Genomic DNA, 71,752 nt, shown 5'->3' with positions numbered 1-71,752 from the left:
GCACACCATAGTATAGAACAAACTAAGAAACCAAAAATTCAATAAAGATTGATCGCTACAAAGCACCACACACCAGTCATTACCTAATCAAAGTGCAAATAAGACATATGACTATATGAGCATAATAAACATGATAAATTTGTAACTGAAAAATAAGAAAAGAAACCTTTAAAAGCCAAATCATCAATACCAAAGTTTTTTTATTTATTTGAACCAATAAAAATAGCTGAAGTCAACCTTTACTTACTCAAAAAGAGGTTCAACCTCAATACTTAGAGTAAGGTGCAACAAATGCTCAGATTAACCAAAACTAACACCAACATCTCTGGCATAAATGGCCTTCAAATGCAACTGCAAAAAATACACAAACTCTTAGCACTTTAATGGTGGTACACATAAAGCCGGTCAACTAAAATCAACAAAAATTTATAAAAGAGTTCTTCATTTTTGGATTTTTTTTAGACTCTACTCAAATTCTTCTAAACTATTTGTCTTTTATTTTCAAGGACAAATAGTCAACAGAAACTTTAGAACTACTGTAATGGATCGATCACCCTGATGCATCATGCACCTTAGGACAATTGCCTATCTCACGGGAGCCGAATGTAGATCACTAAGGGTAATGCAGCTTGTCAGGAGCACAACACATTATTACCAAGGAACTTCAAAAGATAGTGCTGAATACCCTCTCTCTTTATTTGTCATAGTCAAGGATTTTCTGGGAATGGCTGATCAAGCCTGGATAGAGATTGCTCGTAACATGCAGAAGAGGAAGGAACCCAAGGCAAATTCAGGGTAAAAATCAACAGAGGCACCAGCACAATGGATTATGAGGTTTCAAACATTCAAACCTTCTAGAACATAGCAGATCAAGGAAGTCAAGGATTGGCCTAACTCATTCAAATTTTTTTCAATTGGACAATTTACACAAGGGAACTGAAGTTCTAAAGCCATGGCTCAAGTGTGTTTGGATCTCACAATGGATAGGAGAAAACCTAGTTCTGCTAACCATTTGAGGTTCTAGAAGAGAGTTGAGAGTGGTCTGGACACAACCTAGTTCTGCTAACCATTTGAGATTCTGATTTTGTGAAAGCAGACTATGCTTTTGCAGTGATAAGAACAGTTTGTATGAAGTGATAACAAAAATCCAAAATATAACATTTTATATCTATCCCTTACTCTTATTATTGAAAAGAAAATTCCAAAACAGTCTCATCCAACCCTGTTTGATTTCTATCTTCTTTCCTCAGTTGATAACTCCACATAGTTAGAGTAATCATTAAAATACCAGCCCTTGAGAAATAAAGATAATAATGAGGAAGGGTTAGGGTTACCAATGATGGTGATGGTGATGGTTATGCTCATGGATGCGATGAAGTCAGATTTACAAATTCATGAGGTTGTCCTTCCATTGAATGCTTGATTGAATTATCACCACATTAGTTGAGAAACAAACCTACGATGATGAAGGAAAAGAAGGAATAAAGGAAACTAAACTGCAAAAAAAAAAGTGAAGGAGAAAATGGAAGACAAAAAGAAAACACAAGAAACAATGAGTAAGAACGCGCTTCAATGGTAGTAGCATTCAATGTCATGATCAAAGACTACAGACTAATTGGTTTGAGTTCTATTCCATGTTGTACCTTCAGCCAAGCCACTCTCCTTTGAAACTGGAATTTCAAAATCAGATCCAGACTTCAAATCATCAAAGACTACAGCAACATGGAATAGAACTCAAGTCAGAGTAATATAAATAATAGTTTGAAGAAAACTAAGGAAATGACTTAAAAAATAGTGAGCTATCAAAAACTGTTTTCACATCAGTAGCTGCATCCAAACCATCATACAAATGTTTCTTACTGGATTTAGTCTACCATGTATAAAATTTGAACTGCATCTAGAAACATGTCATTAAATAATATGATTCTTTTTCTGGTTCCACCACCTCTTTTCAATTCAGCATATTTGACATTTTTTCTAGTTCCACTCACCTTGTTCTCTTGTGGATTGTTGGAAGAAATACTTTTGCTGGATGAAAAAGAACTTGATCACCCTACAAAAGCCACACATTGTGAGATTTAGCAAATTCACCAGGGAATGGAGCCAGCCAGATAATGTTCCTCAAGTTCTTTGAATCATCATATGTCACAGACTCACAATTGCCCCTGAAAGAAAAGTGGCAGATTAAAAAACAAAACAAAAAGATGCTTCTTTAAAAGTTGAGTATCAAATAATTACATAATATAATATACAAAATTCCAAACATAAGATAAGACTTACAAAAAATTGGAAGATTCAATTTTTTTGTTTATTAACACAAGACCTACCAAAAATAAAATTGGAAGATCAAACGCCAATCGTATGAAGGAAGTATAATGGACCAACAACATGAGGTAAATGAATTGAGAAACCTAAAACTATGTAGAATACACACATATTCGTTGAGCAGAAGTAAAAAATAGCCAATTTCCAGATTGTTATGTGTCTGCAACTTCTTCTTCGCTTCCCTGAAATACATAGAAGCAAACAGTAGCATACTCATCACGCTTTATGTCAAAACAAAGCAGCAGAATTAGGGGTAACTGGAAATTGGGGGAACTGGATGAAAAACAACAGATGAACATACTCACATCAAAGGGTTCAATTTATAAGCAAAAACTTGGGCGTGCATCAAATCAGCCAAGCTGTAAAGAAGGTTGAGGCTGGAGGTAGGGTGTAGGCACACAACCCGTAAAGCAAAATTACAATATGGTTTTGAGAGCTTGTAGGTACCTAAGAAGCAATTGTAGAGGGATTGAGCATAGTCGCATAGATACACAAAGCTGTAAAATCAGAAGGGATTGCGATAGAGTATAGATACACAACCTGTAAAGGAGGCCAGCCAGCTGGATTTGGTAGCTTGGAGGTACCTCTGGATTGTTCCGTACGCAGCTCTCAGTAAAATGCAGAGAAAACTATAGCGTGTCAGGTGAAGAAGGTTTTGGAGCACGGCTAAGCTTGGTTTGTAGGAACAGATGTAGCTATTACGGGGAGAAGGTTCTAGAAGAGAGGTAGGCAGATGATGATGAAGAAGGTGACAGGCAACCCTAGATGCTATCCCAGGAATTAGGCACCAACCTGTAAAGCATCTTTGACAGCAGTTCATGGGAGGGGAAGCTGACGATTGATGGCGTGGGCACTACACTCTCCGGCGAAAATTCGTTCCTGCGCTTGGGGGAAGCTGACGATGGCCTACGAAGAAGAGGAAAAACAGAGCGTCTGAATAGCAGAGAAAACGGGCCACCACATCTTTCCATAGGCCAAGCCCAACACTCTCTCGTCCCAAAAAAAAAAAGTTGGAGCAATAAACAGTAAATTCAATCCTTCATTTGTAAGGTAGTAGATGTGTAAGGGTTCGTTTGGTGGTCAGGATTGGATAAGATATGACAGGATAGTAATCATATCCTGTTATTATCTGTTGTTTGTTGCGCTAGCAGGATATGATAACACTATCCTGTCTCATATCCTATCTTGTCCATCATGTGTAAAAGTTATACTGAGGGGGAGGGGGGTTAGGATAGAACTTAGGGCTGAGCAAGGGTCGGGTTCGGGCGGGCTCGAGCCCGAACCCTGGTTTCAGGCGGGTGGAAAACACTAAGAGAGCAGACCCATTCCCTACCGAACACAACCATCGGTTAATTCGGGTCCGGGTGAAACGGTTTAACGAGTGGATTGGGTGGGTTGGGGCGGGTCGCCACCACCACACAAAAAATAAGATAACCCAGAAAAGAAGATCGAAAGATTTTGAAGAAGAACAATACATATGATTATATGAATATCAACCAAAATAATACGTAGAAAAAATACAATCTTCAGCATTTTCTTGGTTCCCATCATGTTTCTTCAGATGTATAACTTCGATTTAAACTTCAAATCAACCACTCAACTTTTGGTGGATGGATTGACCAACAAACAGGGACGACGACACATTATTCAGCGAACTCGGAAGCCACAAAATCTGAAGAGTGAGGGATGCAGAGGACGAGGCCATGAGACGAAGGAACAATGAGGGTGAGAGGAGAGGGAGGTGGTTGTGGGTGCATGTTGCAGCGGCGCAGGAAGCACAAATCTAGGGTTTTGGTGTTGTGAAGCATGACGGCTGTGAAAAAAGAAAGTGAGAGAAGCTAACGTTGAGTTTTGATTTTATTTTTAGGTCTGAATGGTTGAGTATGAATAATGGGTTAGAGTTTTTTCTATTCACTTGGACTAGACAGGGTTGGGCTGGGCTCAATTTTTTTTTTTTATATATATGTTAAACGGTCGTGTTCGGTCTTCATTGGGTTTTATTTCCCTGGACCGAACTCGACCGCCAAAAACCGCCTGGGTCCGTTTTTTTCTCACCCGCGAACCCGTGGAGCACTGCAACCCGATCCGCATGACTCGATTTGGGCTGGGCTAGTCGGTTCCGGACCGGGCCGGTTTTTTTGCCCAGCCCTAATAGAACTTATCCTAACAGGATATGATATCAGTTATATATTTTCTTTCAGTATCCTAACTCCAACGCAATTTATTTTAGTATTATATAATTTATAATTTATAATAATATTAATTAATAAATATAAAAATATTAATTTAACTAAAATAAAAAATAAAAAATTATTACTCATTAATAGTAAAATAGACTTATTTAATATTTTCATCTCTTATTATTTAAAAATTATTTATCTACTTATATAATAATTTAAATATAAAATGCTTTTGAAATAATAATATTTTTAATTTAGTTAATTTTTATTGTTTATCACGTGTCAAAACTAAATGAAAATCAATTGGTTACAAATATTAATTTTTTAATAAGTAATAGACTAATTTTCTATTTTCATCTCCTATTATTTAAAATTATTTATCTACTTATATAATAATTTATAATTTAAATATAAATTACTTTTCAAATAATAATATTCTTAATTTAGTTAACTTTTATTGTTAGTTATCACGTGTCACAACTAAGTGAAAATCAATTGGTTAACTGCATACTTGTTTTAAAATATAGGTTATCTTCAAAACAATAAAATAGACTAATTAATAAAATTTAAATTAGTTTTATTTATTTTAAAATATATACTCATTCATGAAAATGTAAAATAAGATTAAATTTTATAGAATGATCAACTTTTAAATGTATTTTTTATTCAAATATAAATTTGATACATTTTTCCTTATAATATCTTGTCCTTATCATGTGCACCCCAAACATAGGATATGATAAGAGTCTATCATACTCTTATCATATCATGTTGCTATCGTGTTCACATATCATATCTTGTCCAGACCACCAAACGGGCCCTGAAAGTTTTCATGAGGGGGGAGTTAGGATAGAAATTATCCTGACAAGATATGATATCAACTTATAAATATTATGAATTTTTTATTTCAAAGGAAAATTGGGTACATTTTTCATGGTTTCTATCATATCCTATCAATATATTGTCCACCACAAACAGAGAATAAGATAAGAGTCTATCTTGCTCTTATCATATCCTGTCCTTATCCAATCATTTATCATATCTTGCACTTATCCTATCCTCACCACCAAACGAGCCTAAAGCATAATTGTTTTTTTTCATCATGTAAATTTCAGAGAAAATGCAATTTAAAGAAATGAGATAGAATAATTGTTTATTCACAATTCAAATTCAGCCCCACTTTAATGATATATGACGGGGGAGAGAAAGATATGTGATTAATAGAAAATGTAGGGAGATATGGAGAAAAATAGTGTAAAAAAGACGTAAGAGAAAGAAATTGTGAATAAAACATTATTGAATAAGATAAACAAGATATGGTGTGGAAGACAAAGACTTCCAAGTCTACGCGGGTGGCTTGGTCACCGCAGAAGACACGTTCATCGAAATTTATCTACTCATTCCAATCGCATTATTGCTACATCTCTGGCCACATGATTTGATAGGGCCGGCTCAAAGAAAGACTTTGACTTAGACAAAAACAATACTCCCTCCGTTCCTATATATAAGTCACAAATAACTAATTCTCTTAGATTAAGAAAAGTAGTTATTAGTAATAAATTTGTAAAAAAAATGATTTACTTTCCTAGATTACCCTTATTTACTTTCCTATGATTTTCTCTCTCCAAGTTAATACTTCTAAAGTTTATCATCTCTTTCATATTAAATATGAGGGTGAACTTGGAAAAAATTATTTAATGCTTCCTAGATATTAGAAAGTGACTTATATTTTGTAACAAAAAATTTTCAAAAAATGTGACTTATAATAGGGAACGGAGGGAGTATAATGGTATTATTGCTACATCTCTGGCCACATGATTTCGTCCTTAGAAACAGACTATATGAAATTATGAATGAAACATGTTGGTTGGTTGTTTCGTTCCCCGGCCTATAGGCTATAGCTATTAGCAATAAATCATGAAATTGAAATCCTTCTTCTCCTCCCCCTGGTTTCTCCAAATTATACTGCTACTTCTGCAAACTAGTTTTGCAACAAGTAAAAGGACAAAATGTCTCCCTTCTCATTGCGGCAATATCACTAACATATTGTATCCATTTCGGCTGAAGGATGACCCTGCAACTTGTGGGCATCGGGAGTATGAATTAACTTGCCAAAACAACCAGACATTATTGCTACCTTTGTTTCCAGGCCAAAACTACCATGTGAAGGCAATCAACTACAACAATTTCACAGTCCGGCTCGTTGATCCCGCCATTCATGAGACTGATTGCTCCTCCATTCCTCGCTATTTCCTATCCGCCGCCAATTTCTCTGGTTCCTACGATGATAGATTCACCACTTATGACGGACCTGGCTATGGCAACTACGACGATGCAGAGTCTTATGAAGTCATTCAAAATCAATTATATAATAGAACCGATGATGCCTTTCACATCCTACGAATGCTGCAGCACGTGATTTACATGAACTGTAGCAATCCAGTTAGGGATGATCCAGTGTATGTGGATACAGCAGCTCCCTGCAGCAGCAGCAACGTTGTTGTTAATTCGCATGATGATTCAAAAGGCCATGTTTATGCCATCGCTGGAGACTTGACGGCTGGGAGTTCAAAACCTTACTGCCATGTCAAGGTTGTTACTCCTGTATCCATTTTTGCTGACAATTCTTGTCCAACGCAGGTAGTGAAACCCAACCAAACATCTTCCTATGGTGAAATTCATAGGATGTTAGTCACTGGATTTGAGGTTTCATGGATGACTCGAATTTGTCAAGATCGTTGTGATAAGCCTGGTTGTTTTTTCAATTGCACCTCCCAGAAGCTCCAATGCAACAATTATCATGACTGTACAAGTCCACTGGGATATCCAATCACTTGTGGTACTGGTAAGTAAGAAGCACTTGATCTTTTATTTCTGGAAAATATTATGTTCAAATATTAAGCACACCTTGACCTAGATGAAATATAAACAAGAAATGCAGAAAGAAATAAGAAGAAAAATGAGTGAAAGTAAGATACAAAAGAAATGAAGAATGAGAATATATAAAAGAGTTTAATTGAGTATGCGCGGCGGGTGTAAATATGTTTTACACTCATATTCAATTATTTTATGCAATATTGGATAAATTGTTACATTTCTCTTTTATTTAAATTAAACTAAAATTTTATTTTGTTAATGTGGCGGAATATATTTGGTGTCCGTGTGAAAAAAGTTATTGAATCTACTGTTTGCTCTATAAAAAAAACTCTTTATTTCTATATAAATAAAATGTTACTGTTGGTATATTATTTTTACCTTTTTTTCTTCAAGTTTTTTTAAATTTAGAAATTCAAAATTATTTACTTTTATTTGATAATTGTTTTAGAACTACTATCTCACATACTATTTTCACATATCACTAATGACTCGGCCAATTATTATCTTTTCTCTCTCTAACATACATAACCCACTTTGCTTTTAAAAAAAAACCACTTTTCAAATAAGGGATATGCTGATTTCAAAAAAAAAAAAAGGGATATGCTTAAACTCCAATGAGTTGGTCTAGTTTTGATGATAAGGTATGATAAATTATAGGTTTGAACCAGACTAGTTTTCTTGGAGTGAGGTAATTGTAAATTTTTTCTAAGTGCTTTTTGAGACATGCAACTTTTCCTTAAGAGGCACAATTCTCTGACCATAAATATTTCTTTGCTCCAAAAATAAGGATATGCATGCATCATTCAACTTTAAACCATTATTTATTTTAGAAATATTGTAAGTGAATCAACAACTTTGGATAACCTAATTTCAAAAGAAAAAAACAACTTTGCATAACCTACAAATAGTATGAAATGATCTTTATTATTGCCTTGCTCCATAAAATTTGTTGTTTAAAATTATGAAAAAACAAATTAATTATATTAAATATATTTTTAATATTGTATTTTTTCTTTTTTAGACGGTTAATTAGGAATCGAGATAATACTATTTATCTAAAAATGTGTAAATGAAACCCATGTAATAAAACTCACTGGGACAGAATGGATTACTTTTTTTTTTCTAAGCAGACTGGATAAATTGAATGCATGATAATGTATTGAATATTGATAATAATGTTTCTTTCACACCTCTCCTTGATGTGGAGAGAGGTGAATTAAGGAGAGAGATAGGAAGAAAAGAAAAAGTAAGAGAGAGAAAGTTTGAGATATGATAGATGATAAGATGAGAGAGATAGAAATAAAAAAGAGGTGGAAATTGAGTGTTTAAAAGATGAGGTGTGTATATATCATTATTAAATATTGATTCGACAAATTTCTGAAGGAATTAAATTGTGACATTTACACAGGGGGGCATAAATTAGGAATTCGGACAAAGGGGCGCTTATTTCTCGAAGGTAAGGAAGACTTTGGCGTTTTTTTTATTCTGCTACAAATATTGGAAGACTCTGCCCCTTATCGTTTTGAATTAAAAAGATGTGGTAGCTAGTTAGTGGAAATGAAAATATATTATATAGGATGGCGGCCTATTATGTCCTTTTTTCATATATTTCAATATATGATGATAGATTTTGAATTAATAAAGTAAAATATATAAAAATTAAATTCACATTTAAAAACATCATTTATTTTTAATGAATAACTTGTGCAAATCACGGGTACACAGTATGAATCTTGAATGTGCAAAGACCATCTAGATAGGAATATAACACACAAAGGATATGCCCCAAAAATCACATTTGAAAAAAGAAGTATATCAGTTCTTTAAGGTGGCCACTAGGGTGGACCATTAATACGTGAACCATTGATAAGAATATTCTATAAATCAATGGTTAGGATTAAAAGAACAATAAGAGGGTATATACGTAATTGGCCTTCTTCCAAGACTCAACCTCTCCATCAGTATCATGATTCTGGGAAAGAGGCAGGCTTTCTCACCAGATCTATCACTGAGCATTTTTGCTTGCTTTCTTCTTGACCAACCTCCATTGATGAGACTTGAGTTGAATTGAAAAGATAACAGAAGAAAAATCCACATCACATGGAAGATATAGCTAAATACTCGCTGCTCAAGTGACAGTTGCCAACTGCGACCACGCCGCGCTCCGCCGCCTCGTCTCCACCATCCACGGGTCACCGTAGCTCAAGTCGGCGGTCTTAGGACGCACACCAACGCTCCTCCTCAGTTTCTCCTTCGCTTCTCTCTCTGTTTCAACCTCGCCACGCCGCGCATCCACTCCTCACCACCGTGCTCAGGGTCGCACCACGATCTTCAGCCAAGGCCACCGCGCCGCGCGCCGGAACCACTGTTGATCTGTTTCTGCCGTTCTCTCTCTCTTCCCCTGTTTCTTCTTCATGAGAACCTGTTTGGCCAGCATAGGATCCGTTTCTTTTTTTTTTCCTCTTCCCCAGCACTGTGTTTGTTTCTTTTTCTGAAAAAAAGGTTCAGATTTCTTTAATTGAGAAAAAAGTTTCGATTATTCTTGTTCTCCCCTTTACAGATCTAGGAACCCAGAGCTTTGACAGAGGGTCTATTGTTACCTTTTGCTGCGTTTTTGGTGGAAATAAAACCTAAGGTGGGATTTTGTGGCTGTCACTGTTTTTGCTGCAACATTTCTAGTTCGATCAAGAAAAATGGAGGTAGCTGATTTTGGGGCTGTCACGGTGAGAGGGGGGAAGGGTGGAAAGGAAATAAGGGTGAGGGTGAGGGTGGGGGATAAGGGGTCGTGGCGGTAGTCAGCGGCGGCGACGAGGAGGTCGGTGGTGGGTGAGAGAACCATTGTTGCAGAAGATAGAACATCAAATGGTGATTTTGGAGCAGGTATGGAGGGGACAGGGGAAGGGAGAAGAGAAAGAGGGAAAAGTCAAAAATACCCTCTGGTGCACCGGTGGACCAAAATAATAATAGTCCACCCTAGTGGGCACCGTTCTTTAAATGAAGCACCAAAATAGATGTAACACATGCCCTAACACACATCTTCTGCTTATTGGATTGAAGTCTATATTAACTTTATCAACTGATACAAATCAACTATTTTGTTTTGAACTCATCTGAAAAATATCACTATATAGAAAAGTGAGCTTTGAACTTTGAAGTTTTTTTTTATAAGCCAAATGAAATATATTGAAGTGAAGTTGTTTACAGTGATATTTAGTAAACAAACATTCTCCAAGTTCAATTGGAAAAAGTTTTAGAATTTTGCGAATTAAGGGCTCTTTTGGGAAAACGTCTTGCCAAAGTGTTGTGCGCGAGATAAGGTTTCTCGACAACCGTGTGCCAAGGATTAAAAGGTTGATTCAGTGATTCGAAATGTGCAAGAAAACAATTAAAGATGCGTAAAAGTAAACTTCATTAAGTAAGAAAACAAAGTACATGATTCGAAAAGTTGCAATTACATTAAACAAACAAAGAAAATCGACAGGAAAACGAAAGAGAATAACAACAAGTTCGAAAGCATTTAAGTGCAGGAAACTTAAATGGCTGGTTCTGCAACATACTCCTCGATGATCACGTTAGGCTCGTTGAGTCTCTGTGATGCGGACATATGAGCTTTGTAGTGAGTTGTAGAGTTGAGTTGGGAACCCTTTCTTCTGAATCATCTTATAGCACTCCAATCTCGCATGTCCTTGGCGGTTTTTTCCTTTGTTGGGTGAGTTAGTGGGCTTGGCTCCTCCACGATCTCCTTCTTGCACCGGTAACTTCATGCGTAGTGGGGGAGAGTGGTGCCTCCTAACCGTTTGCTTGCCACATGGACAACCATCGTGGGCAGGAGCGAGGGCTTCCTTAACTGATTCTGTTATGGCACACAATACACGTGCCAAATTTGCCCACTTTAATAGAAACTACCTCCAACGTTGCATTCGTCGAAATCTGCTATCCATTTAACTTAGCATTTTCCTGATTTTCTTAACTCATTCTACAACAAGTTCATTCGTTTTGGGCCAAATATTTTGGGCCAACAGAAGTACAAAGGGTACTTCAACCCAATACAAGTATGAAAAGAAGAGAAATGAAAACTAAAAGTAGTAACTTTTACAAGATAGCATCAAAGACCCTCCAACTAGTAGAAAGCCCACCACCCACCACCTCCAAGGAGATAGATTAAAAAAATCATGCCTCATTAAAACTTTACCAGGATTTGAACTTTGAAGTATTACCAAGCGAATGATAACCGTACCCTCGATCATCTATTTTCACCAAACTAGCGACCACAATGAAATGCAGTAGTCCACAACATTAGTCTGCTGGCTGGTTGAATTTGAGGATGCTTGTGTTGCTTTGTTTTCACCCCCTCTGTTGCCATGAGGTTGTTGGTAGAACCAGAACTTTTGTAGTTTTTTTCCTGTTTCCCCTTGTTCTATTCTGTTTCTCTCTGTTTTATGACTTTTATCCTCTATGTACCTCGATTGAAGCACTCCTAGTGCTTTTATTAATTCAATTTGCTTATTAAAAAAAGGATTAGTGGAAATATAAACCAATTGACATCACACATATTCTAAAATATAGGAATTATGTTTGGGGAAGTATTTTATCTTTAGAACTATAAAGGAGTCATGACTTCAATCTATTTTTCCTTCCGTAGTCTATCTTCCCCTCTGTACTTCACTACAACTTATAAGTACTTAAATATATAAATTTAGAAAGAGGCATCAATTTATTTTCATGTGATCACCATAAGTAATGATTACAACTTATTCTGAGTTATTCTTCCATAGTTCCATATTATTTTACTCACACTTCTTATGGTGGTGGAAAGAAGTGGAGGAATTAGAGAAATATGAAGAAAATAGAGAAAATAAAGATGTGATAGCTGATTTAATTGAAAAAGAAAAAGAAAAAATAAAAAATAAAGGTGAAAAAGAAGTGAAAATGTGAATGAATCATAACTTCTAATTCTTTCCAGTTAAATATTTTACTCTTGTGTACTATCCCTTCCATTGGTTAAATATGTAAATTGTTCTTATTTGCAGAATTTTTACTCGGGATTGGCAAAGGTAATATTTTACTTCATCTACACATTCCATTTTTCAAAAATATCACTTGGACACTAGCTAATTATATCTTTTTAATTTATCTTGTTTACTATCACATATGTCTCCGAGGGTTAGCTCAAGTGATAAGAGTTAGAGGAGATAAGGGTTGGGAAGGGGAAGGTCCAGTGTTCGAATCCTGAAAAAGAAATTTGAAGGGACTTTCTAACTTACTAACAACTAACCACTAACATTTGCCTATAAGAAAAGAACATATGTCAAAAATAGGTCAAAAGTGTAAAAGGTAAAATGAGAGAATGACATTGTTATTGAATTGACGAGTTAATTGTTATAATTAGCAGTATTTATTGTAGTGTTCAAATCTAACTGTGTAACCAATCTAGAAAGCTTAACTAATTTGCTAATAATAGAAAGCTAATAAGACATCTACTTCAAAGCAACAATGAAACTAGCTGATGCAATTGCATTGGTATAGTTGTAACTCCTTCCACCTAAGTTGGAATGTGTATGTCCAACATTCCAAGCATGGATAAATTTGGTTTGAAGGTCCAAAATCCATGGGTTTTTTCAAGATATCTACCACTTGAGAACAAGATCGAATTGGAAGTGAAGAGTGCCTTTTTGAACATTCTTACGAACCAAGTGGCAGTCCATTTCAATGTGTTTCATTCTTTCATGAGAAACAGGGTTGGAAACAAGATGTTCACAGGTGTGGAATCAATGATGTCAAATCTTTTAGCATATAGATAAGTCAATGTGTGTGCTAAAGCTCGGTATTTGACTTTTGATCATATCAGGACCTAGATACAATTGACTACTTCTTGCTTTTCTATGAGATTAATGAAGAGCACAAATCCAGTAACTCATCTCCTTAAGTCAGGACATGCTTCTCGATCAGAGTCTGTGAAACCTATGAGTTTGAGCAAAGATGCAGCAAAAAAGAACAACCCATTGCTAGGACTCTCGTTTACATACATGAGTATTTTCAATGATGTTTGACAATGAGTTGTAGTCTAGCAGAAGCTCAGTGATGACTTAGGAAACTTGCATATGAGATATCAGGCCTCAAGTTTGCGAGGTAAATTAATATGCCCAAGAGAGTCCTATAAGCATGGGATCAGGAAGTGCTTCTCCTGAATTCTTATGCTGTTTTTCTATTGGATCCATAGGCGTTGAACATGGTTTCGCAGCCAAGATACCAAAATCTTGTAGCATATCAGAGGTATATTTTCTCAGATGAAGATAAATTCCTTGTTTAGATCTATTGATCTGAAATCCAAGGAAGTACTTAAGTTGGCCTAGGATCTTTGATTGTGAAAGTTTGATCTTACAACTCTTTCATATGTTGAATTTCCTGAAGAGTATTTCCTGTTAATACCAAATCATCAACATAGATTAGAATGGCAGTAATGGAATCTGAATTGACTTTGACAAAGAGTGAGTAATCAGATTTGAACTGCTTATATCCTGAAACTAGTAGAATTGTATTGAGTTTTGTTGGGAATTTAAGTTTGAGTAAGAAGTCTCACATTGGATGATTAGGAGAGTGATGAACACTTTATAAGTGAGAGATCCTATACAACTAGTGTCTTAAGGATTTTGGTGAAAGATGTGGTGTCCAATCCACATGTGGTTTGCTCTTGTTAGCCCAATGTGATAATCCCTAGAGTTTTATGCATCTCGTGACCCAAGCTTAATAATGATTTTCCAACTTACAAATAAGAGAAGGAACTTTAGTTTGAAAGCCGGGAGGCAATTCCATATATACTTCTTCATGAATATCTCCATGGAGAAAAACATTATTAGTATCCAATTGGTATAGGGAAAAATGTTTATGAGATCGATTGTACGACGCAATACACCATAAGGGTGGAAAATATGTCCGGCTGGAGAAAGACAATCAAAAGAGTGTCGTGGAGGCTTTAAAGCAAATCAAGTTCCACTCTAATTTTCATAATGGTGCCTTGGGCCCTAAGGAAGTGGCGAAGTGCAACTATACCACTTACTTTTGGAAGAGAGCTCAACTCATATCTTACTAGGTTATCTTACCCTCATGTCTTCTTGTATATTAAAAGCTCTATTTAGGTCTCTTCATCCATCTTCACTTCTTTCTTTCCATTTATCCATTTGAATTTTGTTTTAATTGAGCTCCACACACTTATATCTCATTTGATGGTGGAAATATTATGGGATTAAAATTCCTTTAGGCCATAAAGACAATTATGGTCATTGCATAATAACTTTTTTTGCTTTAAATCCTCCACGACACTCTTCCAATGCTTATTCAGGTCATCTTAGTCATTTCTTGCTTCTAGCTACCTTTGGGAGAAAACTCAACTCATATCTTACTAGGTTATCTTCTCCACGTGGCTTCTTGTCATTCAAATGCTTCATTATTATCTTAACCCTCTCTTTCATCATCTTAGTCATTCAAATGCTTCATTGTCTTTCTTTCCATTTCTATATTTGTAGTAAGTTTTAATTGAGCTCCACACACTTATATCTCATTCAATTGTGGAATACTATGATTTTAAAATTCATTTGGGCCATAGAGACAATTATGATCACTGTGGAGGAACTTCTCTTGCTCCGAATCCTCCAAGACACACTTTCAATGCTTATTTAGGTCATCTTAATCATTCCTTGCTTCTAGTTACTTTTGGGAGAAACCTCAACTCATATCTTACTAGGTTATTCTCCCCATGTCGTCTTGTCCTTCAAATACTCCATTTAGGTCTGTTCATCCTTTCGTCCACCTCTACTTCTATATTTCTATTTCTCCATTTGTAGTAAGTTTGAATTGAGCTCGACACACTTGTATCTCATCTAATGAATGAATATTATAAATTTAAACTTGCTTGGGCCCAAGAGACAATTATGACCATTAGAGTGGAACTTCTCTTTAAAACCTGCACGACACACTTTCAATGCTTATTTAGGTCACCTTAACCAAGAGCTTAAAAGAATGCTAGAGAAAATTGAAGAAATAAAAGGGAATTTGAACAGTTGTGGAAATAAAACGAAAAAGGGTTGGTGACAAAAGTTGTTGCATGGGAAAAAATGATTTTATTACACACAATAATTTGAAAAAGTATCTTTCACTCATTGCAATACTTGGGTAGTAAAATACACAGAGTGGACTTGGAGTTCTGAAAAAAATTAGCGAATAGGAGCAACACCACAAGATGTTCTTCGATAAAATGATATTTTCTTTTATTTACAAAGCTTGACATAGCACGTTAAGATGATAATCTTGTTCCGACCGGCTCAAAATCCCAGTAGCATCTCACCCGACCCAAGGAACTTGCGACAAAGGAAATCATATAAGGTTAGATTGAATGACTTAGCAAAGAAACGCCTCATCCTAGCTCATGGTCGAGCGGTTGAACGACGACCTCAAGTAAGACAAAAAAGCAAGGTGCCTAGGGCCAACCATGCGCTCGAAATGTTCTAGATAAATGCTTCCTATGAACCTATAGAGGTATTGACGACGGATCCTGAGCATATAAATACAAGTGTGGTCATTTATTTACTTAACAAACTATTCATTCTAAAAAATCTATGAGTTCTTCTAAGACTCTAAAATTCTCTCTAGCTCTCTTACTGACTTGACCCCCCACGCAGGGTGTTCATAATCGTCCAATCCAAACAAAACCGCAAAACTGATCAAAATAAACCGAAACCGAACAAATCGGAAAAACCCAAATTTTTTCATTGATCGGATTTTGGATTTCATTTCCAAAACCGAACAAATCCAATCCAAACTAAACATTTGCAAGTATATAAAATTTTATTTGTACTTATATCATCCATACATAGATATTTACATCCTTATATGTTTATATATTTATGGCTTAAATATGTTTTTGGTCCCTCTAAAATTCAGGTCTTTTAGTTTAGGCCCCTCTAAATATTTTCTTTTGGTATATACCCTTATTTTGAAAATAATATGGTGGGTTAAGCCCCTACCGTTACCTTTACCTAACGGATCAGATGCTGACGTGACATATTTTAGAGGGACCTAAACTAAAGAACCATGATTTTAGAGGGATGTAAACCAAAGAACCATAAATTTAGAGGGACCTAAAAATAAATTTTTATCATGTCTTAGGTCCCTCTAAAATTAAGGTTCTTTGGTTTAGGTTCCACTACCGTAAGGTGACAATAGGCGCTGAAACCTTAGTATTATTTTGCATTTAGGGGTGTATACCAAGAAAAACATTAGAGGGGCCTAAACAAAAAGACCCTACTTTTAGAGGGACCAAAAACACATTTAAGCCTATATTTATTTCATGACACGTGCATATTTATAAAATTATATTTGTATTAGTAGAGTTTCAAGTAATTATTTAAAATATATGCATCAAAGTGAACAAATATAATTATATTTTTTTAAAAATATTGATTATATGATAATTTATGTTGAATTGATGCTATAAATTATACATTATTGTATTTATTATTTATTATACATTCTTCATATTTATACACTATAATATCAACGGGAAAAAATTAAATAAACTGAAAATCCAATCTAATTCAAACCGTTATAGATTGGATCAAATTGGTTCGAATTTGAATTATTATACATATCCATTGGATGATAAAATAAAATAAAAAACCGATGAGATTAGATCATATGATTTTTTCCTTCTAAACCAAACCAATCCAATATGCGGACACCCCTGGCCCCATGTTTGAGAACGATGAGAACTTTCAAGTTTTACTCTAGGAGGAAAAAACTCTCTCTAAACTCACTTTGCGAACCATGAGAATGCAAAATGTGAGTATCAATTTCTTCATCTTCTTCTCAAGTGGAAGAAAAATAATTGTTCAAAACACCTTATTTGTTGAAGTTAGGTGGGTAACCATGTTTCTTGTAGCAGGCATCAACATACGACCAGTTATATTATCGGTAAGAACACACTTTTAGAGATCCTCCTTGTCCTCTGTCTGACTTGTAAGGAGTTTAATAATTTATGCCTCCAACATTGTAGTATTGGCCTCTACTTATGCCTCTTCCTATGCCTCGATTATCGCTCACGTTAGAAAGAACTCTAGGTTCTTCGTTTCCTCCATGTTATCCTTCTTGTTGAACCAATAAAGAGAAATATATATTAATACTATGGAATGGTTCCATTAACATGAATTTAAGAGCTGAGTATTAGTCATTCAAACCATTCAAGGAACGAATCACACAATATCGCTCCCTATAAGTTTTCATTGTGGGAACTAGATCTCAATTACATTGTATGTCACATTTTCATTCGAATAAGGAAACAATTATCAAATACTTTCCAAAATGATTTTGGATGGGTGAAATATGTAGTCATTAAGTAATCACCTTGTTTAAGCATGTACAACTCTTCTTAAATTTCTGGAGATTTCAAACACATCACCTAAATAGTATCTATCCTTGAGATCATTCCACACCTTATGTTTTTCTTCCTTCCACAAAAGGTATTGTGTGATGGAAGGATCAAGAGACCGGTGAATCCATGAAAAATCATGGAATTGCATCTATTCCAAGCGCCAAACATTGGATTAGCTTGACCAAGTTTCTGAAGGGAACCATCAACAAACTGTAACTTATTGTTTTATCGCAGAAATATTCTCATCATGGCTCTACACCATGAATGGTATTTGTTTCTAGTAAAGAGATAATTACCAATACTGGTCCAAGATCATCATTTGGATGCAAGAAGAATGAATTCAAAGTATCCATGATAACATTGGCCATTGAAAAATTAAAAAACATATTGAATGTTAAAAGTTAAGGCTGCAAGTAGAGGGGAACCGAGAGGACCTTCGAAGTAGAAAACACAATCTTGATAAGTTTGGAGAAATCACCAGAGGTGGAGATAAAAAAACTTGATTAATTTAAGGATAAATGGGGATGACTCTTGAATTAGCTAAGCAATGAATCTGAATTAGAATTTGCAATGAAAATCAATGTATCGAGCGATGATTAGATCAATATGATTCCATGAACATGATCATGGTGGCAGCAATGAAGGAGCCCAGATACCACGCAAATGAGAGAATAAAATTATTATTAAATTGATGAGTTGATTGTTACAATTAGTAGGATTTAAGTTACTTCTCAAATCTAACTGTGTAACTAATCAACAAAGTTTAACTAATTTGATAGTAATAGAAACTTGTTGATAACAAAAGCTGAAGAGATAACTAACTAACTATTTCAAAAAAATAATGAAAGAAACTTGTTGATAATAGAAGCTGAAGGGATTGCTAACTAACGAACTAATTATTTAAAAAAAAAAAACAATGAAAGAAACTTGTTGATATATAACAGAAGCTGAAGGGATACCTAACTGACTAAATATTTCGAAAATACCATGAAACTAATATGAAGCTAGAGCAAGGCTAGTTGATGCAATTTCATTGCTATATATAGTTGTAACAAAAGGTGTTTACATTTAATATTTATTTTTTTGTTCTCCTAATTTTGAATCATATGCAACAATATTATATGTTAACTATCTTGGTTTGATATATTCTACACAGGACTAACAATGGGAAGGATACTTGATGAATCTTTTGGCTTTTGGGAATCTCAATCCATTAATATAATTGGAAGAGCTGCGGGGTTTGTTTTGGCAACATTTATTGAAATAAGACTTATATTTGGTCTCATAATCCTCTTTGGAAAACTGATACATATATATTGGACAAGACATGCATCAGTTTATGAAAATATTGAGGATTTTCTTCAAGGGAACTCCCTCATGCCAATAAGGTACTCATACAAAGATATAAAGAAGATGACTAAAGGTTTTAAAGACAAGTTGGGTGAAGGAGGCTATGGTTCTGTTTATAAAGGAAAATTGCGTAGTGGAATTTTTGTAGGCGTAAAGATGTTGGGCAAACCTAAGGCTAATGGGCAAGAGTTCATTAGTGAAGTTGCAACCATAGGAAGGATACATCATGGCAATGTGGTTCAACTTATTGGATTTTGTGTTGAGGCATCTAAACGTGCTCTTGTTTATGAATTCATGCCTAAAGGATCTCTTGATAAGTATATTTCCTCCAAAGAAGATGACATCTCTCTAACTTATAATCAAATGTACAGAATATCTCTTGGGGTTGCTCGAGGTATTTCATATTTGCATGAAGGTTGTGACATGCAGATTCTACATTTTGATATCAAGCCTCACAACATCCTTCTTGATGAGAACTTTAACCTTAAGGTATCAGACTTCGGTCTGGCAAAACTTTACCCAATTAACAATAGCATTGTCAATTTGACTGCAGCGAGAGGAACAATTGGTTATATGGCTCCAGAATTGTTTTATCAAAATGTTGGAGGAGTGTCCTATAAGGCTGATGTATATAGCTTTGGAATGCTTTTGATGGAAATGGCAAATAGGAGAAGAAATTTGAATCCATATGCAGATAATTCAAGTGAAATTTTCCTCCCTTTTTGGATTTACGACCAATTGAAGGAAGAAAGGGAGATAGAAATTGGAGAAGTTACCCAGGAGGAAAAGAATAATGTCAAAAAGATGTTCATAGTTGCTTTATGGTGTATACAGTTGAGACCCAATGACCGTCCTTCAATGAACAAAGTAATAGAAATGCTTGAAGGAGATGTTGAAAGCATTATAATGCCTCCAAAGCCTTCTCTATACCCAACTGAAACTATTCAAGATCTTGAAAATAGTCCTGATAGTGATGCTTTTAGTTCAATGTAATTTGTTCAGAAAACTTTATAATATATCCTTTAATAAAGCCCTCTGCTTCATATTTTCTAGTTGTTTGCTTTTCAATTAGATTTTGTAATTACTTATTAAAAGTTTTATTACATGTTGTTAAATTATAGTGAAGTTCAGTTTTTAATTAATTGAGAATTTAAATTTCATGTTAATAACCAAAATATTTTAATCTTTTACATTTTCTTGAAATCTGTTTAATATTTGTTCAAGTGAAATTAAGCATAAAGCTAGTGATGGAAAATATTTTTGAATAACTTTTATTGTGAATCAATCATAAAAATCGAAGAAGGAAGTGAAAATATTTGCATCTTGATCTATTTAGTTAGTCATAAAAGGGAGGGTTAGGATAAAATTCAATTAAAATAATGCTTATGATCAATAAAGAGCATGGCTATGTTGCATGAGCTTTTGAGGCACGATAAATGCACCTCCTTTTTATATACTTTGTTTCTTTCGTAAAAGAAAAAATTATGCATTTAATAAAAAACCTTTTGTTAGATGAACTTATTGTCAGTTTGCATCAAAAGTGTGGTATCACATACAATTGTTCGATTGATAAATTTTCAATTACCTAACTTGTTAAAGTTACAAAACTGAGATATAAAACTAAGTTCTTTGCATTACATCCTAAATAGATCATCGTAATGACATTTCCAATTTCATCTATTTTTCGTTATTATTGTATATGGACTAATATGTCAAATATCATATTTAAGAAAAAAAATATTTCTATCATCAAACATCATGATTATACTTATTACCCTTATTAATGATGAGACGCTTGGCAAATTTACGTTAATATGCCACTTCTTTTTCTACTACAATTGAATATTATTATCTCTAATAGTTTATTAACGTGAAAATACACATGTTCAATTTTTTCATTTATTTGAAGAAATCCTACTGTCGCACAATATAAATCTCAAACCTCCATGTATAATCGCAAGAATCATAGTTCTGAAGGTTGATTTGCAAAAGCGTACGATAATGTTGATTGGACTTTTCTATTAGACACTTTGGCGGACTTGGGGTTTGGCTCTAGGTGGATTACTTGGATACATAGTCGTATCTCAACAGCAACGTTGGTGGTTTTGGTTAATGGATCACAGACAGATTTCTTTCAGATTGAAAAGGGATTACGCCAAGGAGATCCCTTATCGCCTTTGCTTTTCAACATATGTGCCTCTTCTTTATCATCTTTGTTGAATCAATTGCTGATGGGAGCTGAACCGTGTGGGGTGAAGATTGGAGAGGAATGCTTTTTGAATTATCTACCGTTCGCAGATGATATGCTTATTGTTTGTGATAACAATGTTAACCAGCTACGTAGGATTATTGCAGTTTTTGAACAATTTCTACTGATTTCGGGACTCAAGATCAACTTTTCGAAATCTTTGCTATTTGGATGCAATGTACCCTAAGAGGAGTTAGCTCGATTGGCGGATTGCATTGATTTCAGGGTTGGCTCTTTTCCAACGATGTACTGATGACCCGATGTTTATTCTATCTTTGTCGAGTCCTTCTTGTTTCTTTCTTTTATTTTTTTTTAGTCCTTTATTGAGTTATTAGTCAAGTTAAGTCCCTTTTTAGTTCATAAATGCATTTGCATTAGTTTAGTTTTTTTTAATCTATTTACTTAGTCTTTTTATTAGTTTCTATTAGTTTTAGTTTGGGGTTAATTCTTTTGGTCAGACTTAAACTGAAACTTTGTGAGATTATGAGTGTTGATGAGCTTTTGGGGGTTTTTGTTTGCTGGATTGAATGTGGGATTGAGGAAATATCCATTAATGAGAAGTTTTCAGGAGTTACATGGTTGTTATCATAGAGTTTTTGAGATGCTTTTCAGGTTTGATAGACTCTTGATGGCTAATGATGATGGTTGAAGGCAAAATAATGAGCAATGATGATTGTTGAAAAGGAGGTTACAAAGCTGCTGAAAAACTGCTGAAGACCACGCATGTGCGCCCCTCAGGCCACGCACATGCGTGGTGGTTCTGTATGAGGAAGGAGCTGGAACGTGAAGACCACGCATGTGCGCCGTTATGACCCCGCACATGCGTGGTAAACAAACTTAAAAGCTGAAAATTGACAGATTGGCCACGCATGTGCGTGGTGGAGACCCCGCACATGCGTGGTGGCAAAATCTGATGCTGCGAATTGTGCGATTTTGAGCGTTTTGCCCACGCATGTGCGTGGAGGAGGCCACGCACATGCGTGGATTACCGCTGGAAACTCTATAAATAGGGATTTTGTTATTTCTTTTAGGTATCTTGTAACTTTCTGAACAAAACTTAGAGTTTTAGTTCCTTGGAGCTTGTGGGAGGCTTCTTGGCCCTCTTCTTTCAGGTTTTTGTTCATTTAGTTTGCATTATGAATTCCCTAGCCATGCTTAGCTAGTTTCTCTTTGTACTTTGGGTGAAGTGAACCTTAGTTCTGATTATGGTTTAAACTTCTTATTTTCTTACATGAATAATGTTTCTTTTCCATGTATCTTTTCTCTGAATCAATATTCTCTTGAGTGCACACAAGTGTTTTGCTTTCTTCTTGCACAACGGAAGTTGGTGAGGATTAAGGGACTTGGGATTAGATTGATTTGTTTGCTATCACTTAGGAATAAGGGTAGAAACTTATTGTGTTGGCCTGAACTTATAAACTTCATTCTTCAATTGAATTGACTAGGCACTAAGGAATTAGGTTTGGCAAATGAAATTGAATGATTTACTTGATTAAGGAATTAACAAGTAGAGGTAGAGGCTACATCACCATGGATAAGGATTCTAAACTTCATACAAGAACTTGATTTGAGAACCATAATTGGACTAAGTGGAGCTTTGCCCAGGGTACTTCTTCTCTGAATTATAATTCTAGCTTTTTCTCACAAGTGTTATTCACACAACCAAACTTCAAACATATTTTGCTTTTTCCTTTTACAATTCTGAACACTAAAAGTCCTTGAACAATTTGATAAACAACTATCTCTGTGGTTCGATATCTTTTGTATTACTTCGATCAATCCGTACACTTGCGGAATTGCTATCATGTACCTCGGGGCACCCCTAGGTGACAACCCTAGAAGAAAGAGATTTTGGCAATCAGTGATTGATAAGGTTAGAAAAAAGCTGAATATGTGGAACTCCAAATTCCTGTCCTTTAGTGGGAGATTAATCCTACTGAAATATGTCCTAAGTGTCATTCTCATCTTCTACATGTCAATATTCAGAGTACCCGTGGGCGTTGTGGGAGACATTGAAAAAATAATGAGATCATTCATTTGGGGTAAGACTGAGGGTGGAAGGGGGATTCCTTGGATTGCATGGGAACAGATCTGTAAAAGTTAGCTGCTTGGGGGCTTGGGACTTGGTTTTTTGGGATGGAGAAATAAGGCTCTCCTCTTACAATGGTGTTGGAGATTCGGTTTTGAAAATAGTGGATTGTGGAAGAATGTGTTATGTGCTAGATATGGATTCCAGGAAGGTCTAATGTTGTGGCACTTGTTGCTGGATAGTTTAACGGGTTTCTATGTGTATGTTCAGGATATTCTGAAATTCCTCCTTGCAGACAATGTCATGTCCAAGGCGTTTCGTGACCATTGTTTCTGCAAACTTGGACATGGAATCAGCATTCGATTCTGGACAGATCCATGGGTGGAGTTAGGGCCCTTATATCTGAGATTTCCAAGAACGTTTGCTCTAGCAAGTGACAAGACGATCAAAATTCAGGAGGTAGGTTCCTTTGAGGCAGGAAGGTGGGTGTGGAATATTCCATTCCGAAGAAGATGTTTTTATTGGGAATCTGCCATTGAACGAGAATTTATGAGTTGATCAATAGTGTTATTCCAAGTATTGAGGAAGTTGGAAACATGACAACAACAAATATATGCATAGTAAAGGGGATCTTGAGATGGTTTGAGCTTATTTCGAGACTGAAGGTGAATTTTTACAAAAGCAAGTTGGCAGCAATTGCAACTTGTGAGGCGGAGCTGAGAAGGTATACTGGTATGCTAAACTGTAGAACCATGAACATCCCCTTTGTATACTTAGGAATTCAGGTGGGGTAAATCCAAGGAAGGCGGCAACATGGGAGTGGTCGCATTCGCTTGATTAATTCGGTATTAACTACTTTTCCTCTCTTCTGTCTCTACTTAAAATCCATGTCTCTATGGCTAACAAACTAAAAAAGTTGCAGTGAAATTTTATGTAGGGAGGGTGTGAGGATGAGAGAAAATTTTCTTCAGTAAAATGGGATATAGTGTGTATATCAAAAGAAAGGGGGTTGGGTGTAAAGGATATTCTAAGTTTCAATGTCGCATTATTAGGAAAATAGAGATGGAGGTTATTAAACAAGAGACGAAGTTTATGGGTAAGGGTGCTGACTTTATTTGGGAAGTAAGTGAACTGGAAAATAAGGAGTGTTTCTTAAAGGGATCTACTTGGTGGAGAGATATATGTAAAATTTACTCTAAAAGGGTGTATGGGAATTGGTTTGGGAGAAATGTGAGGAAAAACGTTAGGGAAGCGAATGATACAAAGTTTTGGTCTGATATATGGGTGGGGAATGAGAGGTTAGAGTCAAAATACATCAGGTTGTTTCAAGTATATGAATAGATAAGTAAATGCATAGGGAAAATGAGGTGTTGGGGGAGTAGAGGGTGAGAATGGAGATTGGTGTGGAGAAAGCCATTTTTTAAATGGGAAATGAAATCTTCCCATGATCTCATGCAAGAAATTGAAGGCACTCAGTTGATAAGAGGATGCAATGATAGATGGTGTTGGGGCCAAGAATCCTGAGGAGCATTCACAGTCAAATTCGCATATCAAGTGATCCAAGCAGCAAGCGAGGTAGCAGATGATAGTGATGCCAACAGGTCTGACATCATGTTCTTCAAGGAGATATGGCGCAACCTTATTCCATCTAAGGTCACGACGCTGGCTTGGAGAATTGGACTACAAAGGATGTCAACTTTGGACAATTTACTAAAGAGAAGGGTGATCATTCAGAATAATAATGGAGGTATATGTGGACTGTGTAAAGAACAAGTGGAATCCACAAACCACTTGTGCTTTTCCTATTCAATATGGGTTGAGTGTTATAAATATATGGGTATCTCTAGCACTAAGCTTCCGCATGATGGGAAAAGCCACTTTCTTCAACATGGTTAGCTAGGTAAGGGCAAAAAGCTGGATATGATGTGGATGGTTACATGGTTTGCAGCAGTATGGAGTATATGACTTCTAAAAAATTCAGTTTTCTTTAGTGGTGGGGATTCTAGCGTGATATATGTCATTGATATAATCTAATGTAACATAATTTCCCAAAAACTAAAAAATAATTAAAAATAAATGTTTGACCCGCAGGCTAGCCCATTTGACTCGCGAGCAAGATGAGTCAGGGCAATCTGATAAATAATCCGTTCGAGTTGGATTTTGACCAACCTAAACATTGGGGAGTCGGGTTAGCTCGCAGGTTGGAATTCAAATTGAGGGCTCTAAATTAAAAGTTTAAACTAAAGAGAATACTTTCTTTGTTCCTTAATATAAGAACCAAGCAATTACTTCACATCCCTTGAAAAATCTAGTTAATTTATTTAGTTGCATTGAAGTTGTTCTCAATTTATACTCCCTTTGTTTTTTTTCTTTTGAAAATTAAAGGATTTATATTATCCACAGAAGACAATGAGGATAAAACCACCAAAGAATGAGAGAAAGCGAAGATTACACCAAGACAACGAGGCTAATAAACGATACGATCAAAGGAAAACCCCAAAGAGAAGAAGGAAAAACCCCGCAACAAGGTTCATAAGAAATGACCAACACATGTCCTTCCAAAGGAGCTAAGCAAAACCAAGAAACAAAGAACTATGCCAAAAGCTAAAAAAGACTAGTAGAGCTAATAGGGAATTGTTGGTCGCCTCAACTTGAACCCTAGAGACAAGCACCTAGAAACTCTAGAGACAAGCACCCAGAAACTCTAGAGACAAGAACTCAAATAAGAGCTTACAAAGCTGCACAATTAAAATAAGGTCCCGCTGAAAAACCCTAGAGACAAGCACCCATAAACTCCACAAAGACGCCAAAGAAGGAAGAACACACTTACCTTTTGCTCCAACCCAAGGATAGCTTCTAAGTCGCTGATGGGATGAACGAGACCCAAAAATCTTCCAAGGAGCCACACCTTTTTCACTATAGTGAAATACCTTCCAGAAGAACCCACCCATGAGTGAGGAGAGACTCATGTAGTGATAACACTGCGTGGTTCCAAAAACTCCACTAGTAAGATCATCAGTTGGTTTCCTTCAATTGCTTCCACTGTACCTGTGTCCTCCGCTAATAGGGAATTGTTGGCCGCCTTAACTTGAACCTACATATATATCATTATTTGGATCAATTTTTTGTTTCTATTTATCTGTCAGTTTTAAAATTTTACGAGAGCATAGGAAAATTGAAGAGTCAAAATTAAGAAGAGAGATAAATAATATATTATAAAGTTAAGTACTCCCTCTATTCCATAATGATAGTTGTTTCAGGTTGTGGCACAAATAGTAATATGACAATTATTGATAGTACAATTTTACTAAAATACCTTATTTAGTTTTACTAGTACCATGTGCAACTATTAAATTCTACCGTGGATAGAGAAGAATGCAATTGATAGAGAAAATTTGTGGCTGGTTATGATGATCCAAGATATGCACACGAAGAGGGGGGGGGTTTGAATCGTTTTCTTCAAAAAATTTAAGATCCAAATGATAGTTGATGATAGACGATGAAATAAATCGTTTGGCATATCAAATAAGCAAGAGTAAATGAAAGAGACAAACACACAAGATTTTATACTGGTTCAACCCCAGAACGATATGGTTACATCCAGTCCTCGGCGTTAACCGTGATTTCACTAAGGGTGAGTTCCAAGGACTCCTCCTTACGGGTATTCTTCAGTTTGCCTCCTCAGACAAGAGTATTCTTTAGCAACTACCTCTCTAGGTATTAAGTATTATAGCCTCTCCAGGCAAGTCTTATTTCAGAACTGCCTCTCCAGGCATTGAGTACTCTTAAAGCCTCTCCCAGCTAAGTATTGTTTCAAAACTGCCTCGACAAGCATTGAGTATTTTTTGTCCCTGCCTCTCCAAGTAGAACATGTATTCTTTGTCCCTACCTCTCCAGGCAGTTGAGTATTCTTTGGTCACTACCTCTCTAGGCATTGAGTATTCTTAATGCCTCTTCAAGGCCAAGTATTCTAAGGACTTCTCCTCAACAAGTAGTAGACGGGACTTCTCCCTACAAGTATATAGGACTTCTCCTTAATGATCTTTTTCAAGACCATTTCTACTACTTTACAATCTCTTATGAATAAGAGGGATAGTAGTGAAATGAAGCACTAATAACTATAAAGTATTATAGGATTACTTTATGTTCTTTTACAACAATTAAATGAAAAAATAAATCTCCTAAGCGCGATTCTCCTTGTTGCTGAGGATGATGATGATGTCTTCTTCTGTGCTCAAGCCTCTAGAATTTTCTTCATACGATAAGAATATGTTCTTGATAGCACGTTTGGAAACGCTGAACTGGGTTAAGATATTTTGATTGAATCCCAATTCAGATTTCTAAAAGTCTGGTGTTTGTACTTGCAAAAGTCAACTTGTGAAGTCTTTAGTCTTCATATTTATAGCTCCTGATCTTCTGTGAGTAGAAATTTAGCCGTTGGATGCTCATCACAGAAATTATAACTGTTGCATCTAACTATGCTGAAGTCAGTCAACGTGTTGAGTTGGTACAGTTTGATGCATACCTATTGCTTTGGAAGTAGCAATTTGTTTAGCATAGGTCGAAGCTACTATCCCTTGAGATGACCAAAGGCTCTTTGATAGATGGTGCGTTGTGCCTTCAGCCTTGGTTACTGCGCTGTGTCCGATCACGTGTTGCTGCAGATGTCGAGACTTCTTTAACCAGCTTTCTTGTGGATTTCCTTCAATTAGATGATGATGCATATTCCACTGATGAAGCAGCTTGAGTTCAGTGAGTAACGACGTCTCTTCACCTTTCAACGGATGTTTTCCTTTCTATGTGGAAAATGGTTGTAGGCATACTTGAAGCTTCTTCCTTAGGAGATGGATGATCTGATGATGTCTGGCTGAGGAACAGTCAACATAGACGATGGACTTCATCCCATTCCCAGAGAGAGATAATGGAAAACTTTAGGTCTGAAGATTATGATAGTTTCCCTTGGTCATTATGGATAATTGATGGTTGCTTGAAGCTTTGCACTTTCACCTATCTCTTCTGTGTTGTCAGAGATCTTTTCCATATTGACATGATGTTTGCTTTCTCTGAACACAGTTTCTTCTGGTAGGCCAGCTCGAGTTGGACAAATGATTCTTTGTAGCAACTTGCAAGTTGTCATTTCTTTCTTCTGCAGACGATTGTTCTTTCTCCTTGAGACGATCTTCTGTAAGATTAAGTTTTGATCATGTAGTACAACTCTATGTTTTGATGATTACATGTTAACTATTATGTATGAACAATTATGGTACTCTAACGTTTTTTCTGAGTGTTTTAATGACAGGCTCTAACTCTGGTCTAATTACACATAAATCAGAAGCAATATGCTCAAAGAGTAACCTACGCAACGCTTTCGCACTCACTATGTTCAATATGAACAGTAGAATAAGCTTCAGAAGATCTGAAGATAGTTAAGCTCTGATATGGATTCAGATCACTTGAAGTTCTGAAGACCAGAAGCTCTGAAGGTCTAGAAGCTCTGAAGACCAGAAGCTCTGAAGGTCCATGAGCTCTAAAGGTCCAGAGGCTCTGAAGGTCTAGAAGTTCTGAAGGTCCAGAAGCTGAGAAGTGAAGACTCTGAAGTCCAAGAGTAAGCTGGCTCTAAAGACCAAGTACTTCTCCTCTGAGTCCAGAAGCAGAAGTTACAAAGGTCAGAGGATCCAAGCTTCCCTCTGACTCTGATCACCAAGCTTCACAAGTTCCAACATGAAGCGTCGCTCTGATCAGAAGTCATCTAGGTTAAAGGTCAAGTCGCTATCCAAGTACAAAAACAATTGTACTATTCATGACGACCTTACCTAACGTATTCAGCCACAGAAGAACTTGGAAATCCCAGATCTGCCCTCCAACGGTAGCATTCCCTACAACGTCTAAACCCTAATCCTTGGAGTATATAAAGAGGTTGAAGATGAAAGATGCCGCGAGAGAAAAAAGAAAGAAACTTCGTTTAAGCTCAAGCTATATTCAAATATTCTCTTAGCAATCTTTCTTCAAACTGTTCTTATTGTGATTACTTTAGCTTTCTGAGAAGCAATTCTTTGTAAACCCAAACTCTCAAACAATTGTTTATTTTTCCTTAGGGAGACCAAGGTTGGTTATATCCTTGAGAAGACTAAGAGAGTGAATCTTAGTGATAGCTAAGTCATTGTATTGTTAGTCACTTTGCAGATTGCAAGTGCAGTTGTAACAAACTCTGATTAGTGGATTGCCTTCATTCTAAGAAGGAAGAAATCACCTTAAATCACCTTAACGGGTGGACTGGATTAGCTTGAGAGATTTATCAAGTGAACCAGGATAAAATCATTGTGTGCTTTCCTCAACTCTTATCTTAGCACTTTTATCTTCTGTGTTCGAAGAGATTCGTTAAAATCTCAAGTGGGAAAAGTTTTAGTTTGAAAACGCTATTCAAATCCCCCCTTTCTATCGTTTTTCATACCTTCAATTGGTATCAGAGCGCAAGTTCTAATTACCACACCTAACAGTGTTCAGTGATCCGGGCCGGTGTGAAAAACCGAGATGGCTACCACCATTGAAGCGCAAAAAGATGTTTACAGTGCAAAGCCTCCTATGTTTGATGGTCAAAGGTTTGAGTACTGGAAAGACATAATCGAAAGCTTTTTTCTGGGCTTTGATGCAGATCTCTGGGATATCATAGTGGATGGCTACGAGCGTCCAGTTGATAATGATGGCAAGAAGATCTCCAGAATAGAGATGACTGCTGAGCAGAAGAAGCTTTACTCGCTGCATCACAAAGCTAGAACTATTCTTCTCAGTGTTATTTCCTATGAAGAATACCAAAAGATAACAAATCGTGAGTATGCTAAGGGTATCTTTGACTCCTTGATGATGACCCATGAAGGAAACAAGAAGGTAAAATAATCAAAGGCATTGTCTTTGATCAGAAAGTATGAATCTTTTCAAATGGAACCCAGTGAGTCCATTGAGGATATGTTTTTCAGATTTCAGTTGCTCATTGCTGGAATAAGACCCCTCATCAAAAGCTACACCACTGCTGATCATGTCATGAGGATCCTTAGAGGTCTTCCTGAAAGATGGATGCCTTTGATAACTTCCTTGGAGCTCACAAGAGATGTTGAGCAGATGAGTTTGGAAGAACTCATAAGCATACTGAAGTGTCATGAACTAAAGCGTGTTGAACATCAGGATCAGAAGAAGAAGTCTATAGCCTTGAAATCCAAATCTGAAAAGGCTAAAGTTCTCCAAGCTGAAGCAGAAGAATATGAAGAAACCTCTAAAGATTCTGATGAAAATGAGCTAACCTTGATCTCCAGAAAGCTCAACCGCATCTGGAAGCACAGGCAGAGCAAGTACAGAGGCTCTGGAAAGGCTAAAGGAAAGCATGAATCCTCATCTAGTCAGAAGAAGTCTTCATCAAAGGAAGTCACATGTTTTGAATGCAAAGAACCAGGGCATTTCAAGAGTGATTGTCCAAAGCTGAAAAAGGACAAGAAGCCAAAGAAGCATTTCAAAGCTAAGAAAGGTTTCATGGTAACTTTTGATGAATCAGAGTCAGAGGATGTTGACTCTGATGGAGAAGTTGTTGAAGGACTCATGGCTATTGTCAAGAAAAAGGAAGCAGAGTCAAACGAAGCAATTAACTCTGAATCTGCATCAGAGGGAGATCCAAACTCTGACGATGAAAATGAAGTATTCGCTTCTTTCTCAACCTCTGAACTTAAATGTGCTTTGTCTGAAATCATGGATAAATATAACTCTCTCCTGACTAAGCATAAAAAGTTGAAAAAGGAGCTCTCTGCTGTTTCTAAGACTTCTACTGAACATGAGAAAATTATTTCTGAGTTAAAAGAGAATAATCATGCTTTAGTAAACTCTAACTCTGTGCTCAAAAACCAGATTGTTAAGTTAGAAGAAGTTGTTGCTTGTGATGCCTCTGATCTTAAGAATGAATCTAAATATGAAAAATCTTTTCAAAGATTCCTAGCTAAAAGCGTAGACAGAAGCTTGATGGCTTCAATGATCTACAGCGTAAGCAGAAATGAAATGTATGGCATTGGCTATTCTAGACTCAGTAGAAATGAGCCTCCAATGCCTAAGGCTAAACCTCTGTATGAACATTTTGTACCCTCTGATACTATATTGCCTGAACCATTGCCTGTTAAAGTTGCTGACCCCCCTCTCAAAAAGGGAACTTTCTCTATGCCTAAATATCATGTTCAAATTCCTTTACATTATCATGTTAAGAAACCCAAGGTTGTCAGAACCTCTGAGGTAACTAACAAGAAAGGACCCAGAAAATGGGTACCTAAGGATAAGATTATCTATGTTGCAGATATCCTTGATCGCTCCACTGAAACACCAATCATGGTATCTGGACAGTGGATGCTCGCGTCACATGACGGGAGAAAGGCGTATGTTCCAAGAGCTAAAACTTAAGCCTGGAGGCGAAGTTGGCTTTGGTGGCAACGAGAAGGGTAAAATTGTTAGTTCTGGTACTATTGGTGTTGATAATAGTCCATGCATTGATAATGTTCTGTTGGTAGATGGTTTAACTCACAACTTATTGTCAATTAGTCAATTAGCTGACAAGGGTTATGATGTTATTTTCAATCAAAAGTCTTGCAGGGCTGTAAGTCAGATCGATGGCTCTGTTCTGTTTAACAGCAAGAGGAGGAACAACACATATAAGATCAGATTATCTGAGTTGGAAACTCAGAATGTAAAGTGCCTTCTTTCTGTTAATGAGGAGCAATGGGTATGACATAGACGGTTAGGGCATGCCAGTATGAGAAAGATTTCTCAGCTGAGTAAGCTTGACCTTGTCAGGGGCTTACCCACTCTGAAGTTCTCTTCAGACGCTCTTTGTGAAGCATGTCAGAAAGAAAAATTTTCAAAAGTCTCTTTCAAGGCAAAGAATGTTGTTTCCACCTCAAGGCCGTTGGAACTTTTGCATATCAACCTTTTTGGACCAGTGAAAACTGAGTCTATAGGTGGCAAGAGATATGGGATGGTCATTGTTGACGACTTTAGTCGCTGGACATGGGTAAAATTTCTATCCCGCAAGGATGAGTCTCATTCTGTGTTCTCTACCTTTATTGCCCAAGTGCAAAACGAGAAGGCTTGCAAGATTGTGCGTGTTAGAAGTGATCATGGTGGAGAGTTTGAGAAAGACAAGTTTGACAGTCTGTTTGATTCCTATGGAATTGCACATGATTTCTCTTGTCCTAGAACTCCTCAACAGAATGGTGTTGTTGAGAGAAAAAATAGAACTCTTCAAGAGATGCTAGAACCATGCTTCAAGAAGCTGACATGGCAAAGCACTTCTGGGCTGAGGCAGTAAACACAACATGTTACATTCAGAACAGGATATCTATCAGATCAATTCTGAATAAGACTCCTGATGAATTGTGGAAGAATATAAAGCCCAACATTTCTTACTTTCATCTTTTTGGTTGTGTTTGCTATGTTCTGAATACTAAGGATAGATTGCATAAGTTTGATTCTAAATCTTCTAAATGTCTATTACTTGGTTACTCTTATCGTTTTAAAGGCTTTAGAATTTATGATACTGATGCTAAAACTATTGAGGAATCTATTCATGTTAGATTTGATGATAAGCTTGACTCTGATCAGTCAAAGCTAGTTGAAAAGTTTGCAGATATGAGTATAAATGTTTCTGATAAAGGCAAAGCTCCAGAGGAAGCTGAGCCAGAGGCAGACTCTCCAGAGGAAGTTGGTCCCTCTGATTCACAGCTTCAGAAGAAGAGCAGAATTATTGCCTCTCACCCTAAGGATTTGATTATGGGAAACAAAGATGAACCAGTCAGAACCAGATCAGCATTCAGACCCTCTGAAGAGACTCTGCTTAGTCTGAAAGGATTGGTATCCTTAATTGAACCAAAGTCAATTGATGAAGCTCTTCAAGACAAAGAATGGATTCTGGCGATGGAAGAAGAACTGAATCAATTCTCCAAGAATGATGTTTGGAACCTTGTCAAGAAGCTCAAGGTGCTCACATCATTGGAACCAAATGGGTCTTCAGAAACAAGCTGAATGAAAAAAGAGATGTAGTCAGAAACAAAGCAAGGCTAGTTTCTCAAGGCTACAGTCAGCAAGAAGGAATAGATTATATTGAAACATTTGCTCCAGTAGCAGGATTGGAAGCTATCAGACTGCTGATCTCATTCTCAGTGAATCACAACATAATTCTTCATCAGATGGATGTTAAAAGTGTCTTCATAAATGGATACATCTCAGAGGAAGTGTATGTGCACCAACCTCCTGGTTTTGAAGATGAGAAGAACCCTGACCACGTTTTCAAATTGAAGAAATCTCTATATGGTCTGAAGCAAGCTCCTAGAGCATGGTATGAGAGACTAAGCTCATTCCTTCTGGAAAATGAGTTTGTAAGGGGTAAAGTAGATACAACTCTCTTTTGCAAAACTTACAAAGATGATATCTTAATTGTGCAAATTTATGTTGATGATATTATATTTGGATCTGCTAATCCATCTCTTTGCAAGGAATTTTCTGAGATGATGCAGGCTGAATTTGAAATGAGTATGATGGGAGAACTTAAGCACTTTCTGGGAATACAAGTTGATCAAAAACCAGAAGCAACTTACATCTATCAGAGCAGATACACAAAGGAACTTCTAAAGAAGTTCAATATGACAGAATCAACGATTGCTAAGACTCATATGCATCCTACATGCATTCTGGAGAAAGAAGATGTCAGTGGAAAAGTATGTCAGAAGCTCTATCGTGGTATGGTAGGTTCACTTCTATACTTAACTGCATCTAGGCCAGATATTCTGTTTAGTGTACATTTATGTGCTCGATTCCAATCAGATCCAAGAGAAACTCACTTAACGTTGTTAAGAAAATTCTTAGATATCTGAAAGGTACCACTAACCTTGGCTTGATGTATAAGAAAACATCAGAGTAAAAGGTTTTAGGTTACTGTGATGCTGATTATGCTGGAGATAGAACTGAAAGGAAGAGTACTTATGGAAATTATCAATTTCTGGGAAGTAATTTAGTCTCATGGGCAAGCAAGAGGCAGTCTACTATTGCACTATCCACTGTAAAGGCAGAATATATCTCAGCAGCTATTTGCAGTACTCAGATGCTCAGGATGAAACATCAACTAGAAGATTATCAAATCCTTGAGAGCAACATCCCAATCTACTGTGACAATACTGCTACAATCTTACTCAGTAAGAATCCAATCTTACATTCAAGGGCAAAACACATTGAGGTAAAGTATCACTTTATTAGAGATTATGTTCAGAAGGGCGTTCTTCTTCTGAAGTTTGTTGATACTGACCATCAATGGGCAGATATCTTTACAAAGCCCTTAGCAGAGGATAGATTTAATTTTATATTGAAAAATCTGAATATGGACTTTTGTCCAGTATGAAGATGGATCAGAACGTCTGACTATGATGCTTCTTTATCAGAAGATGTCTAGTTCAGAAGGTAACTTTGTCAGATGCTGAGTACCCATTGGTGCTTACTATGAGACAAGACAGCAAACGTGTGTCAGTTTATTCTGATGCCTCATTCCTTGTGCCCATCCTGACAATCTGTTGTAATGAGTGTAGTTGTGCTTATTCTCCACCGTGTGTTTTGTGTATTAACTATTCATAATCATGTCTTTAATTTCTAGCCGTTGATTTTACTTTTGCTTTACAACCAACAACGGTTAATTTCTAAACCACTACGCACACACGTTCTCCACCACTCTTTATTTTCACTTCTCTCTCCTAATTGCAAAACCCTTATCTTCTTCGTTAAACTCTCTCTCTCTAGTTCATCCCCCTTCTACCCAAACCTTAAACCTTCAACCTTCAACCTTCTTCACAATGGTTAGATCCAAAAGGGTTGATTCCGCTGAAAGGGCTAATTCCGCTGATGGAAGAGTGTTCCCCAATTTGGTAGTGGGTCTCGCAACGGGTCAATTTGGTCCAGTTCTTCGTCCCAGTTCCACAGAGACTACTCAAGCGGAAAATCAAGAAACTAGGGATGTTATTCCAATAGCTCAACGAAGTTGTGCAGTTACTTGTGTTTTTCCTCCATAAGAACTTCAAGTTCTTGCTGAATGACATTTTGATCTCAACAACATTGCTGCAAATGGGGTTGATCTTCGTCGTGAAGTGCAGGCTCAAGGCTGAGAAGGGTACTTCCATAGACTACCTGGTCCAGTCTATGAAAAGCTGGTGAAGGAATTTTGGAAGCATGCTGATTGTGATGAGTATCAATTGGTTTCCTATGTTATGGGCAAGAGGATCATCATCACTGAGAGATCTATTGCGAGGCTTCTGGGTGCAGAAACCAGTAATGGTTACAGGTTTCAGTTACAGGAATCAAAGGTCAAGACTAAAACCAAAGAAAAGGTCAACAAGGCACTATACTCTACTTGGAAACCAGGTAAAAATGATTGCAAGACAAAGGATCTTCACTCTAATCTGAGGATTTGGCACAAGATCTTACTGAACTGTATCAATCAAAGGCCAAAGGGAAGTTCTCCATACTATATCAACTTCACACAGAAGGTGTTGCTTTACTTCATCAAGGAACACACCAAAGTCTGTCTTTCTTACTTTCTGTTCTCCTATCTCAAGGACTGCATCAGAAAGTCAAGAACTACTGCTTCACCCAAGTCTGCAATCAAATACATTCCATTTGGCAGATTGCTATCTGATTTCTTCATTGAGAGCAAGTTGGTACAGGCTCTGACCAAGGCTGGATGCACTGAAGACCTAACAACTATTGTTGGAGATGTCTTCACTCCTACAACAATGAAGAGGATAGGCCTGATAGTTACAAAAGTTGAAGCTGACTCTGCTACTACAAAGTCTGATGTAAGGAAAAGAAGAGTCCATCTGAAGGACAACCCTCTCTAGTCAAAGGCTGATGATCCAGAGGCCATCAGGTACTATCTTGATGATCTGAAGAGGCAAGGTTTTGAAATTGATGTGGATGAGTTCTTCAAAACCTCCGGACTTTGAGTCTCCTAAGAAGAAGAAGACCAAGAGGAAGCAAGAGGACACCTCTGAAACAAAGGATCCCTCTGATGGTGATGATGATGATGATGATCCACCACCTCAGAAGAAGACAAAGAAGGTCATAATTGCAACCAGAGTCACTCATCTGGAACCAACTCTTGAGCCTACTAGTGCTGCAATTTCTACCAGAGTCACCAAATCTGCAGCCAGAGCTTCAAGTAAGTTTGTTGTTCTTTCAGATGAAGATGATTTAAATTTGGTTGATGCAATTCCTGTTGAATCCAACCCTGATGCTACCATAACCTTACCTCCTCCTCTTCCTGAACCCACACCAGTTGATCAATCAACTTCTCACATCTCACCACCTAGGCCTTCATTATTTCAACCTTCTATTGAGGAAGAACCCCTCTGGAAATTGCTCCAAACTCCCAAGTCCTCTGAACAAACCTCACCCATTATACTTCCATACCATTCACATGCTTCTGAAACACAAGCTCTTGAGACACCAACCACTGAAAAGTCTGACTCTGAGCCAAAACCCTCTGATCATTCTAATCAAGAACCCTCTAGTAGAGAAATTCTCTCTCCTGCTCCTTCTGTATCCTTTCCTACCAATGTTGCCATTTCCTCTCCATCCAACAACTCTGAGTCTACTCGAAAATTCTTTCAAGTTGCAAGTGAAAGGCTCTCAGAAATTCCTGAATATTACCAAAGAGTTCCAAGCCCAAACCGATGTCCTGGACCCAGAGCAAAACCTTTGGTTGCTCCTCATTTTCCAATCAAAGCGGTCCCTCTGACTTCAGTACCACCACCTCCTCCTTAGAATGAAAAGTCAGTCTCAAACCACTCTTCAGTCAAATCTCCAAATCCTGAGACTGAAACTTCTAATCCAAACCCTGAGACCAATACCTCTGCACCTCAGACTCTGCAAATTGGTTCTCCTCAGGCTATCTCTGAAGCTACTAGTAGCAATCATCCTTCCTCACCTGAAACCAATCTCTCAATCGTTCCCTATACCCATCTTGGACCAAACACCCTGCTTGATTGCATCAACTTATTTAATCATGAAGCATCTATAAGGGTTCGCAATGTGCATGGTCGCACTGACCTCGGTGAGAAACCAGACATGGTTGCTGAAGACTGGGATCGTCTATGCACTTGGATGCTTGACCAAGTTGCAGTGATGATGGGATTCCTTAATAATGAAAAGGATCAAAGCGTTAAAGCTGCTAGCCAGTGCTTCAGAAGAAGAGAAGCACTGAATGAACAGAAGTTAAGAGACCAGCTCTATGCTGCAATTGAAGAAACAAGGAAGAAGAAAGTGCAAGAAGAAGCGGCAGCAAGGTTTGAAGCTGAACAACGCGAAGCTGCAAGGTTGGAAGCTCTAGAACAAGTTGCTAGACTACAAGCTGAAGCTGATGCTCTTAGGAATCAAGCATTTGTGATCATTCCATTTACTGATATAGCATCCACCTCTGCTCAAGTTCCTCACTCTGAACAAGGCTCTACAATTCCATACTCTGATCAAGCCACTCCGTCTGATTCAAATCAGCCAGGATCTTCCAGACTTGATAATATTGAACGACGTCTTGAAACTCAAGAAGCTCTGGTCAAAAGTATGGCAGATATGCTTGTTGAGCTTCTCCGCAGAACAGCCAAGCCTTAGTTTAGGAACTCTCTCTGTTTTAATTATTTCATTTTACTCTGATTTTACTATCTTAGTAATTTTTCTTTCTTTCTTTTAATTTTTGTTTATCTTATGACATTTTGCATTATGTGTTTCCTGACTTCATATGTTATTTGTTTACTTGTTTTATCTATGCTTTTTGCATTTTTTAACTCAACATATAATTGAAAATGCTTTTTATTAATAATTCAAACCAGCATTACATCATTTAAAAAGGAGGATATTTCCTCAATCTTCTACATTGCCTACGCATCTTTGTCCTATCTAGTTCCAGACGATGCTGCCTATATTCTAAGTGGACCAAGCTCCGGCGTAGCTCCTGCCTCTCAGGACCCTCCGCCATAGTCTCCAGAGCCGCCTCTATTGCTCTGATTTCTTCATAGAGGTCTTGCTCCTTCTGGAAGAGTTCTTGCATCTCCGGATGTTGTCCATCTCCGGACTCAGACTCATCCCCAACAGCTCATTGGTCAGCTGGTAGATGCTAGGATCCTCTAGATGCCTAATATTGATGAACAAGTCTTCATCAAATTCCTTCTTCCTGAGCTCTTTTAAGCAAGCTATGTATGATGCCATTGCTATTTGAATTCTGAAGCAGATGAGTTGTGAAGATCGTTATGGATTTACTTGCTTTTTATAAGCTGAGTTACGTCTCCAGATGTTAATGCTAAGGCAGTTTCTCGAGAAATCTTCATTGGAAACGGATGCAAGCATTTAACCTTTTGGCCGGTGGTAAACGTTCCTTTCTTCTTTGGCCGGTGTTCTTCACTTCATTTAATTTTCTTCATCTGCATTAATTAACTATTTTCTTAATTAATTATATTATTATCCTTTTCTCCATTTTTTTTTAACTTAGACCTTCTCTAAGGGGGAGTACCTTGTACTTCAAGCTAAGTTTTTCACACCCCATGTTTTTTGCTTATGAAAAAAAGGGGGAGTACAACCAGTTTTTGATGTGTAAGCTGTGTTAGTGTGATTTTTTTCTTTTGGAGAATTTAAGAGTTCCATTTTTTATGACCATAGATCTGTCGGTGGGCATTTGCAAGGAATACATTTTCACTTCTTCTGAAGTGATCGTATGCTAAATCGGTTGACTCTGTTGAAGGTATGAAAAACGATAGAAAGGGGGGGTTTGAATAGCGTTTTACAACTAAAAACTCAACCCACTTGAGATTTAAATAAATCTCTTTGAACACCAAAGATAAGAGTGCATAGATAAGAGATAAGGAAAGCACACAAATGATTTTATCCTGGTTCAGTTGATAAATCTCTCAAGCTAATCCAGTCCACCCGCTAAGGTGATTTCTTCCTTCTTAGAATGAAGGCAATCCACTAATCAGAGTTTTGTTACAACTGCACTTGCTACCTGCAAAGTGACTAACAATACACTGACTTAGCTAACACTAAGATTCACTCTCTTAGTCTTCTCTAGGATCCGATCAACCTTGATCTCCTAAAGGTAAAACAAACAACTGTTTGAAAGTATTGGGTTTACAAATAAGTGCTTCTTCAAAAGCTGATTACTAAGAAGATTTTAAATATTTCTTGCGCGTAAGTAAACACACTTAGTTCTATTTGAAGAAAGATTGCTAAGAAGATTTTAAATATTTCTTGCGCGTAAGTAAGTTTCTTAGACGGCATCTTTCAATCTTCAGCCTCTTTATATACTCCAAGGATTAGGGTTTGAACATTGCATGGAGATGCTACCGTTGGAGGGCAGATCTGGAATTTCCAAGTTCTGCTATGGCAAATCAGTTAGGTAAGGTCTTCAGGAATCGTACAATTGCCTTTGTACTTTGTATAGCGACATGACCTTCAACCTTGTTGACTTCTGATCAGAGGATGCTTCATCTTGGAACTTGTGAAGCTTGATGATCAGGGTCAGAGGGAAGCTTGGATCCTCTTACCTTTGTACCTTCTGCTTCTGAATTCAGAGGAGAAGTACTTGGTCTTCAGAGAAAGCTTACACGTGGACTTCAGAGTCTTCACTACTCAGCTTCTGATGCTTCAGAGCGTCTGATCCTTCAGAGCGCTTGATTCTTCAGAACGTCTGATCCTTCAGAGCTTCTAGTGAGCTGAATCCATATCAGAGCTTTGTAATCTTCAGATCTTCTGAAGCTTGATCTACTGTTCAGATTGAACATAGTACGTGCGAAAGCGTTGCAGAGGTTACTCTTTGAGCATTGTGCTTCTGATTTTTGTGAGATAGGTCCAGAGTCTTGGCCTGTCATTTGAACACTCAGAAAACAACGTTAGAGTACCATAATTGTTCATACTTAATAGTTAACTTGTAATCATCAAAACATAGAGTTGTACTACTAGATCAAAACTTGATCTTACATCTGTTACTCTTACATTGCCCTTGACTCTGAATATTTATGCGCTCTGATATTCACATATTATCTATGTCATAAATTCTCACTCTGAACTCTTTTATTATTTAGCTCAGAATCTAGATATTACTAATATTTTCATTAAGTCTTAGATTCAAGGGGAGCTAAGCTCAGAATCAAGCTATGACATGGATTCAGAATGAGCAACATAAACCATTCACCTCAGGATAAGTTTATCTCTATTCTCTAAACTCTGAGTGAATTCAGTTTATTGTTTAAGAATTGTTCATCAAAATACTTGGTTTTGTCATCATCAAAAAGGAGGAGATTGTAAGATCAAGTTTTGATCATGTAGTACAACTCTATGTTTTGATGATTACATGTTAACTATTATGTATGAACAATTATGGTACTCTAACGTAGTTTTCTGAGTGTTTTAATGACAGGCTCTAACTCTGGTCTAATTACACATAAATCAGAAGCACTATGCTCAAAGAGTAACCTACGCAACGCTTTCGCACTCACTATGTTCAATCTGAACAGTAGAATAAGCTTTAGAAGATCTAAAGATAGTTAAGCTCTGATATGGATTCAGATCACTTGAAGTTCTGAAGACTAGAAGCTCTGAAGGTCCAGAAGTTCTGAAGACCAGAAGCTTTGAAGGTCCAGAAGTTCTAAAGGTCCAGAAGCTGAGAAGTGAAGACTCTGAAGTCCAAGAGTAAGCTGGCTCTAAAGACCAAGTACTTCTCCTCTGAGTCCAGAAGCAGAAGTTACAAAGGTCAGAGGATCCAAGCTTCCCTCTGACTCTGATCACCAAGCTTCACAAGTTCCAACATGAAGCGTCGCTCTCATCAGAAGTCATCTAGGTTAAAGGTCAAGTCGCTTTCCAAGTACAAAAGCAATTGTATTATTCCTGACGACCTTACCTAATGTATTCAGCCACAGCAGAACCTGGAAATCCCAGATCTGCCCTCCAACGGTAGCATTCCATGCAACGTCTAAACCTTAATCCTTAGAGTATATAAAGAGGCTGAAGATGAAAGATGCCGCGAGAGAGAAAAGAAAGAAACTTCGTTTAAGCTCAAGCTATATTCAAATATTCTCTTAGCAATCTTTCTTCAAACTGTTCTTATTGTGATTACTTTAACTTTCTGAGTAGCAATTCTTTGTAAACTCAAACTCTCAAACAGTTGTTTGTTTTTCCTTAAGGAGACCAAGGTTGGTTAGATCCTTGAGAAGACTTATGATATGTATAATCAGCTTTTTACCAGCTAATTATAAATTAGCTCCAATCTCCTACTACAGGCGGTCGATCGTTTATTAGTATACATATCAGCACCTACTACTGAGAACATTATTCGATTATTTGTGGGCTTCGGCTAATACTTTATTAGGTTGGTAAGTATTTTCATGTAGTTATCCTTTTCTTTAATATGTGCATACAATTAAACTATAATTGCACAAGTTCATACAGCTGTAACGCATGGATAAGCTTAATTTATATTATTCTTGCTAATTTCAGCCAGGGAACCTCACAACTCCCATGCACATATGGCTATACTTTTCGCCTAGCTAATAGCTAGCTCAGGTAATGAAATGATCACCTCACATAGGAGACTTTTATATTTTATTATGAGAGGACTTAGCCAATTTGCAAGTGCATGTGTCATGCAAAACCAGAACATAGATTTGATGGGCGAAAGAACAGTACTAAGACATTTCTGGTGCCTAGTTGATTCAATATTTGAGTCTATATATAGTTGCAACAGAAATGAAAAGCATAAATTCCCCAAATTGATAAAACAAAATGCGCACATTTTTTAAATAAGTCTGACTTTAGAGCCCCAATCTATCAACACCTGAGGAAATTATTCTAATTATGACATAAGTCATTTTAGTGGGCTGTGTTCACACACTATATTAGGATGCGGAGCTTGGTCAAACAAATTCTAAGTACTAACTCAGCCTTAAGTATGAAGATGAACATACCTTTTTCCTTTCTACCCTTCTTCCTATATCCCAAGGTATTAATTACATAATAAAATGGGTTCCAATTTATTCTCGTTTTAAGTCTCGAATTATAGCATTCATCACATTATTTTTAATTCGAGGAGTAATTGACTTTGTCGCATTATTAGTCTTAATTGCTTGTAGAATTCCCTTCTTATGGTGTGCCATAAATTCTAGGTAGGTCGGCCAACGCATCACCTAGCTAGTTTTCTTCTCTTTTTCCTCTTTTTGTATTAGGATTGAAGTACCTTTTATACTTCATTTCAATATTTTTTCCATTGCTCATAAAAAAACCAATAGAGGTTTGCTAATCGATGTAGGAACCCCAAGGCGCCAAGCATAAAAATTAACAAGTGTGGCTTAAAAGTGTTTTTCCCGTTTGGACTTGACTTGATCATTCGTCCACCATGTAAGACATGCCTAGCTAATGAAGCCCTTATATCTGACTCATGACTTGGTCAGCTCTGTTCAATATGAGTTTAAGTGTTTGTTGACAAAAATCAACAAGTTTTTACATTGAGACAAAGTTATTGTTAGAAAAGCTAATGGCTATAGTGAATGTATTGACATACGGTGAAAATTCACGGTAAGTCAAAATTGCAGTAATTAATAAAAATAATTTTCATAAGCTAGCTTTTGGGACTGTCCATTATAATTTTAAAGTTTAAAGGGTTAAATGGCCCCTGAAATTACTAAGGAAATCAGTTCCAGGACCTAAATTTTATTTACATCAAATTGGGTCCCTAGAATTTTTTTATAATTCAATTAAGGTCAAATGTTGATAGCCTTCAATTTTGTCATAGTCAGCAATTTCACGTGTCATTTTTAATTTTTTTTATTTATAAAAAAATATTTTTTAATTCCAACTCATTTATTTAAGCAGAAAAAACTTAATAAAATCTCTAATTTAAATAAAATCCCTAATCTAATTAATCACTAATCCCTAATCTTCTGTTGTCACTCCATCACAACACATCAGTAATTAAAATTAAATAAAAAAATAAATAATTACAAATCTGCAAAAGAAAGTAATAAAAAAAAATCTTCTGCAAACCCAGATAACACTCAAACACAAACCCAAAAAAACCTTCCCAATCAATCTGGGTTCGCTTACCGATATAAGAAAAGAAGAAGCACTCCACTCCCATAGAATCAGACCTCAAGAGAAGGACTAAGACAGGGGAAAGCAGGGAAAAAACACAAATACAGACAACAGCCCCAACAATAACAAAGCCCCCACACCGACAGATTCCTTGAAAAATCTGATTGATGAGGAAGAAAGTTAGAAGCTTTTCATCTCTAAAGCTCGGATCCACGTAAATGGGGACTAGACCCAGCATATGGTGGCAGAGCAGTTGTAGAGAAGAGAAGACAGTGGTGGTGTGGCAGCGCCGGATCTAGGGAAGGAGATCCGTCCTCCGTCGCACCCATCCGCCGCGCACTGTCCCTCTCATTTTCTTCCTTCGTCCTCCGTCGCACTCAGATCCCGATCTTCGTGGTAGGGGTGAGGGTGGAGGTTTGGGTTTTGGTAGAGATACTGTTGAGACAGAGACAAAGATGAGGAGAATGAGTTTTGAAGAAGAAGAAGGAAGAGGACGTTGGGGTTCTGAAGAAGAGGAACGAAGATGATGATTTGTAAAGGGTTTGAAGTGTTTGATGGTGATTTAGGATTTGGGTTAATTTGGGGGAATGGGAATTAATTTGGGGGAAATTGATTTTGTTAATTAGATTAAGATTAGATATTTAATTGGGGCTGAATAGATTAGATTAGTGTTTAGTTTAGGTTTTGTATTAAGATTTTATTAAGTTTTTATTTTTAATTTATGATTTGGAATAAAAAATTTAAATTTTCAAAATTTTCAATTTAAAAAAATTAGAAATGTCACGTGGAAAAGGTGAGTAGGCTAAAATTCGAGCCACATCTTTTGCTGGACCAATTTGACCTTAATTGAATTAAAAAAAAATTTTAGGGACCCAATTTGATGTAAAAAAAAATTAGATTCTGAAACCATGGTAGTTAGTATCGTGCGTATCGCACGATACGTATCCCGATACGATACGAAAATCAACCAAACGATACGTATCCCATGTATGTATCTTTTTGTGTTCGTATCGTGACCTGTATCGCACATATCGCATGAGTATCGCACGATACGTATCCCGATACGATACAAAAACAGTTTTTCAAATGCCGTTTCATCTTACTCCCCTAGAAAAATTGGGGAGTGGGCATTTAATTTCATTAAAAATTAGTAAATTGCTCTAAAAAGTGATGTTTTTTTTCATTCTTTCACCCTTTCACGTTCAACTTCACTTCAGCAGCCCTTTCATGTTTCACGTTCAACTTCAGCAGCTCTTTAATGGCTTGGAATTAGGGAGTGGACATTTAATTTCATCTCTTTGATGTTTAGTACTTTAGTTTGGCTTTTGGCTTGAAATTAGGTTGAACTTGAACTTTGTGAGACTATTTTTTTACTTATGACTTGGATATTTGATTATTTTGAACTATATTTAGATGATATATTAGTATATTATTTAATTTATGACTTAATTTTTTTGTGTCCGTATCTTACGATACACGTTACGATACGATACGCGACACAGAATTAGGGTCTAACGATACACGATACGTATCTCGATTTGACTACCTTGTCTGAAACTGATTCCCTTTGTAATCATTTGACCCTTTAAGCCAAATTTTAATTTCACCATAATTTTTCATTGTGAATGAAAACATTCCTGTAATATTTACCAGCGAGAAGTGATTATGCAAGTTTTTAATTGTGAATCCAAACACAATGTACAACTACATAAGGTAAGGATATAGATAAAACTCACTTGCAACTTGCAACTAAGAATGTTTCAGCCAAAACCAGAATATGGCTTTTGTTGTGGCCAGAACCTATTGCATTTACCATATTAATTAATTAGATCTTGAGGAAAGCAATTAAGGCCCGTGCTCTCATTCGTAACATAAAAAAACATAGCATACTACTATTGAGTAAATCTCTACGACTTTTTATTTTATGAAAACTCAGCCAATCTTTTCTATCTCTCAAATACATCTTTCTCTGTATAGGTCACTAATGTTTCGCATCTGATTCTTGATAATATTCATAGCGGAGAAAATTATTTCAGTTGTTAGTGGTTGCTATTAGTAGTATCAAAGCTAACCGTAAAAACAAATATGCCAAAGGATATACAATATATGCTTCCGGTCTCCACAAGCTTTTGGACTTAAGCAAACTAGACAAAGAAGCAACTCAATATTCACTTCATTAAAACGATTATTCGACTCTTGAAGTTGTCAAATAATCACTTCAAAGAACAATTCAACCTGAAAATTATGCAAATTAGAAACTTTATCCCTGAACTGTTTTCCATCAAGTGTGGACTGGGCGAGACCCCAGGGTCCCTCGCCCTGGGGCATCGGCCTTAGGCAGGGAGCGCGCCAGGGGATTTGGCCTCTCTCCCGAAGGCCCAACTGTCCCATTAAGATACATTAGTGGTGCCAAGCCCAACTCCACACCTATAAATAGGGGACGGTTACCAATTGTAAAGAACTCTTGGCTCATTTGAGAAATATTCAGATTGAAATTCAGTTACTTTCTCTCTCTCTAGTGGTTAGAACTTCTCTCTCTAAAACACTCATATCACTTTCCTCACACTTTGGGTACTCTACCCCCATTCAATGTTCTTAGGATAGAACATTTGGCGTCGTCTGTGGGGATCGAACCCACGACCACGTGGTGTGAAGAAAAGCCTCAGTTCAAAACTGAGCGAAAGTCCTAGTTTCTTTGGCACACCTTCAAAATCGCTACACGAGCGCGAAAGAAGAAACAAAGCCTAAACGGCGGAGGAAAATTTAAACGAGGCCTAAAAGGCGACGAGGCGATCACAAGGCGGAAATTTACGAAACCATGTGTAAATTAAACTAAACAAAAAATGGGAACAATATTCAATTACAAAAAGGGAAAAGGAAAATCAGTGCAAACTAATTATATTACATTGACATCTTTTCTCTTTCAATTTCAGCAGCAGCAAAACGCTCAGCAGTGAAGCCTGGGGGATCGTCAAGGCCAACAAGTCCATGTGGAGTAACCCTCTTGAAAGCTCCCATTCAGTCGAGGTTAATTCCCTTGTAGAGATGTTGGACCTGAGCCTTGGCGAGAAAGAAGCCGCGGCCACGTTCTTCCACAACCTCGGCAGCAACTCCAGCCACCAACCTTGCTTGAGAGGTCCTGATTCTGGAGTCCATATCCGCAAGGGCCTGGGCCTTTGCGCGAGATATGACTTCATGTCGGCGAGAGACTCATTCTTCACCCCCAATTCGCTGCGAAGGAATGTGATTTCCGTGTCCTTGACAATACAAGCGGCTCTGTTCGCGTTGATCACCTCCGTCTTCGCCTCCACCTCCTGTTGCAGCTCGTCCCGCTCCATCTCCAGTTCCTCCGTTCTTTCTGTACAAGCAGAGAAGTCATCCTCGCGCTGGCTTATCTCAATACCCAAGTTGTTAAGCTTTGCCGTTTGAGTCACCACTTGGGTCAGCAACTTGTCGCGCTCGCCGTACGCTTTCTGCGTGGCCACGCGATAACCCTCAGCCTTCTGATGAAGCTCTTCCACCTCCGCAGGCGAGGCGGAATCCAGGGATAGCTTGGCAAAGAGACACCCCGCGCGCAGAAGGTTGAGGATGGCTTCCTGCGCCACATCGTCGAAGTCAGGATTCTCAAACCTCCTCACACTTTCGAGGAAATATTCGGTTAGCATGAAGTCGATAGGAGAAGGCTGCTGGTTTGGAGCACAACCCATCTGACCATTGGCAATGGGATGATTAGCGTCAGGAGAAGAGTGGTGAGGAGTGGGCGAGGCGCTGAGAGTTGTACCTCCACTGTTAGGACTCACTGGATGGACGAGGGAGACCCCAGGTGGGCTCGCCTCGATCTGAGGACTTGAGCGGTCAGGAGAAAGGATCACTAGGGGGAATGCCATGAGCGAGAACTCCCTTGAGACGAGGCGAGGGCCCCGCGTCGCCCATGGGGACCGTTTCTTCTTCGCCCCCCAGGTCTTGGCGAAGGGCAGATGCTTCACCAACCTTGGGCCTCTTGGTTTTCTTCTTTTTATTCTTCAACTTATGAGGCAAGGAAGTCTCGGCCCCAGACTTTCCATCTAGGCCAGGATCAACCTTTTTGGATTTCCGGGACTTTTTTGAGGGAGAAGGCTGAGTGGTATTATCGTTGGATCTGGGAACCAGATCATCAGTTGTTGGCGGTGGGGCTTGGCATGGTATAGCTTCTCCAGACCCAGCGTCGTCTGAGGCGGGGTCAGTCGAAGAGGATCCTTTGACCTTCTTCAATGGAGGAACCGCAGCCTCGACGTCAGGATCAGCGACAGCGCGTTTCCTCTTTATCACCTTGGTATTAAAAACAGGAGGGAACTCGGGTGAATTAGAAGCCAGGGCGCGCTGAAACGCGGCTTCAGTAAAGTTTATTTATTCTAGGAATGATTGGAGGGTCTTCTCGCGAGCAGCCTCAAGCAACTGTGAGCATTCAAGGATGGGGAACCCGGCGAAAAAGCCAAGGATGGCTTTGTCTTCGTTGCTCAGTGACACATCTGACGGCGGTGGAACGTCGCGGGGACTCTCAGTCCAGTAGAAAGGGAACAAAGCAGTCCCGTCCCGGCGGGTGAAAGCTTCAGGATAGGTGAGGTGCACGACTATGCGAAAGTATCGGCGCCCAGGCCCCCTCTTGACGTTACTCTTGAAAGGATGGAGGTGCCGCCGGCCCGTACAGGATTTCAGAGAAATCCACCCAGGATTTTCGGTCTTCAAGGATTTCGGCTCCACGCCGTAGAAATAGAAGAAATAGGAGGTTTTCACTTCAAGACCAATGGCGTTACAGAGAATCTCGAAGCATCGAATGAAGGCCCAGGCGTTCAAATGAAGTTGGCACGGGGCTACGTTGATCTCCCTCATAACCTAGCAGAGGAAGGGAGAGAAGGGTAGTTTGATTCCCAGATCAAGGAAGAAATACTCATAAACATAGAAGAAGTGGGGTTGTTCCGCGCCTTGCTCGATTGCGCGGCACTTTCAGGGACGGCGGATGACCAAGCCCCGACCGGTGATGAGGGCATCCTCAAGGGACTTCTCGTGGCAGAAACCTCCGGCCTGGCGGGCCAACTCGACGATGGACTTGTCAGTGGACAACTCAGAGGGTTGACAGATGGCCCCTTGAGTGGGTTCCCGAGTTGTAGACGGGGGAAGGGTGGAGAAGATTTGGTGCCAAAAAGCGTTTTTCTCATTTTTATTAAGGGGAAACCCCCCGGCGGGGGGAAGGATAACTGGAGCGGGGGACGCTTGAGCGGCGTTGCGGGGTCGTGAAGATCCTTTGGTGCGGCGTTGGGGAGTCATTTTTTGATAACAAAGCAGGTTAAGGACGAAAGGGTAGAGGATGTAAAGTTGTCAGCAAACTGTTAGAGTTCTAGAAGCGGTGAATGAGAGAAGAAAGGGGAATTTAAAAATTGATATAAGAAACGGTTGGGGAATCGTGCCTCATCATGACAAAGATGGAATGATTACTCGAGGAAGCGTGGAGCGGTTTTCGGGAAACGAGGGCAGTGCATTAAATGAAAAGTTACAACAGTTGAGGCTTATTGGTTTGAATTCAAATTGTCAGGCTTTACCACGATTTGAAGGGACGTTTCAGAGATAGCAGTTGGGATTCGGTGGATTTGCTGACCTTAGCGCTACTTCAAGGCGCGACGCGTGGCAAAGGCTCGACGCATGTCAAAAGTGTCACGATTCAAAGCACGTGTGTAGCAGTGATGGGGTGAGCGGACCAAATGCCATTGACACAAGACTGCTTGTGGACTCTGCTCGCCCGGGAAAGGGGGAACGCAGCAAAAAGTCTAAAATATAGATTTTAAAAGCTTTACTCACCAAGCCATGTTGGCTACTGTTGCTCATTTTGTTAAACGCCCTAGGTTTTAGCATTGATTAGTCTCTTGTGGCTTTCACCTTAAGTCTTTTTGCTTAAAGACACACTTAACTCTCATGCTTTGAGCTCGGTGTCTTGTGGACTTGTGGACTGGGCGAGACCCCAGGGTCCCTCGCCCAAGGGCATCGGCCTTAGGCAGGGAGCGCGCCAGGGGTTTGGGCCTCTCTCCCCAAGGCCCAACTGGCCCATTAAGATACATTAGTGGTGCCAAGCCCAACTCTACACCTATAAATAGGGGACGGTTACCAATTGTAAAGGACTCTTGACTCATTTGAGAAATATTCAGATTGAAATTCAGTTACTTTCTCTCTCTCTCTAGTGGTTAGAACTTCTCTCTCTAAAACACTCATATCACTTTCCTCACACTTTGGGTACTCTACCCCCATTCAATGTTCTTAGGATAGAAAAAAGTGAAAGACAAAAATAATTTCAAAAGATTACATCAAATTCAACAAAGCACATGCTTCCGCTTTTTGGTATAAACTATGTCATATTCCTCAAGAATTTCCATCAACCATTGAAGAGAACAGAGAAAATATACAAAGTAGTGTCCCATAATGTGAGGATCATCTAGTATCATCTTCCTTCTTGATCATAATTTCTTGATTCAAGCCCCGACCACTGTAGATTTCTTCTTTTGCAATGCTTCTTTCACCTTAGCACTTTGACTTACACGAAGAATATCTCAACGTGCTTACATGAAGCTCCAATAACATTAGAGAAATTAGCAATTGTACTAAAAACAATGCAAGATAAACTTAAGTTTTGGTTTAGGAATGAAGTTGGTCAAGTCGAAGTATTGAAGATGGGTCGCAGAAGGTTTAAACCATGAAAAATTATAAAGTATTGAGAATGATGGCTCAAGAAATCCAAAATTGGTAAAGAAAGGGGTTCCAAGCTTTAAATGCTCACTCAAGAGAGATAGATACCTAAAAGAATTATTTTTAATCAAAAAAGCTCACTCAAGCAAGCGAAGATTCATTGCAGCAAACCAAGGCAACCATAACTTTGCTGATGATGAAGGGAGGTGCTTGAAGCTTGCTCAAGCGAGCTTAAGTTAGCTAGTCTCTAATAAATGGACAAAACATAATTTTTTAGAGAACTTCTTGGATTTTGAAGTAAACTAGCAACAACAGAAGCTAGATAAGAGCGATCACCACAAGAGGACTTCTAAGCATTATAGAAAATCAAGTTATCAATCTCGAAAGTCACGTCATGAAACCCAAGCTCCAAAGAAACTTATATTTCCAAATAGAGCAAAGTGCTTCAGCTAAAGCCATACTCAACGTTCCATGGTGCTTGCTCGACACTGAAGCCAGAACTGGCCCAACATTGCCATGTGCAACAAAACCAAACCTGACCAAGGAGCTAGACTTTGTAGCTTCATCTACATTCACTTTGATCGTATTAGCAGAAGGAGGCATGCATTAAGGGTGGAAATAGATCATGCGGCTTATCAGGGGCCTACGGCCTGACCTGGCTCGTTAGATAAAAAGGTCAGGCTTCAGTTTTTTAAAAAGCCTATTTTACTAAAAAGGCCAGGCCTAGGCTGTTAATAAACTGGTTTGGCCTATCAGGCAAGCCTGTTTGAAAAAAATATTATTAGAGTAAAGTTTTTTAATCCACAAAACCCACAAAGGTCAGCCGACATATCTTTTAATCCGTAACAATTTTTTTGTTTTTTTTTTACGTCGACCAAACAACTTCAGCTTGCCATAGGTCAGCCCACCTGTTGTGTTGAAGTATTAGAAACCCTAAAACTAACTCAACATCTAGGTCTTTATTGAGTCATCATTCACCCTTCACAATCGTCACACACCATCCTCCAGCCGAACCTCCTTGACCTATGAAACCTAATCATTCTCCGTGTACTTTTCTTTTATGCTCTCTCCCCTCCTCCTTCAGGGAAGCCATGCCTATCGAGTTGCGCACTGCAACAAAATCAACTATGCGATAGAGGGAATTCTTACATTACACTCAATTGCATTTCAACAATTATTCCTTTCGCCCTGTAAATTTACCTCTATATGAATATGGATTGAGGCATATATTCATTAATACACACATTCTTTCTCTTTTGTATAATTACCTATTACTTTATGTTTAATTTCACATTTATCGTCTTTGGTCCGACGTTTTGTTGCATTTTTTTCCTGAATTTTCTCAAATATTTTATCTTTGAATATATACGAAGATAAACGTATTTTTCCTTCATATTTTTTAAGTTCTTGATGAAACTTGAAACAGTGTTATTAACCTTCTCTTTTTTAATTCAACATCACTGCATCAGTGCCAGTTGTAAATATTGGCCTACAACAGGACACAGGCTAGGCTTGGACCTAAAACCTATGAGGTAGGTCAGGCTTGGGCCATGTACATCTTGGCCTGACCCATTTCCACCCCTAGCCTCCATGTGCTATTAAGAGCGACTGAACTGGCAACAATCACACTTACACTAAAGCTCCTTAATACCTTGCTAGAACTGGTGGCAAAGTTCCCTGAATTAGCGTCATCCATAGTTGAAAACTATATCATGATCGCAACAGAAGCAACACACACCAATGTCTGCTCCAGCTGCAACAGCCTTCCTTCGAACAACCACTTATTTCGCCCATATGGCCCAGATCTATGTGAAAATATGGTCAATAACCTACTCATTTTTTCAACAAGGAAAGTTATCCAACAAGTCCAAAAGATAGAAAGTATCAGAGCTAGAAGGAGACACAAGCGAGAAAGGAGCCAGGAACCACAATATCTCCATCGAAGAGCTAGAAAATACTGAATGAGCTACAAATTTAGCAGCATCTTCATACATTGGGAAAATTGGAGTTGGAAGAACCTCATAGAGCGCATACAAAACAACCTCCTTGCATTGTGGAATTGACTATTCTTCCCATGACGCCTTCCAATATCCATAGTCGATGAAGAAGGTGCCCCAACTTCAATATTATGCATAACAATCAAATAGGGAAATTTCCTAGTGAAATTACCATCCATCGTAGTAGCCCAAATCAATTCATCCGTGAGTGGCAAATGAGACAAGGAATTTGCAAAATCAATTCAGCTTCATAAGATATAAATGTTTGTCATACTAGTTGCATGTTCCACCTCCACAGGTTTGAAACAATTAGGTGCGAGACCAAAAAGAGCTTACCACCAACCTATTGCCTTGAAAAAACCATGCACCGAACCGTTGCATGAATCCAAGGATCTCTCCAAATATTTATAAGTTGTCACGATCTGACCTTCCAATTACAACTTTTTCAATGATCCACCTAGAGTTAAAGACGCTACTCCAAGTATAGCTAGGTCGCAACCCCCGCTTTGCATGGAATAATGTGGTCCAACTAAAATAAAAAGCTTTGAAGAGGCTAACCATAAAAAAGTTTGACATCTTTAACCCATGTCACCACTACTTAGCCAGACGAGAAATATTAAAAGACTTAAAAGAGCGAAAGTTGATCCCACCCATAGCCTTCGGTTGAGACAACTTCCCCCCACCTCATCCAATTCATCTTCCTCTTAGACACATCACCTCCCTGATGAAATTTATTGATCATCACCACAAATTCAGAAAAAAAAAAAAAAAAAAAAAAGAGACGTAGGCATAGAAAACTCATAATATAGACTGGAATAGATTGGGCAACAGATTTGACAATAACTTCTCTACCCGTCCTTGATAATGCTTTCTCCTTCCACCCTAAAGCGTCTTCTATAATACCCCATTCGCAAAAGAAAAAACCTAAGATTTTTATTTCCCAATGAGAGTGGGAAGTTCCATATACTTTTCATAACTCTCCCCCGCCTTAATACCAAAAAGCCTCGAAAACTCATTAATAGTAGTAGTAGGCACATTTCGGCTAAAAGAGACATATGATTTTTCAAATGTTTATCTTTGGACTAGAAGTCGCCTCATAAAACTCTATGATAGAGGAAATAACATTGGCCTCATCCACTGTTGCCCGGGAGAACATAATGTTATCTTCTGCAAAAAAAATAAGATATGATAGATAATCGGGGCCCCATGAGAAATCCTCAACCCTTGCAAGGAGGAAGAAACCATTACTCTAGAGAGCATAGTAGAAAACACCTCACTACATAGAATACATAGACAAGGTGATAACAGATTACCTTGCCACAAACCATTGTTTGGAGTAAGAGATGAAGAAGGCAAACCATTAATCATGATAAAGAACAATATCATACGAACACACTCCGGAAAACCCTTTTTAGACATGGTCATCTGAAGTAAATCTCACTCCACCTCATTGCATGCTTTCGACATATCCAGCTTAACAGTCATTATCCCCTTAGGCCATGTAATCTTCTTCTTCATATAATAGAAGCACTCAGATGCCACAAACTCATTATTCGAAATCAAACGATCCTGCACAATGACATTTTGATTCTCACTGACAATCTCAGACAAAATGATCTCCATCCTGTAAGCAATGGACTTCATCCTTATTAAAAATGACCTTACATAAGCTTATAGGCTAGAACTGGCTAGCATGAAACAACTTCTTTACCTTAGGAATAAGAACAAGCAATGTCTGATTAATAGAAGCGGGAGAAACATCACAATTTAGAATAACGATAACAAACCTCGTAACACCCTCACTAATCACATGCTAGAACTTCTAGTAGAATATAGCTAGGAATCCATTCCTACCAAGAGTCTTATGCATTTGTGTCAAGACACACAAAACCTCCTAACTAGTGAAAGGCGGGGATATATTGTACATATGTCGGCGGGATGTGGTGTCACACAAGGTATGTAGCCTCATCCACACGTAAAGGACATGAGGAAGAGAACAAAACCTAGACATAGGATGAGAAAACCATTGTAATCTAAACAATATTCTCAAAATAATTCCCATACCAGCCCTAGTTATTAAAATTGTATTTTGCACCTTACGTTGAGATGACTTCCTGTGAAAAAAATGTGTATTCATATCCCCCACGTTGTGACTAAGAAGCCTGAGACATCTAGCACCACCAAATCTCCTCCATCTCGAAGAGACCATCAAGCTCCCTCACAGTATCAAAAATATCTTGTAAGACCTCTTCAGTTTGAGACATAAACTAAAGAGACTCAAGCTTCTCATGTAAAAGCTTAATATCCCTACTGAAATTATCATTCTTCAAGCGACCCCACTCACCAAGACTCGAACCAAGAAATACATGTTTCATTATCATAGAACTAAGGCCACTACAACTTCCTCACACTCCACCCTATATTTGAAAAACCACACTTTGCTATAACGTGGAAAGCCTAGGCTTTCAAACAAACACAACCACGAGCTGAGCTAGACCAAGAGATCAAAATGATTATGGTCAGACTTCAACCTCGGTAAATGATCCACACACAACAATTTCCAAGAGTTCTGCCAAAGAGAATTTCTCAAGTTCTAGTCCAATTGTTCCTCTACTGCAAACGACTTTTTTCCTTTTGTTACACCATGTAAAAGGCAATCCATAGAAACCAATATCTGCCAAACCTAAAATAAAGATAATATCGTAAACAAACTATAAATGGGAGGGGTCAACAAGCTCCCTTCCTCTCTTATCATCCGGCGACAACACATCATTAAAGTCTGCACAACACACCCAAGGGACACCATCAGATGGTTTAAAAGCACTCAATAACTCCCACATTCTTCGCTTAAGTTAGGACTCAAGAAAGTGACATGGTGCAGTCATCTACACAATGCTAACCTTAGAAGAACCAAAATTAATAGGAACCAAAAAAATAATGAAATTTGTAGAAGAATAAAGAACCGAACACCTGACCCTCCTTCCATAGGAGACACACACCCTTGGACCTCAACAGTATCCGTACAATCTGTAGCATACACGTTAGAAGTTGTTAATATATGTTATAGGATTTCAGATGATATTGTTGGGTTTAAATGTGCGCGAGTCCAAACATGTTGGGATGTCAAGTGTGAGTAAAGAAGTCTCACATTGGATGGTTAGAGGAAGGATGAGCACTTTATAAGTGAAAGGACCCATACACCCATTGCCTTAAGGTTTTGGGTGAAGATGTGCTGTCCAATCCACTTTGGTGTGCTCATGTAAGCCCAATGTGATGATCCCCTGGTTTATCCTCTTGCGGCCCAACAGTGGTATCAGAGCCGATGGTTAGGCGATCATGGTGACGGCTCCTTGTGTCGAAAGTCTTCCTAGCAATGGTGGCTAGGCGGCGTGTCCCGTTGATGAAGATCCAACGGCGGTGCAAGTAATTGGAGGTTTGCGCTTGAGATGGACTCACACTTGAGGGGGAGATTGTTGGGATGTCAAGTGTGAGTAAAGAAGTCCCACATTGGATGGTTAGAGGAAGGATGAGCACTTTATAAGTGAGAGGACCCATACACCCATTGCCTTAAGATTTTGGGTGAAGATGTGGTGTCCAATCCACTTTGGTGTGCTCATGTAAGCCCAATGTGATGATCCCCTGGTTTTTCCTCTTGCGGCCCAACAAAACATTACAACAAGTCCATGAAAGTGGCTAGAGGATGGTCGATAAAAAACTTAGCCCAAAAACTTTAAGGGATTGAGACTCTCTAGTTTATAAAACATCTAATTTATCATCAACTAAGCAATGTGTGACTTCTTTTGAATATTTTCATTAGATTTTAATATAATCTTTACCTACTTTGCAAATAGTCAAACATTTTAAATTTTATTATTCTAATATAAAATTATTTAGTGTTTGTTTAACTTATTCTTAAAGTTGCATGTCATAAATTTTTATGCTTTAGCGTATTAGAGAGTTGAAATTATTGAAGTTTCAGAGCAAGACGACGGGGAGGTCTATATCTCCCCCGTGGTCTGACTGCACTTTTGTCAACGAAATTGTTAATTGGAAACACTAGAATCAGTCCTCCACACAAACCCAGAAGCCGGTTTTTTCAACTTTCTACTGTTCCCTGCCCCACACTCCTCCTCTTTCCCTTCACTATATATACACCAAAATGAAACACAATATGAATCCACCAAACTAATTTTGCTTTTCATTATCTATTTTCATAATATCATTAGCCAAGGTAATTTTTTTTTTTTGCAAGGCATTAGCCAAGGTAATGAGGAGTACCTCTTTCTAATTCCCTCATTGAAAGAGCACATTTTGATATCTCTCCACAATCACACACGCAACATATACTATATATCAATCATATAAAGCAAAATATTAGTTATGTTATATGTGCACATGATTAGTTATGTTATATGTAAATACAAATATTTAAGCATTGACCACTTGTTTCATTTTCTTCTTTATTGTTATGCACTTGTTCATAATTTACATTAATTATATGCAGGATATATAGGATACTCATCATGTCTCCTGTAATGGCAGTAAGTGCTCATAATCACAAGGGTGAATGCCATAAAGGAGTGAAGCAGCTGGTTGATAGTGGCCTTCAAAGGGTACCTAAAAAGTACATACTTTCTCCTTCAGAACGTCCTGCTACCAATATGGAAGAAGATCCAATAAATGTTGCCAAGCAAAACCTTCAGCTACCCATCATTGATTTTTCTGATTTGCTTGGTCCAAATAGGCCCCAAGTCCTTCAAAACCTTGCAGCTGCTTGTGAAGGCTACGGGTTTTTTCAGGTCAGCAACCGCGCTAAGCCACTAACAGAAATTTCTTTCCATAAATAATTCTGACTTTAGAATTAATTTTAGAACATTTTAACGGGATTGTCTAAATGACCCATGATAAAGTTTGGGTTAAATAATTTTAAAACAAAAAATGATGTGTACTATGAAATAGTGGCATACATCGAACATCTGGAATTTGTAGCGGTCAGAAACTGTCAAACAACAACAAATTTCAGAGTTTAAACTCTGATGGCCATAAATTGCAGACATCACCGCCACTATCTATTTCATGCTACACGAATCAGTGCTTATATAAAATAATTTGGGCCTTCATGACTTCATCTATATATACACTTAACCTTGCAGAGTTGACAAATTGCTGAGAATATTATTAGTTATTATTTGGAATGATGTGATTGAATTAAAGTTTCTCTTTGTTAAATTGATGCAGCTGGTAAACCATGGGATCTCAGATGATGTTATAAGAAGCATGATTGGTGTGGTCGGAAGGTTCTTTAATCTTTCATTTGAGGAGAGAACTAGATACATGACAGAAGACATGAGAGCAGCGGTTCGATATGGGACTAGTTTCAGCCAAACCAAGGACAGCGTGTTCTGTTGGAGGGACTTCTTGAAACTCCTCTGTCATCCCTTGCCTGAATTCCTTCCACATTGGCCTCCTTCCCCTGTGGACTTTAGGTGTGTATAGTATTACTCTCAGCTTAATTAATTAACAATTTTAATATGGGGTTGTCTAAATGACTCATGATATAGTTTGGGTTAAATAACTCATTATCCAATCACATTGGAGATAAGTGAGTTGAAAATAAATTAATAAATAAAATATAGAAATACCAACTCATTTATCTTTAATGTAATTGGATGATGAGTTATTTAACCCAAACTTTATCATGGGTCATTTAGACAACCTCTTTTAATATACATTCGCACTCATTTTATCTTTAAATTCTATCACTATAAATAATTCATTGTTAACGAAGGTCAAAGCTTTGGCTGTCGATAATGGTCCAATATCGTAAGTCCTAAAAAATTACTGACAACCACGAGACCGTCAATATTTACCTCATCGGAAATTAATTACCGACAACTTTTAGGTGTAGTTGTAGTTGTAAGCAGGATATTGAAAAGTTATTGACATGTTGGCAATAGCTTTCAGTCGATATTGACACAACATTTATCCTATCGGCCATTACTCTTTTTGACGAAGGTCGTTATCTGTTCGGGAAACGGTTGTATGTCTTTTATAAGATTTGAATTTTTGCTCTCATCGTGATAGAGTTCGAGCTTATTCTATCTTACTTACCCAAGACCATGTTGGTAACATAACGTTTTTCCTCTCTCTATCTTTTTTTTTACGGGGGCAATCTTATTCAACTCGGGTTGTGGTAAAGGTTAAAAATCTTCCTGACCCATGTCCACCCCTACTAGCTAAGTCCTAACAATATTACATCCAATGTTTTAAAAACTGATCACTCATAATTCGTGAAGACATTGATTAACAGTTAAATAACTTCATACTGATTTTTCAGGCTTTAGCCCTCAATTATATAAATAATAATAATAATAATAATAATTTCAGATCAGTTGATCGTGATTAAATCGATAATAGTTAAATATATTTATTTAATAATTCATGATATATTAAATTATTTATCAACATAAAATTTAAGAAATTAGCTTGAATTGAATTTTAAATTAACAAAAAAATCATTATATTGTATATCACTATATCATATGAAATTTAAAATGAATAATAAAAAGAATTTCAAAAAAAAAAATGAATAATAAAAAGATACTAAAAGCAATCCATATATGTGATTTTTCTGATTTGATATTACAATTTTATTTAAATAAAATATATTCTTATTAAATTTTTAAATAAAAATATAAAAAATTAGAAAATGTGATGTTCAAACTGATTCAGACTACTTTGGTACCACTAGTTTTGTTTGGTTTTCACCACTACTATAAAAAAAGTATTGTGTTTTTTTTTTCTCTATGTTTAAATTTAAATACTATGTGAATTTGTCTGATTATTACTTCTCACTGTTTCTTCTCTCTTTTATTTTTGATTAATTCTTTGTTTAGACATTGTTGCATTAATGTCCACACTAGGATGAGTTAGGGACAAATTTATCTTCGTGTTTTTTATGTCAATAAAGCTTGCAATGTTTGTATTTTTACTTTATTCTTTTATTTTGAATCAATTGAAGGAAAGTGGCGGCTACCTACGCACAAGAAACCAAACACTTATTCCTGATGTTAATGGAAGCCATCGTAGAGAGTTTAGGAATCATGGAAGCCAACGAAGGAGAAGAGACATTAGAGAAGGACAATATTCTGAAAGAAATGGAAGATGGAAGCCAGGTTTTGGTGACCAATTTCTATCCACCATGCCCTGAGCCAGACCTAACCCTAGGCATGCCCCCTCACTCTGATTATGGATTCCTCACACTTCTTCTCCAAGACGAGGTTGAGGGTTTGCAGATCCAATTCCAAGAGAAATGGTTCACTGTCCAACCTATCAACAATGCCTTCGTTGTAAATGTTGGTGATCATCTTGAGGTAAACATTTTTTTTTTGAAAGTAGGTAAAAATTAATCCATATTCATTTAATTATTTTCTATTAATTAATTCTTATAGGTAAAAACCATCATTTTAAAAACTAGATTGGATCGACTGGTCCATTTGAATCGGAAATTGATCAAGTGACATGCATGTCCATGCATGTCCAGATCGATGAGTCGATAAGAATCAGTCCAACCGACACTATTGAACGGTTTCCGATTTGAATCAGTCATATATATTTCAAAAATCAGCATAAAGCTTAGGAAAATTGTATTTATATTTCAAATTTAATAAGTTATACTTTGGTCAAAAATTAATTAGAATAGCAACATACATCAACTATAGTTTTTATCCCTTTATTATTCACTTTTTAATTTATAAAATATACATTATGGAATTTTTATGTTAATTTAAAATTTAATTCGACTTATTTTTTTAAAAAACATTATGTTAAAAAATTGTATTTATAATAAAAACACAATTTTGGTAAGTATGTAAATAAATTAATACTACCTCCGGTCCTATTTATAAGCAACAAAAAAATTCACATAGTTTAAGAAATGTAGTTAAACTAGATAAAATGCATTAAATATGTCTTGAATCAAAATAAACTTCCAAAATTACCCTTTGTTATTAGTGTTGGAAAGTGGGAAAGAGAGAGAATAATTAATGAGACACATTTAACAAATTAGAATTAATAAGGGCATCATGGGAAAAAAATAATTAGTATAGCTCAAACTTTCATTTGGTTCTTATAAAAAGGACAAAAAATTTTCTTCTCTTTCATGCTTATAAATAGGACCGGAGGTAGTAATAGATTATAAGAAATAATATATTATAGATTAAAAATAATTAATAGTGCAATAAAACTAATATACTAATTAAGTTTTAGATTGTATGAGATTTTATAAACTTGGTTTAATTTATTATAGAAGTTTCACTTCAACTATCAAATTGACAAAATTTATTGTGTATGAAAAGTTATTGAAAGGTACATTCAATATGAATAAAAAATGTTCTAGATCATGACTCGTTCTACCTAGTACATATGAATCAAAAAGTCATATTGTGTGTCCTATTTATGTTGCTGACTTGTTTTTCTTTAATTATTATTTATCAGATATATAGCAACGGGAAATACAAGAGCGTGTTACACAGGGTTGTGGTGAATTCAGCAAATAGCAGGACTTCAGTGGCTTCGCTGCATAGTCTTCCTTTCAACAGCACCGTGAGACCGTCACCGAAACTTGTAGATGAAACGAATCCCAAACGTTACGCGGACACGGACTTTGAAACTTTTCTTGCTCACATTTCAACCACTGAGACCAAGAGAAAGGATTTCCTAAACTCTAGGAAATTGACTTCGACATGATAATCACTAGAGTAGAGTCTAGGAGGGACGAAAATTATGGATAGAAAATTTGAGTGAAGTGCCATGGCACACTACAATAATTGATCAATTATTACTTTCCTTTTTATGTGATGTTATTATGTTACAAGCATGATCAGTCTCGTGAGTGTATCTAGCCTGTAAAAGATAATCACGATTCATGGAAGATACATAGTTGACAAGGGTTTTTATCTAATTTCATATGTATGATACTTAATGGAGTAGTGGGAGAATATTTTGTTGAAAGAGACATAGTTATTTAATGTAATCTTTAAATATCACGGTTCATGGAAGATACAAGGAGTAATTGGTCAGGGTTTTAGATCTATTTAAGTAGAAAATTATTCCATGCATATGTATGATACTTAATGGAGTAGTTAGAGAATATTTTGTTGAGAGACACATACTTGTTTAATGTGATTTTTAAGTTTGGAGGAAATTAGTCTTATAATTGTCGGTTGTAAGAATATCTTGAGAAAAAAATTGATATATAGATCGTGTAAGGTTTTCTTCACAATTTGCATACTCACAAAATATTACGAGGGTTTTGATAAATTCACACTTATTTTCTCTTTCATTTTCATCTTATCTTATCTATGTGTTAATGCCAAAATTTCGTAGTTGCCACTTGTCAAGTGTAAAGCAAAATAATATGCAATTACTAGCATGTATTGGAGCTTTTAACTTATGTATTGAGAGTTAATTGTAACTATAGTTAGAAGTATTGAGGGTTGATTGTAACCATAGTTAGATGTGTTAACCTAGGTTGATTAGTGGTTAGTGCAGATTAGTCTATAATGGTTAGGTAGATTTTTTTGTATATATGTTGAAACTTGAGATTAAATTAAATGAAAGAATTCATTCTTCATTATATTGGCTTAATTGCACTTTTGGTCCCCAACTTTAGTCATCCTGAAAATCGTCCCCAAACTTCAAAATTAGTAAAAAAAAAAACGTCTCTAACGTTTGCACCCGGTTGCAAAAAATGATCTTCCGTCCAATTCCATCAAAAAACTAACGGAATATTCCTCAAAAAATTAATTAAAAAATTTAGTCTCTCTGAAACATTCATCATCTTCATATTAAAAATCCAGAAATTCATCATCTTCATCCCATTTTTCCTTCATCTTCATATAAATGAGTAAATCAAAATTAAGCTTTCTCATCCAAAAATCACTATCCTATATACCAATAAAAAATTATTAAAGCCATCAAATTCAGCAAATTTAATTCTTCACACATCACTCCGGAAAGTAGATCTAGATGGATGGGTTTCGAAGGTAGATCTAGATGGAAAAACACCCCATTATTGCAAACATTGCAGGAACTTTCCTTCCCAGATATTCACAATTTACCAAAAATAGCTTATAAACACCCATCAAGTGAAACCCAAGGAAACAAAATCAAAATTGAATCTTCAGCTACGAAGAAACCTGAAGAGTTTGGCTTGGTGGGTAGTTTGACAGAATGCAGCGAATTCCATGTGGGAATAATGGAGTGAAGACAGCTCCATCACCATGCACGCGGAGCTGAAGATGAAGCTCAGAAACACCTTCAACCCACCCACACCCAACCTCACCCCACCCCCAGATCTGAAACCCAGCCTCACTTTCGCGCCGCTCTGCTCCACCACGGTCACCAACCCCCACCACCGAAACCCAACTCCCACCACCGAAACCCAACCCCATCTAAAACTCCCTTTGTTCTTTTCTGGGTTCCACGGAGGATATGCAAGATCTGAGTTTTTCAAGAGGTGTGTTTTCGAGCTTGATGGTGTTGTCTGCGCGGTGGTTGCCGCGATGGTTGCTGGTGGGTCGATGGAGGTGAGCGACAGAGTTGGATTTCTTCATTTTCCAGAACCTAGATATTCAATATGATATTAGAGCCTATTTTAGATCCATTTGTTTGTTGTGGAGAGATCTTCCATATTTGGGCTACCCATTGTTGTTCATTCAATGCTCCAGATGTTCAGCCCAAGGCGTGAGGGTGTGTTAGAAGTCTCCCTTTGGCTAGAGATATGTCATGGATAGACTTTATAAGGGTAGAGCAACCTTCAACTCTTGAGCTAGCTTTTTGGTTGAGTTATGTCTCCTTAATTCTAATATGATATTAGAAGTCCCACATCGGCTGGAGAGATAACATAGATAGTCTTTATAAGGGTAGAACAACCTTCAACTCTTGAGCTAGGTTTTGGGTTGAGTTAGGCCTCTAATTCTAATATGGTATCAGAGCCTATCCTAGATCCATTTGTTTGTCGTGGAGACCTCTCATATTCGGGGCACCCATTGTTGTTAATTCCCCGCTCCAAGTAATCAGCCCCGGGCATGAGGGGGTGTGTTAGAAGTCTCACGTTGACTAGAGAGATGACATAGATAACCTTTATAAGGGTAGAGCAACCCTCAACCCTTGAGCTAGCTTTTGGGTTGAGTTAGGCCTCCCTAATTCTAATAAACTCAAGCAATATATGTCCAAGACCACTACAATTCACTTGGATGCTCTTCACCATTTACTGAGATGCCTTAAGGGTACACCTAGCCAGGGTCTTCTGTTTCCTAGAACTGGAACACCTTTTTTGACTGCATATAGTGATGCAGATTGTGGGAACTACCTTGATACAAGAAAATCCACAACTGGCTTCTGCATTTTCTTTGGTAGCTCATAATCTCATGGAAATCAAAGAAGCAAGCAACAATATCAAGATCCTCTGTGGAAGTTGAATATAGGGTCTTGCTACAGTTTCCAATGAAATACAATGGCTCACATGACTGTTACTTGATTTACAGGTCCCTTGTTCATCCTCTATGGTGATAATAACTCAACATATTGCGTCCAACCCTATTTTCCATTAACGCACAAAGCATATTGGCATTGATTGTCATTTTGTGAGAGAAAGGGTTGAATCTGGATTGTTGAAGCTTATACATTTGAAGACACATAAACAACTGGTTGATCTATTCATAATCTGTATGGCCCCTCTTGAGGGGGGAGTACTGGAGCTTTTAACTTAGTTATGTATTGAGAGTTAATTGTAACTATAGTTAGAAGTATTGAGGGTTGATTGTAACCATAGTTAGATGTGTTAACCTAGGTTAATTAGCAGTTAGTGCAAATTAGTCTCTAATGGTTAGTTAGATTGTTATAACAGAAAATGATTATGAATTACTTAGGAATTTTGGTTGAAACCTGAGATTGAATATGATGAAAGAATTCATTCTTCATTTTTCAAAACCTAGAGAATAGAGATTCAATAGCACGTGAAAGTCGAAACCAAATTTTTGGTTGATATTGGCCAAACTTGTTTCATGTTTTGATTTTAGATTTCTAAGGTTAATGTCTCATTGATTACTAACCATATACAAAGTGAATTTTTAAAGATATTATTGAGTAATTATGATGCCTAAGGTTGATGTCTTAGTGATTATGTGTGATTTTTTCCCTAGTTCTTTTAGCTAATCAAGTCCCTCTACTTTTCAAATTAAGCCAATTTGGTACTCTTAATTTTGATATCCATAAAGTTGCTAAATCTTCATTTTCTTTTCAAATATTTTAGGGTATATGATGAAATTGATATATAATACACGGTTAAATGTTAGAAAAATTGTGAAAAATTGTTAAATTTTAAATGATATGAGATTATGGTTTAATAATGTGAGAAATTGAGACTTTTTAAATTTTTGATTGAGATTTAATATGTTGATTAGTGGGTTTTGATGAGAATAACTACCTCTACCCCGATTAAATTGATCTAACTTGTAAAGATTTTTCTTAGAAAACAAGAAAATTTAAGAGTCTTAAGTAGAATAATAATTATATGCAGACTTGATTTGTAATAATTAAAAAGTTGAGGCGTTATAATATGCTTATAAACGTATTTAGGGGTTAAATTCACCCAATGTTAAAACTACGGATAAAAGTAAAATTGTACCAAATAATTAATATTTGTTCCCTTTTCATTTCTCTTTTGGTGCTTGTAATTTCGACCCATGCATGTTGCGAATCCAACTGTATGCGGTGAAAGACTGAAGGACAAATGTCCATTCAAGAGTGATGGTTTGTAAATATTAAATTCTTAACCTACGTTTCAAACAATCACTTTTAACTACGGTGGTGACCGAACCGAAAACCACCTAGGTTTTTGTTTTCTCTTTAGTATAAAGTTTGTGCTAATTTTTTAGTTTTCTTCACATTAATGAATATAATACCAAAAATAGAAAAGAATGTGTCCTTGCTAATTGCCATCTACCATAATGTGGCATATAGCACAACCACACCATTCCTACCCAACACTAACCTGTGACCAAAGCTACTTGATGCTCATTTCACTGCAGTTCATGGCGTTGCAACTTCGTCCTCACACACTGTGTTTCCATTCCAATTCCAGCACCGTTTAACCGCCACCATCCACCCTCAACCATCACCAATGCCTTGTTCACTCTCCCTCTCACCCCTCTCTCTCTTCCCACCCCACAAAACCACTCCTTCTCCTCCAACTCGAAAACCTTATCCACTTCACACTCTCTCTGTGAAATCCTCCATTAACAAGAACTCGGAAACCAGCACAAAACCCAGTTCATGGGTTAGCCCAGATTGGCTCACTTCACTCTCCAGGTCATTGACCGCAGGGAAAAACGATGATTCTGGGATTCCTATAGCAAGTGCCAAGCTTGATGATGTTTCTGACCTTCTGGGTGGTGCGCTTTTTCTTCCTTTGTTCAAATGGATGAAGGAGTATGGTCCCATTTATCGTCTAGCTGCTGGTCCTAGGAACTTTGTGGTGGTTAGTGACCCTGCCATTGCCAAGCATGTGCTCAAGAATTATGGGAAATATGGCAAGGGTCTTGTTGCTGAGGTTTCGGAGTTTCTGTTTGGGTCTGGTTTTGCTATTGCTGAGGGTCCACTCTGGACGGTAATTTTTCTGTTGTTCAAGATTTTCCCATTTCTTGTTTTTAATGTTTATGAACTTGTTTTGAGTTTTGAAGATGGAAAAAATTAAGTAGTCTAGCAATGTAGACTGATGTGCTTGTGCTTAAGTGTTTAGTGACTGTTTAAGCAATTAGATGCAATACCTTAATGCTCAATCTACTAAAATTGCATTAGTAGAATTGATTCCAGACATAATTGATTCTACTAAAATTGCGTATGGTAAGCGTGAGTTAAAATTGCTGAGGGTCCACTCGGACGGTAATGTTCTATTGTTCAAGGTTATCGAATTCTGGTTTTGATGGTTATGAGATTGTTTTGAGTTTTGAAGATGGTAAAAATCAATGTTTTTATAGCAATGTAGACTGTTCTGCTTGTGCTCTAGTGTTTAATGTTTAGAACTGGTAAGCAATTAGATGCACTACCCTAATGCTCTAGCTTTTAGTATGAATCATTTGTTAATTTATAGTTAAATTGGTACTAGACGTGGTTCTTGTCATGATTTTATAGGTTATTTTGGGCAACCGGCTCTTTGTTACAGCTATTTTGTGATATTTATTAGGCAAGGCGCAGGGCTGTGGTTCCATCTCTTCACAAACGGTACTTGTCTGTTATAGTGGATAGGGTATTTTGTAGATGTGCTGAGAGATTAGTGGAGAAGCTACAACCTGATGCACTTAATGGAACTGCAGTTAACATGGAGGACAAGTTTTCACAGTTGACTCTTGATGTTATCGGTTTATCTGTATTCAACTATGACTTTGACTCACTTAATGCAGACAGTCCTGTTATTGGTGCTGTTTACACTGCTTTAAAAGAGGCAGAGGCTCGTTCAACTGATCTTTTGCCGTATTGGCAGGTAAGTTCTTTCTCATCTCCCCATTCATGATATGTGTATGCTTTCTGTGATTATTGTGCCATTTTTTTTATTTTCTTGTGCTTGGTTTTTACAGGTTGAATTTCTACGTAAGATAATCCCAAGACAAATAAAGGCTGAAAATGCTGTTACCATTATCAGAAAAACTGTTGAAGATCTTATTGAGAAATGTAAAGAGATTGTAGAATCTGAGGGTGAAAGAATTGATGGTGATGAATATGTGAATGACAGTGATCCTAGTATTCTCCGGTTCTTGCTGGCCAGCAGAGAAGAGGTTTGCTGTATTTTATTACTAACACATTGTAATTTTATCGCTGTGTTCTTATGTGGGTTGCTGTGTAGTCAGAATGTTTAATGATAGAGGTTTGGTAATGTATGAAGTTTCCCTTTCCGGCTTTCCCATTGGATTATAGATCAATTATCTCTTTCCCATTAGATCAATAGATCTATTATTTTATGTGAGCATAAATGCTTGTTTTTCATTACTAAACTCTCTGTTCAAGTTACTCAGGCTGAGATGTTGATTGATCATAGCACAGCCAAGTATATTCCATCCTGTAATTCTCTATTGTTTACATCAGAATATTCATTTGTGGCCTTACTTTTTCTTGGTTAGTGTGTTACTTTTTGAAATGTTTTCAACCATGTAGTATTTCTTTTCGGACTTCTGGTTGTGGTAGTATTTTATAAGGAGATAAATTGTGGCTTTTCATGTTCTTTTAGTATAGTTGCCCTTATTGCTCATTTATTGAGTTTTCTGCTTCATTTTGTTACTTTTGGAAATGAAGGTCTGCACCACCATCACTTCCTTCCTAATATACAGCATATCAGTTGATGATGACACTTACTTATTCTTTTTATGGGTTGTTTAGTCTACTTTTGTAGCATGGAGATCTTTTTTTCTTTGGATCTCTGTTCCTCATGTTAATGATTCTCTACATGCCAGGTTTCCAGTGATCAACTAAGGGATGATCTTTTGTCGATGTTAGTTGCTGGTCATGAGACCACTGGTTCAGTGTTGACCTGGACACTTTATCTACTAAGTAAGGTATCATTTTACATTTCTTCTCTCTAATTTTTCCTTTATATAATGTTTTCACCCCCACCCCCTGCCCACCAACTCTATAGATTCACTGCAAAACCTCTTCCCAATTCTCATTAGTACTGTCAATGAATTGCTGTTGCATATTTTTGATAGGGTAATGTGGGAATTTATAATGTGCATGATGTTTGTGATCCTGCAAGATTATTTTGCATTTTCCTTTTGAACCTTGAATTTAATCCAATTATTTTACTTTTTGGAATCTTCAAACTAATCTAACTGTTAATATGTAAAGTTGGAAATTTTAAAACCGGTTTAACCTGGTTCAACGATATGCATCAAAAGCATTTTGAAAAAACTCATTAACTTTCTAATTTTTTTCAGCTGCCAGAATGATTTGAGGACTTTGTCAATATTTATCCATTCTTATTTTGAATTCGTAATATGTCTTTATATATGCTTTGTAACGTATGATTGTTATCTTTGAGAACTAAAAAAAAAAAAAGAGCTCGATCATGGTCTTTGCCCCATAAATCATAAGCCCTATTGATGCAGGATTCTTCCTCATTGGCAAAAGTACAAGAAGAGGTAGACAGAGTTTTACAAGGAAGGCGTCCTACCTTTGAAGATATGAAAAATCTCAAGTTCTTGACACGCTGCATTACTGAGTCACTCCGGCTATATCCACACCCCCCTGTAGGTCGCTATGTTCCTTGATATGATGATTTTTACTACAAACATCAATCTGAGATGCAAAATATTTTGTATTATCTTTGTGTAAGACATTTGCTTACTTCTGTTTAGGTTAAACTTACTTTTAAGATACGTTAGCATGGTAATATAGAAAACAAACTAGTAATGATATGGCAAGCAGGTTGTGAAAGTAAATTTCGGTGATCTAATGGTCTTATTGTTGAAATTTCTAAAAGCTGGTTGTTTCTGAGATTTATGACTTTGGTGGTGGAACCATAGTATAATGGTAGGAATTATAAGAAACTGTAAGGCAAACCAGAGCAGAAATTAATTTATTCTGGCTGCTCTGCATGAACAGTGCTCTAGCACAATATCATTTTCCTTGTTTAGACCGGCTGTTTAAGCTTAATAAGTTCTCTACTGTTTTTCCTTCTTCCGCCATACCATAAAGCTTAGTTTAAAATGGAAGAAGAATGATATATACAAAGAATGATGAGCCATTGAGCTTTTTACCAAAGTTTATGAGCTCGATTCTATAAACATATATGTTATTCATTAGTATTCTTTGATTACATACGTAAACACTATCGTGAAATATCATTTAATATCTCTGAATAGGTTTAGTTCACAGCTACATTCCTTAGTTTTCTCTAATATACTTTGTTGAAGCTGCTGGCTTATCAAATATCTTTCACTAATGTTGCAATTTATACATCCTTAAGGTATTGATAAGAAGAGCTCAAGTTCCTGATGAACTTCCAGGTGCTTACAAAGTCAATGCTGGTCAAGATATTATGATTTCAGTGTATAACATACATCATTCTTCTGAGGTATTACTTGTTATTTAACCTTGATAAAAGCTTTCTTTTGTGGGTCAAATGCAGCTTTACTATTTGAATGTAACAAAACGTATACATTTTTGTTAAAAATTTGATGGAAATTTTAAATTAAAGTAATTGGGCTTGCCCAATATTGTTATAGCCGAATAATATACAGAGGGAAGGGAGTATGTTTGTTTCATAAGCTTCCTAAATGTTAGAATAAGTCAGCCTTTTCATGTTACAAACCTATTAAATGAATGCCTCCCCACTTGTTTTGCCTTTTTCACTTTCATTCTTTATATGACCCCCCTCCTTGGATTAGCTGAATTGTACTATAGTCAACTATGTGATTTGTTATAGTGTTTAAGTGTATATTATCGCTATTTCTATTGCAGTCAGGGTTGAGGCATAAGAACACATCATAAAGCCATTAATACAAGGCTTTTCATTGTAATTTTTTAATTGAATATTTTAACATGGTTAGAACCTGCTGGATTCCATTTCAAAAGAATCTTCTGTGTTCTTGTTTTTCCGTTTTTGTTTTAAAAGACATCAGATTCAGGAAAGGGAAAAAAAGAACGAAAAAGAATACTTTGGATGACAATATAAGTTTGATTTAAGAGTGTGTTAAATAGTTACCACTTACCACTGGTTCTCTATTGATTTTCAGTATAGAAATAATTTGTATCATTAAAAGCAATTTACTATGGTTTTTACTGTTGAAGATAATTAATTTTTCCAATCAGTAGTTGCTGTGTTTAAATTCTTGATGTTACTCAAACTAAAAAATTATTTCTAAGGTGATTAAGAAAATATATAGACACATTACTTCTATCTTGGTGTAGATGTGTACTTTTTTTTCTTCCTTGTAATTTTGCTAGAATCAATATGATATGCAAGGTGTTTCACTATCAGAATATTGCGTCTCACTTTCAAGTTCACTATTTTGACCCATTCTATGAATTTCATCATGATTTTGCAAAGGTTTGGGATAGGGCTGAAGAGTTTTTGCCAGAAAGATTTGATTTGGATGGTCCAATGCCAAATGAAACAAATACAGATTTCAGGTGTGCATTATGTTACAGAACTAATTCTTGCACACTACATAAGACATAAGTAGTGTAAACTCCGCCACCACTGTCGTGGTAGATAACTAGCTTACGTCTTCTTTGCTGGTGGCTCTTCCTACCCCTCCTTTTTTACTGAATGATAAGCATGTGTTCCTACGGATTTTTTGTTTGTGTATATCCAAGTTTCCTCGGATTTTAATGACTCAAAACATGGTACAGATTCATCCCATTCAGTGGAGGGCCACGCAAGTGTGTTGGTGATCAATTTGCTTTATTGGAAGCTACAGTTTCCCTTGCAATCTTTCTACAGCACATGAACTTTGAGCTGGTCCCTGATCAGAATATTAGTATGACCACAGGAGCAACAATACATACAACAAATGTAAGACTATCTACTTAAGTCTTTGAGGTGTGTTTTCACTTGTGGCATGTTTAGTCCCAGAGTTATCCTCATGCATCAATTTTTTGAGCTTTGCAAGTTTCACTTGTTTGAAACCGGAGAATGACAGCAAAAGGAAATGCTAAATTATTTAAGTCTTATCAAGCTTTTTTTTCCCTTTAATTTTGTCAAAAGTGGAAGAAAATCTTTTAATTTTCTTGCTTTATTATCCTGATTTTTAAATACTCAAACAAAGGAAAATAGATGCTTCACAGATATCTAACTGGTACCTTTTACTGTGACTTAATGGGAGTTTACTTTTGCAGGGCTTGTACATGAAACTGAGCCAACGGGTGAAATAGTTAACTTCCAATTCATTTTCTTCAAAGAAGCTGTAAACTTGTCTATATCTCAGTCATCAGTATATCAAATTCTTATGATGATTTTCTCATTTTTGCTAGTTAATGTATCACAAGTTATCTAGTAAATATGTATATGATAGAAATTATTTTCAACAGTCAAATCATTTCCACATTTTGTAAAGAAATTTAATTGATTTACGAAGTGAAGAACTAGTGCAGAATGCACAGATAAATTCCAGCTACAGAACTGTTCTCTAGTTAAAACCCATATGGACTATCGATCTCTATTTTTCAAGAATGGAATGTGTTTTATTTATTTGATAAGTTTTTTTTTATTAACAAAAAAAACCGCTCAAATTTAAATTATATTTGAAATTTATCATTTATGCCCTCTTTTTAGTTTTAGAATTTTACTTTCAAATACTTTTTAAATTAGCAAGTATCCTGTGGGATGAAATACAAAGAAATTAGATATCTTGTCAGTTAAGGACCAATTTAGATTCACCCATATATTATAGGGAAAACAACATATTTAACACAATTTTTAAC

At 37.0% G+C, this 71,752-nt stretch overlaps 3 protein-coding genes and 1 long non-coding RNA gene across 11 annotated transcripts in view; 3 read left to right on the top strand and 1 right to left on the bottom strand.

The window, feature by feature from the left end:
- LOC130721495 (uncharacterized) overlaps positions 1-3,316 on the bottom strand; it is a 4,102-nt gene extending 786 nt beyond the window's left edge. Inside the window, exons 1-8 of one of the 5 annotated variants that reach the window (XR_009013478.1) lie at positions 2,866-3,316; positions 2,631-2,772; positions 2,435-2,507; positions 2,281-2,323; positions 1,992-2,165; positions 1,644-1,712; positions 1,335-1,456; positions 238-351 (exon numbers count right to left, since the gene is read on the bottom strand). This is a non-coding gene — a long non-coding RNA (uncharacterized LOC130721495). Of the gene's footprint in view, positions 1-237; positions 352-1,334; positions 1,497-1,643; positions 1,713-1,991; positions 2,166-2,280; positions 2,324-2,434; positions 2,508-2,630; positions 2,773-2,865 lie in introns of all 5 variants that reach the window. The other 4 variants (XR_009013477.1, XR_009013475.1, XR_009013479.1 and 1 more) reach the window with 4 other exon arrangements.
- A 2,976-nt stretch (positions 3,317-6,292) lies between these two features.
- On the top strand, positions 6,293-20,207 carry LOC130717500 (LEAF RUST 10 DISEASE-RESISTANCE LOCUS RECEPTOR-LIKE PROTEIN KINASE-like 2.2). 2 transcript variants are annotated; one of them, XM_057567743.1, is made up of 4 exons: positions 6,293-7,350; positions 8,791-8,838; positions 12,413-12,436; positions 18,962-20,207. In XM_057567743.1, the coding sequence occupies exons 1-4, from the start codon at positions 6,423-6,425 to the stop codon at positions 20,146-20,148; spliced, it is 2,187 nt and encodes a 728-aa protein (XP_057423726.1). In that variant the 5' UTR covers positions 6,293-6,422; the 3' UTR covers positions 20,149-20,207. The 2 variants fall into 2 exon arrangements, with proteins under 2 accessions (XP_057423726.1, XP_057423727.1); XM_057567744.1 differs by lacking the exon at positions 12,413-12,436.
- Positions 20,208-56,345: 36,138 nt separating this feature from the next.
- Positions 56,346-61,594, top strand: LOC130717406 (probable 2-oxoglutarate-dependent dioxygenase SLC1). 2 transcript variants are annotated; one of them, XM_057567626.1, is made up of 5 exons: positions 56,346-56,504; positions 56,778-57,072; positions 57,512-57,759; positions 59,295-59,646; positions 60,770-61,594. In XM_057567626.1, exons 2-5 carry the CDS (start codon positions 56,797-56,799, stop codon positions 61,019-61,021), a joined length of 1,128 nt encoding a protein of 375 aa, XP_057423609.1. In that variant the 5' UTR covers positions 56,346-56,504; positions 56,778-56,796; the 3' UTR covers positions 61,022-61,594. The 2 variants fall into 2 exon arrangements, with proteins under 2 accessions (XP_057423609.1, XP_057423610.1); XM_057567627.1 differs by having other exon boundaries at positions 56,379-56,537.
- Positions 61,595-65,289: 3,695 nt separating this feature from the next.
- On the top strand, positions 65,290-71,498 carry LOC130717405 (carotene epsilon-monooxygenase, chloroplastic). Of its 2 annotated transcripts, XM_057567624.1 has the most exons (9): positions 65,292-65,945; positions 66,522-66,818; positions 66,913-67,110; positions 67,783-67,884; positions 68,434-68,574; positions 69,294-69,401; positions 70,377-70,459; positions 70,682-70,844; positions 71,168-71,498. In XM_057567624.1, exons 1-9 carry the CDS (start codon positions 65,460-65,462, stop codon positions 71,201-71,203), a joined length of 1,614 nt encoding a protein of 537 aa, XP_057423607.1. In that variant the 5' UTR covers positions 65,292-65,459; the 3' UTR covers positions 71,204-71,498. The 2 variants fall into 2 exon arrangements, with proteins under 2 accessions (XP_057423608.1, XP_057423607.1); XM_057567625.1 differs by lacking the exons at positions 70,377-70,459; positions 71,168-71,498 and having other exon boundaries at positions 65,290-65,945; positions 70,682-70,839.
- Positions 71,499-71,752: the final 254 nt, after the last annotated feature.

The sequence above is a fragment of the Lotus japonicus genome, chromosome 5 (genome assembly GCF_012489685.1).
Source record: "Lotus japonicus ecotype B-129 chromosome 5, LjGifu_v1.2".
NCBI classification, from domain to species: Eukaryota; Viridiplantae; Streptophyta; class Magnoliopsida; order Fabales; family Fabaceae; genus Lotus; species Lotus japonicus.
Note: the sequence above shows the minus strand (reverse complement) of the source record. Positions and strands in the feature narration are given on the sequence as shown.

What these genes read in the sequence shown, in the direction of transcription:
- LOC130717500 (XM_057567743.1), top strand. Translation starts at nt 6,423, where the DNA reads ATGAAATTGAAATCCTTCTTCTCCTCCCCCTGGTTTCTCCAAATTATA. An exon ending in GGGGCGCTTATTTCTCGAAG is followed by an intron (nt 8,839 to 12,412) that starts GTAAGGAAGACT and finishes TCTTATTTGCAG; the next exon opens with AATTTTTACTCGGGATTGGC. An exon ending in TTTACTCGGGATTGGCAAAG is followed by an intron (nt 12,437 to 18,961) that starts GTAATATTTTAC and finishes TATTCTACACAG; the next exon opens with GACTAACAATGGGAAGGATA.
- LOC130717406 (XM_057567626.1), top strand. Translation starts at nt 56,797, where the DNA reads ATGTCTCCTGTAATGGCAGTAAGTGCTCATAATCACAAGGGTGAATGC. An exon ending in AAGGCTACGGGTTTTTTCAG is followed by an intron (nt 57,073 to 57,511) that starts GTCAGCAACCGC and finishes AAATTGATGCAG; the next exon opens with CTGGTAAACCATGGGATCTC. An exon ending in CCTTCCCCTGTGGACTTTAG is followed by an intron (nt 57,760 to 59,294) that starts GTGTGTATAGTA and finishes AATCAATTGAAG; the next exon opens with GAAAGTGGCGGCTACCTACG.
- LOC130717405 (XM_057567624.1), top strand. Translation starts at nt 65,460, where the DNA reads ATGCCTTGTTCACTCTCCCTCTCACCCCTCTCTCTCTTCCCACCCCAC. An exon ending in CTGAGGGTCCACTCTGGACG is followed by an intron (nt 65,946 to 66,521) that starts GTAATTTTTCTG and finishes GATATTTATTAG; the next exon opens with GCAAGGCGCAGGGCTGTGGT. An exon ending in GAAACAAATACAGATTTCAG is followed by an intron (nt 70,460 to 70,681) that starts GTGTGCATTATG and finishes AACATGGTACAG; the next exon opens with ATTCATCCCATTCAGTGGAG.